This window comes from Neoarius graeffei, chromosome 8 (genome assembly GCF_027579695.1).
Source record: "Neoarius graeffei isolate fNeoGra1 chromosome 8, fNeoGra1.pri, whole genome shotgun sequence".
In the NCBI taxonomy this organism is placed as follows: domain Eukaryota; kingdom Metazoa; phylum Chordata; class Actinopteri; order Siluriformes; family Ariidae; genus Neoarius; species Neoarius graeffei.
In genome coordinates this window covers 1,787,634-1,859,722 of record NC_083576.1, presented here as the reverse complement: position 1 = coordinate 1,859,722, position 72,089 = coordinate 1,787,634, and the positions used below count along the sequence as shown (strand labels likewise).

Below are 72,089 nucleotides of genomic sequence, written 5' to 3'. Positions count from 1 at the left end.
TTATCTGTCACACGGACACTTGAGCACAGACTTAAACACACAGTGAAATTCCTCCTCTGAAGCAGTGAACACACACACCCTGGTGAAAAACCTCACAGGATCTTTAAGGATCCATGAGGATTTTCAAAGACCTGCCAAAGATCCTTAAAGAAGGATTTTTATAGGATCCTTAAAGGATCTTAGAAAGATCTTCATATGCAAAATCATTTGTAAAGATCCTCAAGGATTCGACAAAGATCTTTTCAGGATCCTACAAAGATCCTCATAACGAGCCCTGCGAAGATCTTTGCAAGGATCCTTTAAGATCCTCAAGGACTCAACAGGGATCTTTCAAAGACATTACAAGGATCCTTCTAAGGATCTTATTAAGATCTTTGCTAGGATCTCTGAGGATGTGATCAGGATCTTTTAAGGATCTTTGTCAAAATCTTGATAAGAGCTTTGCAAAGTTCCTCCAAGATCCTCAAAGATTTATCAAGGATCCTGCAAAGATCTTAAAAGTACTCTCGCTACAGTCGAGGGGGCCCAGATCGCAAATGTTTGAGAACCCCTGGACTAAAGAAATAAGCTTTTGAAAGGTGGGAATTAATTAATCTCGTGTGATCTACAGTGTGGTGATGATTTTGTCATGGAATTATTTGTAATACATTAAGTGTTCATTGTTCTATTTGAGCACAGTAATAATTTTAATTAAAAACCATGATTAATACAGTATCTTTAAGTATTGGTACTCTTGTACAAGTTGGATTAAGACTTTGGAATTCAATAGACATTGCACTGAACTAGCTGAAGGCATAAACATCAAGAAAGTTATAAGTGAATGGCTCACAAGAGGTGAGTGTGATCTAGAGACACCATGAGGATGAACAACAACTCATTTTCAAGACCTTTTAAAGGATTTTACTGCTCATGCACAGTAACTATCACACAGTTGTAACGCTTGCATGCATGCTTATAATGAACCGTTGTTTATAATTTTCTCTAGTATTTCCTGAAAACTTGTCATCTTGTGACTTCTCATCGCTCTTAAACTTTTTCTCTCTGAAGTATACGACAGGTTTCTTATAATTGCCTGATTTCTCCAAAGCATCCAAGGCCCCTAGTTGAACATTTCTTCTGTTTGTGAATGTTCCTCAGTCCACTTTAGTCATGTTGGTAATGCTGTAAAACAGAACTGACATCACCACTTACACCAGCACTTGCTGATGGTACAAAAACACACCTGCAAATAATGTCACAGACAGGAATACTAGTGTCCGATGATGCAGTTTCCTGAACAGCCTGGAAGTGCTGTCTAACAACGCCCTTGTCAATGAACGATTTGATCATTTCATCATCCTGGTCTTCAAGCCCAAAAGAACAGATGTTGCCTTTCCTTTCAAACTGAGAAAGGACAGCAAAGCCAGTGTTCCTTGCAAGCAAGCAGTGCTGCACAACTCCAGGTTCATCACTGAGACCTTCTCTGAACTTAACTTGTTCTTTTCTTTCAGGGTGCATCATCAAGAATTATTAAACATACGGGCCACTTTTTCCATGGAATAAAAACGTGTTCTATCCCCTTCTAGTGAGTTTATTGATGGTACGCAATATTGCTATCATATCGCTTATCCTCCGTGTATTACTCTGCTCTCCCCAATGGAGAATGAGCGTGCAATATTGTTATAACATTGCACATTGTCAAGACAACACGACGGAGCTCATGTGAAGATCCAATGACAAAACTTTTCTGCTGCGCATGCACACAATCATTTCTTTGCTGGCCAGAAGAGAGAGAAGACGGGGTTAATTCAGTGCTTGGTTTAACCACTAAATAAATAAACTGAAAACTGAAACTGAAGATACGCTGAACATCTGAAAGGCTCCCAAAACTTTATTATATATTCTTCACACATATTTACAAGAGAAAAACAGACCAACGGACATCGAAAAACTGGAAAAGTGACAATATTTCCACTATTGCTCTAAATTCTACTTGAAGGTGAGGTAGAGTGACGGAGACTTTTCCAAGAGGACGTCACTCCCGGACTTCACTCAGCAAAGCCCTTTTCTCTTGAACAAATGCAATGGAACAATTAACTACGACCAAAAGTAACTGAACTTGAACTGTAACCTGGATATAACTTGTATATTAGTTGGATTGTTGTTCAGGCTTTTTGGACTTGTACCATTTTTATTGTTAGAACTTTGACTTTGTACAGTACACTGGATTGACGGAACACTGAATTACATTTGATCAGTATTGGTAAGTTCCCCTCTGTTCTTAACTTTTTGTAAAATCTATAATTGTTCCATTGAATGTGTATGTATAATAATAATAATAATAATAATAGTGTCTGGCTTTTTCGTGGTCTATCAGATATATTCCATTCAGCGACTCGTCTTCGACTCGTTCAGTATCATGCTCACTGAATGGAATATATCTGATAGACCACGAAAAACAGCCAGACCATATTATTTAAATATTCCTCCAAAATCTTAGACAAGTTTTGAAGTGACATGAGGAGGGCAATCAATCAAAAACGCAATGACCTCATGAAAAAGCAAACAGATTAATGAGGAGATTGTTCTGTTGCCATCTGTTTGCTTTTTCCTGAATGTTCAACATCACTTTGTGTTCAGCTGTGCGTTTGTGACCCTGTACATAAAAAGGGGGCTTTAATTAATTTCTGATAAACTTGTTTAATAAATACACATTCAAAATGTTTTAAAACGGTGTTAAAATGTTGTTGAAGTTTGCAAGACACACTTCAACCTTTAAGCAAATTGGAGATTTGAAAGTTTTTGAAGCACTGAAAGTTTTATTAAAATACTCGCCCCAGGAAAACATCGTTTCACCTTTTTAAATGGGTCACATTCAACACGTCATTTCTTTAATCCTCTAATAATTTTGATGACCATCATTGTGACGTCATTTTGTAAGTACATCTTTGAAAAGTTCTATCAAGTTAACCGTTTTATATTTGCGTGAAGTTCTATTTTTGTTGATGGCTTTCATGCAAGACTTCAGCTGAGCAACCAGTGTCCAAGTGTTCTAGAGGAGAACATTTTGAATATACAACATTTGGCAATATTTTTATAATGTTGAACGTTAAGAGAAATTAGCCCTGATGTTGTAAAGCAGGTGGTGGGATTAATGGTAATTAGGCAACACACTGTAGCAGGCAAATTAATAATGTAAAAACACCAGTGAGAACAATTTTTTTAAATTACAGAATTTTATATTTATTTCTTGGCCAATCCACTGATTTCTACTGGAAATGTCAGTGTATGTGTTATGAGAGCATCAATAAAGAACTGTTTTGTTTGGAACTAAATGTGGTTTTTGTTTTTTTTAAGATTCTTGTATATCTTGTTAAGAAGTTAAAAGATCCTTGTAGATCTTGGCTAGAAAATTGAAGATCCTTGATCTTTTGAGGATCTTTGTTGAGATCCTCAAAGACCCTCACAAAGAACTTTACAGATCCTTGAAGATCCTTGAAAGATTTTCACCAGGGCAGAGCAGTGGGCAGCGATGCTACAGCACCCGGGGAGCAGTCGGGGGTTCGGTGTCTTGCTCAAGGGCGCTTCAGCCCACGGCCGCCCCATGTTAACCTACTGCATGTCTTTGGACTGTGGGAGAAACCAGAGCACCTGGAGGAAACCCACACAGACACGGGGAGAACATGCAAACTCCACACAGAAAGGACCCCATCGGCTGCTGGGCTCGAACCCAGAACCTTCTTGCTGTGAGGCGACAGCGCTAACCACTACGCCACCGTGCCGCCCTGAGTATCCAGCACTCTACACACGACTGTCACAATAAATTATCACTCTGTAAACGAGCGTCCTGTAAAACAACACTTGAGCTGCATTCGGTCATATGACTCAAATCAAGATTGCTCACATATAAACACACACACACACACACACACACACACACACACGTTCTTCAGACAGAATATTTCTGACAACTCTCTTTCCCTTCCCCCTCCCCCATCTCTCTCTCTCTCACACACACACACACACACACACACACACACACACACGAAGCCTAAAGCTTGAGAATGTTCTGATGCCAAGTTTCCATGCAATAATTACCCAGAATTTAAAACCAGGAAACATGAGGAGATTTCCTGCAGGGTTGAGTGCCAATAGTTTTTAAACACACAATCAGCTTCCCTTTAATTTAATCTCTGCCTCCATCCTCATTATCAGTCTGTTCGTTTGGTTGATTTTTTATCAGTCCATTATCAGTTTGTTGATGTAAATGGTGATTACACACACTAAGGTAAAGTTTGGTGGTCCACAAGGTTCTGTTTTAGGCCCACTGCTTTTTTTTCTGGTTTTAACTTCCACTGCTGTGCTGATGACACACAGCGAAGCCAGATGAGAGACACCAGCTTAATAAAAGCGCGTTCCGTTTTGAGTCTGGTTCCTCTCAAGGTTTCTTCCTCATGTCCTCTCAGGGGGATTTTCCTCACCAACACCGCTTCACCACATCATTAGGGATAAATTTAAGTTCAAAACTTTCTCTGGAATTTATATATTTCTGTAAAGCTGCTTTGTGACGATGCCGATTGTTGAAAGTGCTGTAAAAATAAAACTGAATTGAACCATAATGGCTATGAAGGGATTATCACTACTGCAGACTTCAAAAACACATATTCCCATCACCACCATCACGGAATGACAGTCAGTGGTAACGCTACCTATATCACATGTTATTAAAGCAGCTCGGTAGCACAGAAGAAAGTTTGGAAACTTGGTTTTTAGCAAGCTAGGCATTTAGCAAATCAGCTAATTGCGAAAGACTTTGGATACGAGAGAGAAGACGTGGTGTACATCCTTCTTCTGGAAGGCAAGCTATAAAGCAAGAAGTCCATGAAACATTTAAACACGTTATTTCAGCATGTGCATGATTCGTTCCATAAAAATGCATACAAAATTTCCTTTAATAAAATGTAATGACTCAAATCAAACAAATGAAAAATATTCTCATCATCGTTATAAATCCTGTTCTGTCCTTGTGTTTATCTGAATTACTGAAAGCAAATAAAAGTTTCTGCTCATGAGTTTGGTGTGAAAATAAAAAGTGAGCAATCTGAAACCGAGATGCCTGAACATGACAGGAAATAACAAGATGCAAATAAGATGAGATGAGTCGAGCACATCTGCCTTCTCTCTGTATTTTAAAATAAAGCCTGTAGAGGAGAGACACGAACACGAGCTCAGAGACACGCGATAACATCAGCACCACAAAACCGCCACACAACTGACGCTTCGGTTCACTCTATCTGCACTAACACCACGAACACTGATCATCTCACTGTTACTGCACTGCAGCTGTCTACACACACACACACACACACACACACACACACAGCACAGGAGAAACATCACTTCACTGTGTGTTTTCTACCATCATTATTTTCTGCAACCACCCAGCAACCCCAGGGCTCTACGTTAACTTTGCGACATGGTTGCCCATTCGGGAACCATTTGTAGAAATCTGGTTGCCCGAACTCAGAACATGGTTGCCCAAATATTACATTTTTTTATTTATTTATTATTCAACCTTCTCAGACGCTGTCTGTATCAACAAGCATTGACACTAGCGCCCCGTGCGAGTAATGCGGTAATTAGTCATGTAGTGAAGGACATACCAATATCCAGTCCCCCAGGATTCCGCGGGCCTTTTTTGTGATTGTTGCAGGCTAAAATGTGTGATGTTGCGGGAGTTTTTCCAAAAAAATTGCGATGAAAGTTGCGGTGTTTTTTAGGTTTTTGTTGCGATTACATTGCGGGAGGAAGTGAAAGTTGCGAGAAATTGTTGCGATTTTCTCTTTTTGTGATTAAAATTGAGTGATATGTTAAATATTAAGTTATTACTGAAAAACTATTGATTAAAAAAACAAAGACACTGAGAAATGGTCCTATAAACAACTTTCATCTCATCTCATTATCTGTAGCCGCTTTATCCTGTTCTACAGGGTCACAGGCAAGCTGGATCCTATCCCAGCTGACTACGGGCGAAAGGCGGGGTTCACCCTGGACAAGTCGCCAGGTCATCACAGGGCTGACACATAGACACAGACAACCATTCACACTCACATTCACACCTACGCTCAATTTAGAGTCACCAGTTAACCTAACCTGCATGTCTTTGGACTGTGGGGGAAACCGGAGCACCCGGAGGAAACCCACGCGGACACGGGGAGAACATGCAAACTCCGCACAGAAAGGCCCTCGCCGGCCACGGGGCTCGAACCCAGGACCTTCTTGCTGTGAGGCGACAGCGCTAACCACTACACCACCGTGCCGCCCATAAACAACTTTACCAATATAAAAGATTAGCAGGACTACAGAAATGCAGAAAAATAGGCTTTACTTATCCAAATGCTCCTGTTGGTTCAAAAGTTAAAGTGCAGAGAACCTCACAGCACAACATGAAGTTACCTTAAAATATAATATAAATGCCTCAGCTTTCATGTAAGAAAAAAAACTATTAATACTAGTACTGTGTGCAGGCAGTCTCTCCTGAAGACTAAATTAAACAATAATTATAAACTAATAAAATAAATGGCTCAGGCTTCATAGAAGAAAAACAATTTGAACAGAATCTCACAGTATGATACTGAAGCTGCCTAAACAATGGAAAATAAAATACCATTTTGGCAAAAATGTTGGCAGCCATTAATTTCTTGTATTAAGTAAAAAAATAATGTAAAGTGCGCACAGTCCTTCACTGTAAACATAACACACTTTCAGTAACAGAATTTAAGCCGACATAAACACTGACTCGCACATCATGCTGTGTTGCCAGATACTGCTGACGTTTTCCAGCCCAAAATATGTTCAAAACCCACCAAAATGCACTTAAAACCGCCCAATCTGGCAACACTGCGCACATGCTGCTTCTCTTGAACGTATACACGGAAGTAAGGCTGAAGGTAGTTTGTCGATGTCACCTCAAGACGACGCCAACGATTGGTCAAATTTGCGGGAAAGTTGTGGTGATTGGATATAATTGCAACACCGCCCTGAATTCGCAGGGATTGGTTGAATTTGCAAATCGCAACATCGCGAAATCCTGGAGGGTCTGAATAGAACACTGAATATCCACTACGCAATAATTATTAGCAATGGGAAACTGCATTGCGAGCCCCTGATGTGCAAATGTGAATTCCGCTAGTTGTTGAACATCCCATAATGATAACTCGGTCTTTCCGAGTCAAACAATCGCAAATCGTGATGGAATTTCATCATAATATGAATGAATAAACATCGTTTTTCACGTAAGTTGACATATTTGGGTAGTTGCCCGATCGGGCAAGCATTTGTGAGAGTCTGGTTGTCCGAATCTATTGAATGGTTGCCCCGGGCAATCGGGCTACTGTTAATGTCGAGCCCTGAACCAGAGGAGCCTGTTCAGTGACAGAATGCTCCTTCCCAAGTGCAGGATGAACAGACTCAAAAACTCCTTCGTCCCTCACGCCATCAGACTGTACAACTCCTCTCTGGGGGGGAGGAGGGGGAACAGGAGGACAGAGGACGGGAAGGAGCAGTAGCCTAGCCTGACAATAAGCAATACCGGACAATGTGCAATATAATGTGCAATATCTCTCCTGCTCCCCCCCCCCCCCTTCCCCATATCTTACTCTTTTATATTTGTATATGTAAATACTTAATTTATTTTAATTTATCTAGAAGTTTTCTCTATTTCTTTTCTCTGTTTATCTGTAATGATGCTGCTGGAATCTTCATTTCCCTGAGGGAACCCTCCCAAAGGGATCAATAAAAGTTTTATCTAATCTAATCTAATCGAGCTGACCAGAATATTGCTGATGGCTGTACCCAGAGGAAGAGGAGCTCGATCGACTGGGAGTGGCCACCTGTACGCTGCCAACATACCAAAGTCTAACACCAAGCTCCGTCTCTCTTCCTGTATTCCAAGAACAAGTAGGATGTGGAACTCTGTCCCAACATCGGTGTTTCCCACTGCTCCAAATACGGATGCATTTAGACCAATACTAATGCATGGTTTTTGGATTTAATTAAATAATGCTGCTGTCAAATTAATTATGGTTCTCCCCAATACCAGTGTGTCGTGAATCCCTGATGGGGGTGGAGTACAGAAGCACGGCAGGCGGGAACTGAAGTTCTTACAAACTTTATTTTGTGTATAGAGGTTTTCGACGTGACGTCACAGGTGACGTGACGCCCCGGTGTCCGCCATTTTGAAGGTCAAGCTAGCTAATGTCAACAACAGTAGCTGGTATGTTACTGTAGCAATGTTTACGTTCAGTCATTTGGATGACTGTTAAAACCTTTCAGTCTCAAGTTTTTCCTTTACTGTATTTACTAGTTTACTGAGCTAGCGCGCTCGGGCAGGCTGGGAGCGAGCGCGCTAGCTCAGTAAACTAGTAAATCCAGTAAAGGAAAAACTTGAGACTGAAAGGTTTTAACAGTCATCCAAATGACTGAACGTAAACATTGCTACAGTAACATACCAGCTATGATGTTGTTGACATTAGCTAGTGCTAACAGCTAGCTGCTAGTACACTGCTACAACACAGACACCGACCCTAATAATACAGTTCTTGGTCATTGCCTGGTAACAGCAAATTTATAACGGGCCATGTCTCAACAGACTAAGAAGTTATTTCAATGACGTTTAATAACATTTTGTTTATCCTGAGGACCGAAAGTAAATGAAAATGTGAACAAACCTTAGCTGTAATAAGATGGCGACCACCGGCTCCAGGGATGACCCGCTGATGTAGGCATGTTACCCAGCCTGGTTTTTAACGACATAGGTATACAGATCATGTGGGCCGAAGTCAGGTAAAGACGAGGGCTTCGTGTACTTCCGTACGTCAGTGAACAATCCTGGTGGAAGCAGGTAAACGTCGTTCTCTAAGCCTGCTAACCTCAATTTTTGCAAATCCCTCTCCCTCTGCTCGCCCTGTAAATGCCCTACGTCGCTGGATAGTGAAGGTGTTTTCTGCATCTCGCTCCTTTTTCCTTTATGTTTTTTCCCTGGTATTTCCCACACGCCTGACTGCAGGTCAGGAAGATCACCCGCGCTGCAGCGCTGCAAAGCCAGAAAAAGATAGCCTGGTAACACGTACGGATCACGTACACCAGCATCATTGGTTTTCTGGTGATATCGCTTCTTACTCGCGTCATCTAGGCCGGATAAAATACTCGACAATGAGACTTCGTCATGATCAACAGTGTATCGCTACCGGTAGTCGCCATATTTGTGACCGTCAAAATGGCGCCGGCTACTTGTTGACATGGCAACGGTCACGTGGGTCGAAAACCTCTATATACGGCTTTTCAGCTTTCTCTGTGACTCACTCACCGGTCGGGAGAGAGGCCCTCTGCTCTGCTCTCCCCCTCCGTCCCTGCAACAAACACTCACACTCTCTCACACATTAATTGACAGCAGGTGTAATGACTTAGCCACTTACCTTCCCCAACCCCGCCCTCCATTCACAAACTGCTGCTTGGCCACGCCCCCACTGCCACACAGTGCTAAAACAATCCTTTTAAAAAGGTGCCGGGCGTAAACAGCGTCTGAACTACTTTATTTTTTTTGAAGCACAAAACAAAGATCAGCATTAAAGAGTTGAGAGATATTACGAGACATTAAAGAGTGTTTTAAGGCAAATTTGAACTTCAAACTGAACAATATATTAACAGCATCTTAAATATGTAAATATAAGGAAATGTAAAATGCTTTAAATGTAAATAAATTTACACATAATAAAACTGAGGATGCAGTAATTTCATTGTTAATTTTTCCATAATTACTAGTTTGTCCTCCTGTGTTTAAATTCACTCTTCCAGTTTGTGTGTGCTGTATTCTGTGGAGGACTGGTTCAGACACGCCACAGCCATCACATGAAAATCTCACTTCCATAACGCCAGTTTCCCCAAAATAATTTATATCAAAAACAAGAAACATTTTCAGATCTACACTCTGTATTCATTCAAGTCTCTTTCACGGTCCACACGTAACGCTTTCTGCAACTGTCTCTGAAATTCACAGTCTGTCGAAAACCTCGAAGTGCCCATTAAAAAGTTTATGGGTTTGATGTCAAATCTATAATGCTGATAAAATGTATTTTTAGAATGTATATACGTAATTATCTGAAGTTTGAGGATTTGTCTCTATTCAGTTGCAGAAGTTTCAATAAAGGTTATGCAAATTAAATTACTGATATAATGTAATAGAAAACTCTTCTCCCAATTCTTGGCAATCAGGAAAAACAAAACAGAACAAAACCAATTCACACTTTTTGAAAGAAGTCGTCCTTCTGTTTTTTTTTTTATTTACAAGAAACATTAGTTGAATTAGGTAAATTATTATATCTATATAATGGTGGTAATAATAATATTGATAATGATACAACTACTAATTTATTATTATTACTCTGTACATAAACACAAACTATGTACATAAGTGTTTCCATTCAAAATAAACCTCGCTTGGTAGCACTAATGATGAATATGAAGGGAGATATCACAAAAAAAAAAAAAAGGGTCCCCTATGGGTCCATGTGGCTCCTGATTATAAATAAAAGAGTTTTCTGATCCCGTGTCCATACAGTAAATATCGCATATATATTTACTCTATGAGTCACTAGCCACAAAAATGAAGCCTGATCCAAAAATGAACAATTTAAAAAAAAAAAAAAATCACAGAAGTAAAATATACCAAGTGTCTGTACTTTATATTATTCTACTCTTACAGTTTTTGAAACCGAACCCTCCGAACCGAGGCTGACACACACACGCTGTCGCCACGACCCAAACTCTTATTTCCCGGAAATGGCCCGGCGCTAGAGCTCAGCGGAACGCACTTTCCATCTGGAATAAGCATAAACATGTCTGAAAGCCATTTCTTTAGTCTAGTCCATTTATTTCGAACAGTGAACCGAATTGTATACGCTCACCGGCCATTTTAATAGGAACACGCGTATGTGCATATGCAGTGCGCGACTGTTACACTCTTAAGGCCAATTTATGCTGACAACCCAGTCCTCGCAGATGGCGTCGCAGATGGCGTCTGCGAAGCTCCCTCCTCTTCGCAGACGCTCTGCGCGCACCTCCCAAAAGTTGTGACCATTGCAGACAGCATCGCAGACAAGAGGGCTCCGATTGGTCCACTCTACATCCGCTGTACACGCACTTCCGCTTCCCTACTTTCCTGGTTTGGTTTGTTTTCACGACCGCCATTTTTAAAAACACGAGCGAAGATGGAGCAGCACGAAGAGCGGTTGATCGAGGAAGTACGTACATCTATACGACTCCAGTTCTAGTCATTATAAGTAACCAGAGGATAAACACTCCACTAACCACACCCACCAACTACTCCTAGCGATTTTGCGCGCCCTTGCGTTGTGGTGGTGAATAACATCGCGCACGCCTATTACTCCCCGCTCAACGATAAATTACAACTGTCTGCGAAAAGCTATCTGCGAAAGCCTTGTCGCAAGAGCATGCAGAGGCCCTTACAGCACGATGACGTCGTGGCTCGCGCCGCTATATGAGGCAGTACACACAACAAAAACGATTTTGACCTTTTTGGTGACCTTGACCGGATGACCCTCAAAATGTTGGCGGTTCTATTTGAGACCAATGACCATCTATCCTGAAAGTTTCATGAAGATTGATCCAGCCGTTTTTCTGTAATATCATTAACAAAAAAAACTAAGAAACCCGACCGACAACAATACCTCGCCCCCTGGTGGACTCCGCCCTGGGTGAGATAATAATTATATACACAACACTAACACACACACACACACACACACACACACACACACACACACACACGCACATTATATAATAGTCAAAGGAGAATTTACAAATGCCTGATGATTTTCCGCTCTTATCTCGGCTAAGGCGCAGCAGCACAGCTCTGCAGACAGGAATATGTGCTCAGCCTCACGCTACACCAGTGGGATGTGTGTGTGAGATTAGAGCTGCCACAACACACACAGCCCCAGCCAGTGACAGAGCCCTGAATGGTCAAGTTCAGAAAACAGCCACTGATTGCTCGAGAGACGCTGCAAAGGTTCTCGGGCTGGACTTCAAGGTCTCATGGAATGGCCAACAGCTCTGCTAACATGGAAAAAATGGATAAATAATGACAGAAGACATTCAATTTTGGACATTATGTATTTATTTTATAAAAACTCTCCAAAACGGCATCACTGTTCAGGGCTGGATTAAAAAGCTTCTGGTACTGGAATGCTCATTTAAACACTACAACACTAGCCTCCTGGACAATAAAAACCTATAAGTCTCTCACCTGCATCTTTTCTGAGATATTTAAAGATTAAATAACTGCGTCCGTCCACACTGTATACGACAGGGTCGGACTGAGAGGGTTGAAACCAGGGCTTTGAACCAGCATTTTTTTTCCTATTGGTTCGTTCCGAACAGAAACGGAATTTTAACGTTTCCGGTTTTGGGTTCCACCATTAAATAGACGTTCCCGAACCGGTGAGAACAAAAAAATGTCGTTCCCGGAACGGTTAATTACGTTCCCTGTCAGCGGTTTAACAAATGGCTATAAAATTATGTCTCTGTCTCATCCAGCTTAAGCCAAATGTAGGCTAATTCTATTACAACCTTCATTAAATAAGACAAGAAATAATTCAAAACAATTATTATTTCAAATGTTGGCGATTTGGATTCTCAGTATGTCTTCCCATCTACACAAACAGAAAAAGTGCCAAAAATGAAAGATAATTCGTTTAGTGTGTTACCAAAGGCTAGTCAGGCCCTATGCATTGATAGGCTAACAGAGGTTAACGTCATTTAATGTTCGCGAGCCTCTCATTAACGTGGACAAATATATTGATATCGTGTTTGAAATTGATGTTTTTGAATAACGATAGACTGCAATATTTACCTCTTATTTAAGATGTGGCGACGTGATAGTAGTCCACCCTCCCGCTCTCTCCATTCAGTCAGCGAACGTCACACAGGAAGTGAACCCCAGCGGGTCATAGAAACTTGCGCAGGAGAAGAATGACTTTTTTATTTGTAGGCTACGGAAACTTTGAGAAACGAAATAAAAACCGGTATTAACCGGTTACCATTATTTTTAATAAGCGTTTCTGTTCCGGAACATAAAAAATAATAAAGTTTCTGGTTTCGTTTCTGTTCCATGTGAAATAGAAAAAGTTCCCGGTTTTCGTTTTCGTTCCTTGAACCGGTTCAAAGCCCTGATTAAAACATGCCCACAGTTTAACTAAAAGTAGGGAACAAGTTAGTAGAATGTGGCTGCCATTTTTTTTCCCCTTTTTGTGTGATGAGTGGAGCTCAGTAAATAACAAAGTCCCTCTCACGCCAGAATCTGGTCTTCCCAGGCAGTCTCCTGTCCCAGTACTAACCAGGTCTTTAAAGCGTATGGGCGCGGCGTCGCCGATCTCCGTTTCCGTAGCCCTCAGCCTCTCGCCTATAGAGAGCGTGCACGTGACGTCACGAGGTCACATGATATTTGTTTATCCGCCATTTTGGACGGCAAGGCCGCGCATAGAACTTAGACGAACCCGTTCTAATTATCAAGTGTGTGGGAGTAGATCTTTCGAGAATGGTTATATCTTGTTCAGCATTTGGTTGTACCAATAGACAGGGCCAAAAGGAGGGCGTGTCATTTTATAGATTCCCCGCAGACGAGGAGAGACACGCAAAATGGGTGTCCGCTGTGCAAAGAGAAAACTGGAACCCCAGTTCTACCAGCCGAATTTGTAGTGAACGCTTCATATCAGGTAGGTGTAATCTTCTAATTCATTTATATCTGATATTGAATAATAATTCTGCACGGATAAAGATAGCAGTGATTTGGTTTTTTTTTCAGACAAAAACATACATATTTACAACCCTGTCATTATCTGGAACTGAGTTTAGATTTCGAACATTCTTACGATAAAACGTCCTGCATAGTCTCTTTATGATAAACGTCTTAATGCCACTTACCCGTGAGGTTATCAAGTAGACTTCCTTCTTCGGAACCTTCCAGAGGTATAGTTGGGATACCCATCCCGCAACAAAATATTTATAAGCTTCCAGGCTCTTGTAAGCTTTGAGGGCTTTGCCAGTGTAACACGATTCACGATTAACGAGAAAATTGTAAATGTCGTGGTAGGCCAGATCAGGCAAATCGCCGGCACCGCAGCTCCGAATTTCCCTGAACAAGGATTGCGGCAAGTTGTACGGATCTGCAATCCCCAACCTGGAACACTTTTCCACGTAACGCTGCCTCACGTCACCTTCAAGATGCTGAACAAACTTAGACAAGTTATCTCGCGATGTAGATGGGGTATTTTCCGAATTTTCTTGGGGATTACTGCCTGGATCCATTACGCTCGCGCAAGGTAAACAATCCTGAAGCCATCCAATATGGCGGAGTACACACGGACGGGTCACGTGACTGCACATCCTCTATACAGCTAGGGTTACAGTGGGGGGCGGGTCCTCTGGTAACCGCGAGAGTTTGACTTCCCTGCTTGTGTCTGTATTGCAGCGTGACTTGCCAGATGGAAGTAGGTACAATTTTTATGATGGTCTTTGGTACGACCCGACCGCAAGTAGAACTCGCAATCTCTCGGTCGAGAGGTGCACATACACTAACCACTAGGCCAACTCGCAGTTATAAATAACACTGCCTGCCTTTTTTTATTTACATGATCATTTGATTATTAAAAACCAAACAACAGAAACAAAAGTTTGAGATTCATTAACTGAAGTGTACTGTAGGCAAGACTATGCAGATATTTACTAACTAAAAACTTTAGTGCGTAGTCGTACTTCACATACTGCGCTCTGGCGTCCTCTCACCTGAGCTCAGTCTCACACCGAGTTCTCACCGCAGTCCATCATTTATTCCTCCATTACACGCTTCGACTGAGGCAGACAAATAGCTGCTTGAAAATGTTCTGTAACATTTGGCCGTTTTTGCTGATTTAAACAAAAGCAGAACACTGTGCTTGGTCGACTCGAAGCTGCTGCATGCTACAAGGCTAACAAGCGAGCTATTTCACTTTGAGATAAATTATCAACTTGATTCACCACAAGCAAAATATCCGCCAAACGTAGGCTTTAATTAATCCACAGGGAGCTCATAACTTAGAATAAATCTCCACCAAATTTGAACTGAAGGGTTTACCCACACTGGCAGCTGTCTGGGACAAAACTCTATCAATCAATCAGTCCATTCTCAATGGGAAAATTAGTGATTAAAAATGGCAATTAAAAAAAACGAGCAGAATGATCAATTAGCTGTGCACAAGCCCACTACTTGGGTATACGACGGATAAGGTAAGACTGGTTTGAGATCAATATCTCAAAAACTGTGGGTGAAGAAACAGTCAAAAAATTGAGGGCCTAATAATATAAATAATAAAACTTAAGAACAGGACGTGATCGCTTTCTAATCACCTAATTACAGCGGCAGGTCAGAAAAAAACGACCACGTGGCCACAGTGACCTCTTCCTTCTTCTTCTTTAGTGTTACATATTTCACAGCATCATATAACCCTGTAATCATCAATTTTAATTAAAATGAAATATACAGCTCATATACAAACCGATCAGCCATAAACCTGCCTCGTGTTGTGTAGGTTCTCCTTGTGCCGTGAAAACAGCTGTGACCCGTCGAGGCCTGGACTCCATTTGACCTCTGAAGGTGGGTGTGGTTTCTGGCACTAAGACGTCAGTGGCAGATCCTGTAAGTTGTGGGCGGGGCCTCCATGGATCGGCCTTGTTTGTCAGCACATCTCACAGATACTCGATCGGACTGAGTTCTGGGGATACTGGAGTCCGAGTCAACACCTTGAGCTCGCTCTTATGTTCCTGAACAATGTTTGCTGAACATAATGGAAAAGAAAACCTGATTCCTCAGACCAGACGTCCTTCTTGCATTGCTCCATGGTCCAGTTCTGATGCTTGCGTGCCCATTGTAGGTCTTTCGGTGGTGTACAGGAGTCAGTCTGGTCACTCTGACTGATCTGCAGTTACACAGCTCCAGACGCAGGAAGCCGTGATGCACTGTGTGTCTGATTCCTTTCTATCAGAGCCAGCAGTGACTTTTTCAGCAGTTTGTGCTCCAGCAGTTCTTCTGTGGGATTGGACCAAATGGCCTTGCCTTTGTGCCCCATGTGAATCAGTGAGCCTTCAACACCCATGACCCTGTCACTGGTTCTCCTCCCTTGGACCAGTTTTGTTCAGTACTAACCACTGCACACTGGGAACACCCCACAGGATGTGCTGTTTTGGAGATGTTCAGACCCCGTCATCTCACCATCACAATGTGGCCCTTGGTGTCAAAGTCACTCAGATCCTTACACTCACCCATTTTTCCTGCTTCCAACACATCAACTTCAAACCTAATATATCTGCCTGAATACATATCTAATTCTTATTTATGGTTTTCTAGAATCATTTTGTTGTGATGATAATGTGTCGCGAACTCGTTTTCACTCGTCACGTTTCTCTCTCTGATAAATGATTGGAAACTCACTTAAAAATCCAAAACTCGTAACATGTTTAAATGGAGACTGGGTTTATGGCGTCAATGTGTATAACGGTGATACACTGTACACCTGATTATCACACATTCCAGTCTGTACACACACACACACACACACACACACGTCCGCTGTCCAGTGAGGAAACAGGGTGAAGACAATTAGCCTTTTTATTTGGATGCCAAGAGCATTTACCAGCATTTGGAATCGTTTCAGTGCCAGAAACCACATGATGCTCTCCTTCAAAAAAAAAGTGCTTGTGTCTCCCAGCGGAGAGGCTCTTACACCGCACTGAAACTCTACACCACCGACATTCATACCGGACACTGCAGCGCTTCTCTGGATCGCTATCCGCGAGTGGTGTTCTGTCTGCCTGTCCATTAGAGAGAGAGAGAGAGAGAGAGAGAGGTTTCTTTATCTATCTCTGTTTTTGTCAGTTTCCTCTTTACCTGTCTGTCTACATTTGTGTGCATCCAACTCTCTCTCTCTGTCAGAAAAACAGTATTTATAAAACTTCAGAAATATAAAAATCAATACAGTAACTTTTGAAAAGTATGAGGCGAGAATGGAGAGAATTAAAGTTACAATAAATAAAATGGTCTAATCGTTTCCTAATAAGGCGTTTCGATGTTCTGTCTGAGAGGCCAATCGACTTTTAACTCGGATTCTGAGTGAAAATTTCATTTAAACGCTGACAAAACAGACAGGAAATGATGTGAGGGGAAAATAAGCAGTGCTTAAAAGCAGAAGCAGAAGCATGAATCATTCAGTTTACGTTCTTCATCTCTTCACATGTTAGAACATACAGAGAGCCTGAGGCACTCCGACATGTGATTTAAAAAAAGAACAGAAAAACAGAAAATGACGCCTGCTGTCCGTGTGCCGTCCCTCTCCAGTGGATGGAGTGGAAATGAGGGGAGAGACACAGAGAGAGAGAGGAGGCAAAAAAGGCATGTCTCTGTGTGTGTCTCTGTGTGTGTGTGTGTGTGTTCAAAAACACAAAACAGGAAGTAATATACTGCCTTATTTATCTAATTCATTTTTCTTTATTTTGCACACACACTATAAATGTCTGAATCATCATTTCCATCAAAACACGAGTTCATACTTCCTGATTTGGATTTTTACATTTATGACATCACATCCTGTTTATTTTTCCAAAACACAGGTTTCTGATATTAAAGCTTTTTTTTTTTTCTGTAATTAATTCAGAATGAATCACAAACCACATGCCCTCTCAGGGCTCTGATAATGTCTTCAAGAAGCCATGTTTACAGGAAAAGCACAGGAAGTCCGACTTCACAGAACACACACACACACACACACACACCCGCCCTTCTGAAAACCAACACTACACTCCTAACACTTTAAAGGCTTTAAACACACGCCAGTATACAGCGATCACCCTGGTATACACACACGTTACTGACTGTAGTCCATCTGTTGTTCTGCACAAAGTACTGGCACCCCTTACAGTACCTCCCTTATCTATCATCGAGACAGTCCAGCCATGACACTTTCTGTTGCTCTATTTCTGTCTCATGAGGACAATGTCTTTTTTTGTTCGCTTGTTGGTTTGTTTTTGGTTCGTTTCAACCAAACAGCAAACAAACTCGGTTCACTCGGTCTCTGCAAACTGCCTAAAAAGTGTCAAAGTACACTAAAGCTCTTTTTTCCCCATGTACAGTGTGGATTAATTATCTGCAGTTAACTTTCTGATGCTCAAAACTAGTTTGAAAATGTTCATCCACTCCAATTTCTTGAATTTGATACCAATAACAAAACAATAGAACTGTGGCAATGAAGAAAGCACACGTTATTTTAAACACAGCTGATATAGCGTTTAACTCGCTGTGTTTATGTAGGTACATATTTAAATGTCTGCCTTATGATTTATTTAATACTTTTGTCCAAGGTTTAGAATAAATTATTGACCATATGCACCAAAATTATTCAGTACACAGCAGTATTGAGATGCGTCTAAGCCATGTCCAATGTCATGTGCATTCATGAAATAAAATACATCAGTGATCAGACCACGACAACATAACTAGATTCCACACCAATCCAGGGTTTTATCCAGTATCAGACACACGATATTTGGCTGGTGGTTTCCGAAATGCCTGCTCAGTGATCGTGCCTTTCCACTGATGGACAGGGTCATGGTGGCCAATACTGTTTTGCAGTGTAAGAGATGGACGACAGTCAGTAAGAGTAGTCCTGATGTGACTCCAGCACAAGCCAAGGTGACTCCACAGCGACGAAACTACGCCAGGTCAGCTTTAATGAAGCACCATTACAGTATCGCTTACAGAAACATCCTCATGATGACATCACAACCAAAAAATACATTTACTGTATTTAACAAAGTGCACCATTAACTAATATTTCTGAGAGAGGATGAAAAAAAGACATGGAAAAAAAACCCTTGGAGAAAAAGAGTGCAAGCTGATACACAAGTCTAATCCTCTACTTCCTCACGATTCGATCCGTCCTGTCGAAGCCAAAAAGACATGATTCAGCAGAATTATAAATAACAACAGCTTTTGGTTCAGTTCTTAGGGAAGGTAAAAACTGAAACACACACGTCAGCATGTCCAAATCATCACACACTTGTCAAAAAAGTTCAATAAAAGACATACGTGTGATTAAAAAAAAAGCTCAACAAGCAGCTAAACTGACTGATCACACTATTCTACTGGGTGTGGCTTCATATTATAACATTATTCTAATTGGATGCTTAATTGACAGCTTGCTATCTAAGACTCCACCTGCAAGGTGACTCACGCATCAGGATTCATTCGTAACGAGAGTTACACCGTAGCGACGCGTGCGAGGTTAGTTTTTCACTCACAATATTAGCTTTCTCATGGTTCGTTAGCTTTTTGCGAGAGAAATCAACTCAGCTTCGCTTTGGCGGTTTACATCAGCTGAGCTCTCACTCACTAGATTAGCTTGTGCTCACTGGGTCAGCTTAGCTTTCACTCTTTCACTTTCCTGTTTCTCACGCGGTCAGCTTAGCGTTAGCATTTTAGGTTAGATTTAACTCAGAAGGTTAACGTTTGCTCTTTATGCTAGCTTTTGCTTGCTGGATTCACTTTCACTCTCTAGTTCGGCTTACACTTGCAGATGAGTCTACACGCAGAATCATAGACAAGGCCACATTCCCATCAATGACCTTTAAGACACGCCCACTCAAAGGCACTCTTTTCCATATATGGACTCCCCCTACACATGCTGTGGTCTGAATTATTAAAATAAGACTCTGTACAAAAAAAAAAATTCACTTCCTTTACACTGTTTAGCATCAACTGCTAACACAACTACCACAGGTTCTGCCTTAGTAAAGGTCATTAGCTTTGTATCAAACTTGTGACCTCAGTCAAAAGTGCTGAATATAAAGAGTGTCTCATTCCTGTGGACTTTCTGCTTCGTGATGGTGTAAATCTGAACATTAACCCACTTCCTGAAACTGCACAGAAAACTGCAGTCTCACAAAGCAACAGGAAGTGCTTTCACAGCGACCTGACGCACTCACCATCTCATTCACTCACCCCTCATGAGGATTCAGTTTGTTACCAAGCGTGTGCATAGGTTCTCTCAGTACACCTGCCCCGAGGTAACCCTCACCACATGTCCTGATTTTACAGGTGTCTCTGGGTAAACATGGGCGGGGCTAAATCAATTTAACCAGCTCATCACAAACTGCTGTATCAATTAAACAGATTTTAGAGGACAGGTCGACACTGCAGGCAGGACAATATCCATTGTGTGAAACTGCCAGACACACAATACAATGCATGACACAAGACATGACCAGATACACGACAAGTAGAGACATGTCTATCAGAGAGAAGACTCGCAGAGACATGCCCAGGAACACCAGCAGCAGAGACATGACCAGAGACACAACCAGAGGCATGGGTCACAAAAACATGACGAGAGAAGACACAATCACCAGCAACACCACCGCCAGAGACACGACCGCCGCCAGAGACACAATCGCCAGCAACAGGGCCACCAGAGAGCCCACCACCAGCAACAGGACCACCAAAGACCCCACCACCAGCAACAGGACCACCAGAGACCCCACCACCAGCAACAGGACCACCAGAGACCCCACCACCAGCAACAGGACCACCAGAAACCCCACCACCAGAGACCCCACCACCAGCAACAGGACCACCAGAAACCCCACCACCAGAGACCCCACCACCAGCAACAGGACCACCAGAAACCCCACCACCAGAGAGCCCACCACCAGCAACAGGACCACCAAAGACCCCACCACCAGCAACAGGACCACCAGAGACCCCACCACCAGCAACAGGACCACCAGAAACCCCACCACCAGAGACCCCACCACCAGCAACAGGACCACCAGAAACCCCACCACCACAGACCCCACCACCAGCAACAGGACCACCAGAAACCCCACCACCAGAGAGCCCACCACCAGCAACAGGACCACCAAAGACCCCACCACCAGCAACAGGACCACCAGAGACCCCACCACCAGCAACAGGACCACCAGAGACCCCACCACCAGCAACAGGACCACCAGAGACCCCACCACCAGCAACAGGACCACCAGAAACCCCACCACCAGAGACCCCACCACCAGCAACAGGACCACCAGAGACCCCACCACCAGCAACAGGACCACCAGAAACCCCACCACCAGCAACAGGACCACCAAAGACCCCACCAGAGTATTGAACAGTGGCACAATCAGTGACAGGGACACAGACACACTCACCTCCATTGACAGCAGCAGGTGCAATTATAATCCCCTTCACCTCCGATTTGGGCGAGTTCTGTCCGTACCTGCCGTCCTCCTTTGATATCACGTGCTTGGTGTTTCCCCTGCTGTCCTGCACTGTGGCGTTAATTGTAGCGCTGTAATATTCCTCTTTGTTCACCACCGTTTTGTCAGTTTTGTCCGTACCTGCGCAGGACACACACCTGGGCAGGAGGAGCGAGAGAAGGATGCAGCAGAGGAACAAAGCCATGCAGGATGAAGATGTTCTCCGTTTCTTCTGCATTTTGACAGTCTCTATATTCCAGTGAAACAAACTGATGAAGTGCTTTCACACGCTTGCTCTGTGTCCGAGTGAAACCGCCGCTGACTCACGACATAACGACCTCACAGCCATGTCCACATCCAGGACACGCAGGAACACCAAGGGACAACAACAGCAGAACCAGGAGAGCACAGGGGCCGTCTGAGAGAACCAGGAACAGAAACACACATCACCTAATAATAATAATAATAAAGAATGATACATGTAGAGAGACATACAGAGAAACAAAGAGACAGACAAACAAATAGATAGACAAACTGACTGACAGGCAGACAGACAGATTGAGACTGATGGACAGACAAATAGAGAAGCAGACAGACATACAGAAACAGAGAGACAGACAGATAGAGGGACAGACAGAGAGACACAGATAGAGGGACAGACAGGCAGACACAGATAGAGGGGCAGAGATACAGGGACAGACAGACAGAGAGACAGACAGATAGAGGGACAGACACAGATAGACAAAAAATTAGCACCCTGGTATAATGATGACACTCGCACATTAAAACAGACCACTCGAAAATTGGAACGTAAATGGCGTCAAACAAAATTGGTAGTGTTCAAATTAGCGTGGAAGGAGAGCTTCCTGAGGTACAGAAAAGCTCTTAGTGCTGCGAGATCAACATATCTCTCCTCCCTAATAGAAGATAACAAAAATAATCCTAGATTCCTATTTAATAGTGTAGCAAAATTAACCAGGAATAAGTCCACTATAGACACATGCACACCTGCAGTATGGAGTAGCAACGACTTCATGAATTTTTTTAATGACAAAATTGAGAATATCCGACAAAAAATTCAAACTACTAATTTAAGGTCAGACAATGTAAGTGACCCTGTAGTTAACAATATAACTGTATCAGATCAGCAATTAGAATGTTTTACTCCCCTTAGAGAAACTGAATTACTTTCATTAATCTCCACATCAAAAGCCTCAACTTGCGTACTAGATCCCTTACCGACACATCTATTCAAACAGATAATACCTGAAGTAATTGAACCGCTTCTAAAAATAATAAATTCTTCTCTTACGATTGGCTATGTACCCAAATCCTTTAAACTAGCAGTTATCAAACCCCTGATTAAAAAACCTGACCTTGATCCCTGTCAGCTGTCCAATTATCGGCCAATATCAAACCTCCCCTTTATCTCCAAGATCCTTGAAAAAGCTGTGGCACAGCAGTTATGCTCATATTTACATAGGAATAACATCCATGAAATGTATCAGTCAGGATTTAGACCTCATCATAGCACAGAGACAGCTCTGGTTAAAGTAGTAAACGACCTACTGTTGGCGTCTGATCAGGGCTGTGTCTCGCTGCTTGTGTTGCTTGACCTTAGTGCAGCATTTGATACCATTGATCATTCCATTCTTCTGGATAGACTAGAAAATGTTGTGGGAGTTAAGGGAACGGCCCTCTCCTGGCTCAGCTCTTATTTAACTGATCGCTATCAGTATGTTGATATTTCTAGACGTACTGAGGTAAAGTTTGGTGTTCCACAAGGTTCTGTCTTGGGTCCACTGCTTTTTTCTTTATATATGTTCCCTCTGGGTGATATTATTCGTAAACATAGTATTAGTTTCCACTGTTATGCTGATGACACACAGTTGTATGTTTCTGCAAAACCTGATGAGACACCAGCTTAATAGAACTGAGGAATGTGTGAAGGACATTAGACACTGGATGATTATTAACTTCCTTCTGCTTCACTCTGACAAGACTGAAGTACTTGTACTCGGACCACATGCAGCTAGAAGTAAGTTTTCTGATTCCACAGTGACTCTGGATGGCCTTTCTGTTTCTTCACGTGCAGCAGTAAAAGACCTCGGAGTGATTATTGACCCCAGTCTTTCATTCAAAACTCACATTGATAACATTACCCAGGTACAGTGGTGCTTGAAAGTTTGTGAACCCTTTAGAATTTTCTATATTTCTGCATAAATATGACCTAAAACATCATCAGATTTTCACACAAGTCCTAAAAGTAGATAAAGAGAACCCAGTTAAACAAATGAGACAAAAATATTATACTTGGTCATTTATTCATTGAGGAAAATGATCCAATATTGCATATCTGTGAGTGGCAAAAGTATGTGAACCTTAGCTTTCAGTATCTGGTGCAGCAATAACTGCAACTAAACGTTTGCGGTAACTGTTGATCAGTCCCGCACACCGGCTTGGAGGAATTTTAGCCCGTTCCTCCGTACAGAACAGCTTCAACTCTGGGATGTTGGTGGGTTTCCTCACATGAACTGCTCGCTTCAGGTCCTTCCACAACATTTCCATTGGATTAAGGTCAGGACTTTGACTTGGCCATTCCAAAACATTCACTTTATTCTTCTTTAACCATTCTTTGGTAGAACGACTTGTGTGCTTAGGGTCGTTGTCTTGCTGCATGACCCACCTTCTCTTGAGATTCAGTTCATGGACAGATGTCCTGACATTTTCCTTTAGAATTCGCTGGTATAATTCAGAATTCATTGTTCCATCAATGATGGCAAGCCGTCCTGGCCCAGATGCAGCAAAACAGGCCCAAACCATGATACTACCACCACCATGTTTCACAGATGGGATAAGGTTCTTATGCTGGAATGCAGTGTTTTCCTTTCTCCAAACATAACGCTTCTCATTTAAACCAAAAAGTTCTATTTTGGTCTCATCCATCCATAAAACATTTTTCCAATAGCCTTCTGGCTTGTCCACGTGATCTTTAGCAAACTGCAGACAAGCAGCAATGTTCTTTTTGGAGAGCAGTGGCTTTCTCCTTGCAACCCTGCCATGCACACCATTGCTGTTCAGTGTTCTCCTGATGATGAACTCATGAACATTGACATTAGCCAATGTGAGAGAGGCCTTCAGTTGCTTAGAAGTTACCCTGGGGTCCTTTGTGGCCTCGCCGACTATTACACGCCTTGCTCTTGGAGTGATCTTTATTGGTCAACCACTCCTAGGGAGGGTAACTATGGTCTTGAATTTCTTCCATTTGTACACAATCTGTCTGACTGTGGATTGGTGGAGTCCAAACTCTTTAGAGATGGTTTTGTAACCTTTTCCAGCCTGATGAGCATCAACAATGCTTTTTCTGAGGTCCTCAGAAATCTCCTTTGTTCGTGCCATGATACACTTCCACAAACATGTGTTGTGAAGATCAGACTTTGATAGATCCCTGTTCTTTAAATAAAACAGGGTGCCCACTCACACCTGATTGTCATCCCATTGATTGAAAACACCTGACTCTAATTTCACCTTCAAATTAACTGCTAATCCTAGAGGTTCACATACTTTTGCCACTCACAGATATGCAATATTGGATCATTTTCCTCAATAAATAAATGACCAAGTCTAATATTTTTGTCTCATTTGTTTAACTGGGTTCTCTTTATCTACTTTTAGGACTTGTGTGAAAATCTGATGATGTTTTAGGTCATATTTATGCAGAAATATAGAAAATTCTAAAGGGTTCACAAAGTTTCAAGCACCACTGTAGCTTTCTTTCATCTCAGAAATATTGCTAAGATAAGAAATTTAATGTCCCTACATGACGCAGAAAAATTAGTTCATGCTTTCGTTCCCTCCAGGTTGGATTATTGTAATGCCTTACTGTCTGGATGTTCCAATAAGTGCATAAAGAAGCTCCAGTTCGTTCAAAATGCAGCAGCAAGAGTCCTTACTAGAACTAGAAAATATGACCCCATCACCCCTGTCTTATCCACACTGCATTGGCTCCCAATCAAATTTCATATAGATAAAATACTACTATTGACCTTTAAAGCACTGAATGGTCTCGCACCACAGTACCTGAGTGAACTTCTGCTCCTCTATGACCCGCCACGCCTACTTAGATCAAAAGGTGCAGGCTATCTGCTGGTACCTCATATAGTGAAGGCTACATCAGGGGGCGGAGCCTTTTCTTACAAAGCCCCACAGTTATGGAATAGCCTTTGAAGTAGCGTTCAGGAATCAGACAGTCTCAGTGTTTAAGTCTCGGCTGAAAACAGATCTGTTTCGTCAAGCCTTGTGTTAATGGTGTTTATGAGGTAAAGGTGTAGATCTGGAGGATCCTCAGACAGAGTGTTTTGGTAAACTGGGATGTATGGATGCTGTCAGTCCCCACTCGCTTGCTCACTCGAGTTTGTTGACGGTGTAGTGGCTGCTGCTTTATGTCCCGGTGCCCCTCATGCCTGTGTTACCTTCTGGCTCTCCCCTTTTAGTTATGCTGTCATAGTTAGTCTCACCGGAGTCCCTGCTTGTACTCAGTGCAATATGTATACTGTTCCTACTTATTCAGGTGACACTGGGCATACCTAACAACCTGTGTTTTCTCTCCCCCCTCCAAAATCTGTCCCTCTGAGTTACATGTCGGTCCTGGGATCGAGATGCTGAACCTCTTCTGCTCCTCGGACCTGCCTGATCCATCCTGGTGCCCTGTGTCTGGTTGGAGTCTCATCACATCGCTCCTGTGGAGGACGGCCCCATGTGGACAGTTGAAAGTCACACCTGGAGGACGCTCTGGACTCTTACAGTAATGCTTTTATGGCTGAGGACTACAGTTAACTTGCTAACTTTAGGACTGCAGTTGTCATGAACAGTTTTGCACTCAAGTTTCCATCAATGAAGAGTTTATAACATCAGCGAAACTGACTTCATGTTAAAACTGTTAATATTATAGTCAGGCTGTCTGTTGTTGCCCAAATGAGGATGGGTTCCCTTTTGAGTCTGGTTCCTCTCGAGGTTTCTTCCTCATGTCGTCTGAGGGGGTTTTTCCTGCCACCGTCGCCACAGGCTTCATCATTGGGGATAGATTAGGGATAAAATTAGCTCATGTTTTAAGTCGTTCAAATTCTGTAAAGCTGCTTTGCGACAATGTTTATTGTTAAAAGCGCGATACAAATAAACTTGACTTGACATAGAGGGACAGATAGAGAGGCAGACAGACAGATAGATAGAGAGGCAGACAGATAGATAGATAGAGAGGCAGACAGATGCTTTATTGATGCTGTAAGAGAATCTGCTTTGTTCTGAATCAGTGATGAAGGTTAAGAGGAAAAGCAATTCTTCACATCAAATCAGTGTACAGATCCAAAACATCAATAATAATAATAATAATAATAATAATAATAATAAGCAGGCAGTGACGTGCAGCAGGGCTGATTAACTGCACGCGCTGATTTATTATTATTAGAGGAGCGCGCGTGCTGCAGATGTGGATGGTGATCATCACCGTTATCAGTATTTGCAGCTCGGTACAGATGTTCAGCGCGTGCACGAGACGCCTCGCCTGGCGACACACCGCCCTGCACTCGATCGGTTGTTTATTTGTTTGTTTATTTGTTAAAGAGAGAAAACGGCGGTGTGTTTAATCGGTTACCTGTTCCGGTGTGAAAGCCTCGCGCGCGCTGTGAGATTCTCATCCGCGGCCTGCTTTTCTCCAGCAAACTCACATCATCTCCAAATCTCTCTCTCTCTCCCCCTCTCTCCCCCCCTCTCTGTGTGCGTGTCTCTCTCTCTCCCTCACTGTGCGTGTCTGTCTCTCTCTGTCTCCCAATCTCTCGCTCCGTGTATCTGTCTCTCTCTGTGCGTGTCTGTCTCCCAATCTCTGTGTGTCTCTGTCTCTCTCTCTCTCTGTCTCTCTCTGTGTCTCTCTCTCTCTGTCTCCCAATCTCTCTCTGTGTGTGCGTGTCTGTCTATCTCTCCCTCTCTCTGTGTGTCTCTCTCCCAATCTATCTGTGTGTGTCTGTCTCCCAGTCTGTGTGTGTGTCTGTGTGTGTGTGTGTCTCTCCCTCTGTGTGTGTCTGTCTCCCAGTCTGTGTGTGTCTGTCTCCCAGTCTGTGTGTGTGTCTCTCCCTCTGTGTGTCTCTGTCTCCTTTTTTCCTGCAAAAACGGGACCACGCACGCGCGCGAGACACGAACTGGGGAGGAGAGGAAGTGAGGATGGGCGGGGCCAACGTGCGCACGCGCACAAGCGCTCGTGAAATGTAATTTACATTTATGTGTTAGACGATAATTTTCATATCCGGTATAAATAAATTAATAAAAAATAAAATCAATAACCTCCACTTCACCTCTTTATTTTTTTTACCTTCATCCTCCTTTCTTTCACTTTTTCCCTCCACTTCATCATGCTACTCTTCCTTCCTCATCTTCCTCTTTATTTACTTCCTCTTTATTTACTTCCTCTTCTGGATACTTTTCATCTTCAATCTTCATTCTTTTCATAATAATTCTTTCTTTCTTTCCCTTACTTTTTTCCTTCATTTCCTCTTCCTCTCCCCGAGGTCTGTTCTCCTCATCCTTATCCCACCCCTCATCTTCCTCTTTTACTTCCTCTTTGTTTTCTCCTTGACTGTTTGTCTTCTTTGTGATTATGCTCTTCTTCATCCTCTTCCTCACTATTCTTTTCATCTTCCCCTTCATTCTTTTCCTGTCCTTCTCTCTATCCTCCTCATGCTCTTTCTCTTTTACCTTTTATTTCTTCCCCACTTCACTTTCACTTTGATCAGGCTCATCTTCCTCTTGTCCTTCCTCCTCTTCTATCTTCTTTCCTTCTCCCAGTCTTCATCTTTATTTTCATTTTCTCTGCTGTTAATTGACTTCAAGATGAAATTTGTCTTTAATTTTACACAAAATGTTACAGAAACTCAGCTCTGTGTGTGTGAGATGAGGATGAGGAGCTGATGTGATGCTCTCGGATGTGGACCCCAGAGAGGTTTGTGGGGAAAATCAGGACTGCTGACATCTAGTGGCCATTTTTGTGTGATGAATAAAATAGAATATTTTTCCACAGAGGTTTTTTTTTTTTTTTTTAATCATAATATTTCTGAAAGATTAGAGATGCCCCAGTAACTCTCCTGTCTACACCATTTACTTTATAAATAATAAGCTGAATGAAAAACAGTTTCTGTACATAATGAATATGTAAATGATGGAGCAGTGATGCAGAAGGGTGTTTTTCAGCAGCCATCATGTGACGTCATCATCAACACGACGACAAATGACTGATTTGGGGCCTCAAGAAATAGAAAATTTTACTAATAAAAACTAATTTTAAATTTTAAGTTATTAATTAGGGCGGCATGGTGGTGTAGTGGTTAGCGCTGTCGCCTCACAGCAAGAAGGTCCAGGTTCGAGCCCCGTAGCCGGCGAGGGCCTTTCTGTGTGGAGTTTGCATGTTCTCCCCGTGTCCGCGTGGGTTTCCTCCGGGTGCTCCGGTTTCCCCCACAGTCCAAAGACATGCAGGTTAGGTTAACTGGTGACTCTAAATTGAGCGTAGGTGTGAATGTGAGTGTGAATGGTTGTCTGTGTCTATGTGTCAGCCCTGTGATGACCTGGCGACTTGTCCAGGGTGAACCCCGCCTTTCGCCCGTAGTCAGCTGGGATAGGATCCAGCTCGCCTGCGACCCTGTAGAACAGGATAATGAGATGAGTTATTAATTAATGTATTAATAAACATTAACACATTCGAGAAATAACATTTTATATATATATATATATATATATATATATATATATATATATATATATTAATCTTTAATGAATGATATGTTAAAAGATAACTTTAATTTTCTGAGATGTAATAAAAACATATTTATATGCCAAAGTCAGAACGTAACAGAAGTGTTGTGGACATATATATTCTCAATTTTAACCAGGGCTTTGAACCAGAATTTTTTTCCTATTGGTTCGTTCCGAACAGAAACGGAATTTTAACGTTTCCGGTTTTGGATTCCACCATTAAATAGACGTTCCCGAACCGGTTAGAACAGGGGTCGGCAACCCAAAATGTTCAAAGAGCCATTTTGGCCCAAAAAAAGCAAAAACCGTACCTGTCTGGAGCCGCAAAAATAAAAGCCTTATATGACCTTAATATGAAGGCAACATAGACTGTCAGTACATTAGCTATATACGCATACTGTTGAAAGGACTAAGTAGGCTGCAAATACAAAATGAACATTCATGGTTAAATGTTTATTTTCCCTGCAGCGCATCCTGGAGAGAATGATGCATCACGTGACTACGCTGGCGCACGATATTTGGTGCTTGAAGTTTAACTTCCATTACAGTATCAATGCGTTATGTTTTGTTGCACTGATTATAGAAATACAAGACATGCAAATACATATTTTTGGTGTCACCTCTTTTTATTGTGAGGTCGCGAGAAAAAAAACACAATGGGATGTGCGTAATAGGCCTTTCAGACCGCAAATGAAATGTCATCTTCAAACCTCAGTAACAATGCAACGCTTCTCTTTCACCCTTATCTGGGCAACAGAGTGCAATAACACACAGCCTGCATTTAAAAGGCCGCCTGCAAATATGAAAATAAAATGACTGCCTTTTGAAACGGTAAGTAGGCCATGCAATTTCCGTGCATTATCCCGTTTTCTTTAGTCTTCCGCAAATGCCAAGTTAAGTAGGCTAGCCTAAGTAGTGCAAATGAGTAAAATAAATATAACGATCCTTTTCTATTCTCCCCCCACGTGGCGTCACACACAAATAAAGAGGCTACAATTGCAAACGAGTAAAACAATTAAAATGCTTGCTTAAACATACAACACAGCAGAACAGCTGAAATTAACAAAATTAAAACAAGACAGTTAAAGTTCGATTTCTGTGCATTGTCCTCTTCTCTTTGGTTCATAAATGCCAAGTAGCAGTCAGTGCGAGGGTCAAACGCCGGAGCCTCCTCTTCTCTTCCCCCTCTTATCTACAGACACGCACAATACATCTTCAGACCTGAGTGATAAAACACAAATATATGGCTACTGATAAATATATAGGCTACTGACAAAATCAGAAATCTGGTCATAAAAACAGCCACTTTGTTAGGCCGACTAAATATGCGACAGGATTGTGTTGTCACCTGTTCAATGTGACTTCTGTTTTCGGACATCATTGGACAGCTTCTCAACATCGGGCATGTAAGATGAAACTTTAATCTTCACGCAGGACTGCAAGCTCTCATCTGTGAGGCGGGTGCGGTATTTGGATTTGATGTAGTTCACGTTTGAGAATATCTGCTCGCACAGATATGTTGATCCAAAGATGGATAATACCCCAAATGCGTATGTCTTCATGTTCCTGTAAGTGTCGGGAAGGGCCTTCCATGTTTCAAACACAAGTTTTTCTGGTGTTGGGAGGCTTTCAATGTCGCTCCATTTGTGATTTTGGGCAGCATGGGCTTTCTGGTGTCTGACGTCTTCAAGCTCTGCTGTCAGACTTTTGAATTTGGCCACTCACAAATCTTTGTCAGCTATATCAGCCATTTCCATTTCGAGGTCAGCTTGATTTACTCCTGGGAATGTATTCAACAAGGAAGGGTCAATTTCCAGGGGTGTGACAGGGAAAGAAAGTGTCATTTTTTCCTTTCGGAACTCACTAAATCTGCTCCCAAATGCAGCTTGCATATCAACGATTGCACCTTGCAAATAATCACCGTTGAGAGTGTGATCCTGATGGGCATCTTTGAACTCTCTCAGGGAGGAGAAGTGAGAGAGCGTGCCTCGCTGTACATCCCTAGCGAATACTGCCAGTTTGCACTCGAATGACAAAACGGCTTCCAGCATTTGCAGTGCAGTGTTTCCCCTCTCCTGGAGACTTTTATTAAGCATGTTTAGGTGACGTGTCATGTCAACCATGAAATGCAGTTTTTCCAGCCACTTGGTGTCTTCCAGTTGTGGGTAGCTCAGGTCTTTGCTTTTCAGGAATGTTTTAACGTGTTCTAAACAAGCTACAAAGCGACACAAAACGTCACCCCTGGATAGCCAGCGGACTTTGTTGTGTAGCAGGAGATCCGCATATTCGCTGTCAACTTCATCAAGCAATTCACGGAACTGACGGTGGTTTAAAGCTTTTGCAATTATTTTGTTCACAATCTGGATGACAAGGTTCATCACCTCCATACACTCCGGTGGGAATGTTTGTGCACACAGTGCCTCTTGGTGCAAGATGCAATGGAATACGAGCAGATGCCGATCCAATGCTTTTTGTAGTAAAGTCACAAACCCCCTTTGCGACCTTCTCATACTAGGTGCGCCGTCTGTAGCCACTGAAATCAGGTGGTTAGTGTTTATTCCGTTATTATTTAAACACTGCAGCACAGCCTCGCAGATGTCCTCACCCCGTGTTTGGCCTTTCAGTGGCATCAATCCTATCATTTCCTCTTGCGGCCCATCAGAATTCACGTACCTGCATAACACAGCTGTCTGCTCGATATCGGTCACGTCACACGACTCATCACAGGCAATTGAGTACGCTGGAGCGGAATTGATGTCCTTGATTTGCTGATCGGTGATGTTGTTTGCCATTTTATTGGCCCTGTCCTTCACCGTCTTTGCGGAGAGAGGCATGTCTTTAATTTTCTGGATGATCTCGGTTTTGTTTTTGAAGTCCGAAAATAGGTGCTCTGATATTTTAACCAATGACTCCTTCATGTACTCACCATCAGTGAATGGTTTTCCGCATCTTATTATCTCCCGGGCCGCAACAAAACTTGCAGCAGTGGTAGAGTTTGGAGATGTAATCCACTTCTTGAAACTGTTTTTTCGACCTTCAAATTTCTCCACAAGCATCGCAATGGCTCCTTTTCTCTCCGTTCCAACTGGGTGATCGGCAGCAAATTTAGCATGCTTAAGCTGGAAATGTCGCTCCAAATTGCTCTTCTTGTTATTTGACAACTTCTCGTTGCAAATCAAGCACGCAGGCAATCCTTCAGCATTGGCAATGAAAGCAAACGCGTCTGTCCATTCTTCTTTAAATCCCCTGTTCTCATCAGCTATCTTTCTTTTTTTGCCTTTAGAATCCATTGCCCATCACACACAACAGTGAATCTCTGACAACAGTGTAGCACAGTGTCGCAGGCTATGACGCAATTCTGCTATTTGGCGCCATTCTGAAATTCGGTATTTTAAATACATTATACACCTACATTACATACATTTTTACAGCATAAGAATTTTACTGTCATGTTCCTCTCTAAAATACCATATTAAAACAACAACAACAACAACAAAAAAATCATTCTTTTTCTATTTTCACAAATTTTTGAAAACGCTCCAGAGAGCCACTAGGGGGGTGCTAAAGAGCCGCATGCGGCTCTGGAGCTGTGGGTTGCCGACCCCTGGGTTAGAACAAAAAAATTTCATTCCCGGAACGGTTAATTACGTTCCCTGTCAGCTGTTTAACAAATGGCTATAAAATTATGTCTCTGTCTCATCCAGCTTAAGCCAAATGTAGGCTAATTCTATTACAACCTTCATTAAATAAGACAAGAAATAATTAAAAACAATTATTATTTCAAATGTTGGCGATTTGGATTCTCAGTATGTCTTCCCATCTACACAAACAGAAAAAGTGCCAAAAATGAAAGATAATTCATTTAGTGTGTTGCCAAAGGCTAGTCAGGCCCTATAGAGGGCTACCGCATGACGTCACTGCGCCGCGAGATTTTGTTAGGTGCCATATTGGAAGACCAAGTACACATCTATGCAAGTACATACATACATAAAACAAACTACACCTGAAATGTAGCCAGGGCCGGTTCTGCCCTAATCTGGACCCGGGTGCAACATCGCGCAACCCCCCCCCCAAAAAAACACCAGTCTAAATCAGGACAACCATCACATAACTATAACTATAAACATTTTATATCAACTATTTTAACTAAATGGGCTATAATAAATAAGCCTGCAGGCAGCCACGGCGGGCTGCCTCAGAAAAGTAACCATTTGTCCTACCTTAAAACTCGTTTTGCATTTTCTGCCTCCTTTTTTGTATTTTCGACCCTCCGTTTATTTTCTTTCCTTTTCTGAAAACCCGATTTGTGTCCAGACATTTTGTTCTGCTACCAACGAACTAACTCGTCAGGTCTCGTCTCTCGAGCTCGCGATGATTCCCGTGGGAGGGGCAACAACTGATACATTTTTACAAACAGCCAATAGGGAGGTTGTATCGTTCAGGCTCTTCTTTGCTCAGACACTCAGTAATTCACGTGGAGACGTGATAGTAGTCCACCTTCCCGCTCTCTCCATTCAGTCAGCGAACGTCACACAAGAAGTGAACCCCAGCGGGTCATAGAAACTTGCGCAGGAGAAGAATGGCTATTTTATTTGTAGGCTACGGAAACTTTGAGGAACTAAATAAAAACCGGTATTAACCGGTTACCATTATTTTTAATAAGCGTTTCTGTTCCGGAACATAAAAAATAATAAAGTTTCTGGTTTCATTTCTGTTCCATGTGAAATAGAAAAAGTTCCCGGTTTTCGTTTTCGTTCCTTGAACCGGTTCAAAGCCCTGATTTTAACAATGTAGAATTACTTTCTGAAACATAGGAAGGTGATGTTTTAGCAAATATAATTAATAAACATGTGTAGTAGAATAAACATACACATTCTTTCAATAAGATTAACATGGTATATAGCTAGATTGTAATTAATTTGTAACAGACGCGAGATGGACAATCGTAACAGAAGTAATGTAACAGACATCATTTTGGAACTCATAGGCTTGACTTTGGCATATAAATATGTTTTTATTACATCTCAGAAAATTAAAGTTATCTTTTCACATATCATTCATTAAAGATTACATGTTTTGTGACCTGATGGTAAAAAAAGAAATGGTTTTAGGTGAATTTTTAAAAGTAAGTTCATGTCCCCATTTCAGTACCCATAAGCGTGGAATCACTCATATATATATTAATTTGTGTGGGTTGATCCTCTTCTGCTGCTCTCCACTGTGCTGCTGCAAACAGGAAATTTCCCCACTGTGGGACAATAAAGTTCTTTTCTTATCTTATCTTACTCATATTAATTATCTACAATATAAACTAATTCCTATTTAATACCTGGAAATAATGGGCGTGGCTAAATTGCTGTAAGCACAACGGACGTACTGACACTGCTATCGATGTAATGAGCATGACTAAAACTGCTGTAGGCACTGTGGGCGTGGTTAAAGTCCTGTTTAAAGTCCTGTGGGACTGGCTAAACTGCTATAGGTGTAATGGGTGTGGCTAAACTGCTATAGGTGTAATGGGTGTGCCTAAACTGCTATTGAGGTATTTCACCTGACGTCACAGGGTCACGTGACGCCCCGGTGTCCACCATTTTGGACGGCAAGCTAGCTAATGTCAACAACAGTAGCTAGTATGTTACTGTAGCAATATTTACGTTCAGTCATTTGGATGACTGTTAAAACCTTTCAGTCTCAAGTTTTTCCTTTACTGGATTTACTAGTTTACTGAGCTAGCGCGCGATGGCTCCCGGCTCGGCCGGCGAGCGCGCGATGGCTCCCGACTCGGCCGGCGAGCGCGCGATGGCTCCCGGCTCGGCCGGCGAGCGCGCGATGGCTCCCGGCTCGGCCGGCGAGCGCGCGATGGCTCCCGGCTCGGCCGGCGAGCGCGCGATGGCTCCCGGCTCGGCCGGAGAGCGCGCGATGGCTCCCGGCTCGGCCGGCGAGCGCGCGATGGCTCCCGGCTCGGCCGGCGAGCGCGCGATGGCTCCCGGCTCGGCCGGCGAGCGCGCGATGGCTCCCGGCTCGGCCGGAGAGCGCGCGATGGCTCCCGGCTCGGCCGGAGAGCGCGCGATGGCTCCCGGCTCGGCCGGAGAGCGCGCGATGGCTCCCGGCTTGGCCGAGCGCGCTAGCTCAGTAAACTAGTAAATCCAGTAAAGGAAAAACTTGAGACTGAAAGGTTTTAACAGTCATCCAAATGACTGAACGTAAACATTGCTACAGTAACATAACAGCTACGATGTTGTTGACATTAGCTAGTGCTAACAGCTAGTTGCTAATACACTGCTACAACACAGACACCAACCCTAATAATACAGTTCTTAGTCATTGCCTGGTAACAGTAAATTTATAACGGGCCATGTCTCAACAGACTAAGAAGTTATTTCAATGGCATTTAATAACATTTTGTTTATCCTGAGGACCGAAAGTAAATGAAAATGTGAACAAACCTTAGCTGTAATAAGATGGTGACCACTGGCTCCAGGGATGACCCGCTGATGTAGGCATGTTACCCAGCCTGACACAAAATATTTGTAGGCATCCAAACTCGTATACGCTTTCAGATCAATACCTGTGTATGGCGATGGGTTTTTAACGACATAGGTATACAGATCATGTGGGCCGAAGTCAGGTAAAACTGTTAAAACTGTTAATACTGAAACTGAAATCAGGTAAGTTAAAACTGAAGTCAGGTAAGTCTGTTAAAACTGTTAATATTATAGTCAGGCTGTCTGTTGTTGCCCAAATGAGGATGGGTTCCCTTTTGAGTCTGGTTCCTCTCGAGGTTTCTTCCTCATGTCGTCTGAGGGAGTTTTTCCTTGCCACCGTCGCCACAGGCTTGCTCATTGGGGATAGATTAGGGATAAAATTAGCTCATGTTTTAAGTTGTTCAAATTCTGTAAAGCTGCTTTGCGACAATGTTTATTGTTAAAAGCGCGATACAAATAAACTTGATTTGATTTGATTTGAGGTAAAGACGAGGGCTTCGTGTACTTCCGTACGTCAGTGAACAATCCTGGTGGAAGCAGGTAAACGTCGTTCTCTAAGCCTGCTAACCTCAATTTTTGCAAATACCTCTCCCTCTGCTCGCCCTGTAAATGCCCTACGTCTCTGGATAGTGAAGGTGTTTTCTGCATCTCGCTCCTTTTTCTTTTATGTTTTTCGTTTGTCGCCTTCCTTGCATTCAAACTGATTCGAGCCGTGCCGTCCAAAATGGCAGCATCACATGACTTGGTCATGTGAGTGAAATACCTCAATAGGCTTAATGGGTGTGCCTAAACTGCTATAGGTGTAATGGGTGTGGCTAAGCTGCTATTAGATTAGATTAGATTAGATTAGATTAGATTAGATTAGATTAGATAAAACTTTATTGATCCCTTTGGGAGGGTTCCCTCAGGGAAATGAAGATTCCAGTAGCATCATTACAGATAAACAGAGAAAAGAAATAGAGAAAACTTCTAGATAAATTAAAATAAATTAAGTATTTACATATACAAATATAAAAGAGTAAGATATGGGGAAGAGAGGAAGGGGGAGGGGGGGCAAGAGAGATATTGCACATTATATTGCACATTATATTGCACATTATATTGCACATTGTCCGGTATTGCTTATTGTCAGGCTAGGCTACTTCTCCTTCCCGTCCTCTGTCCTCCTGTTCCCCCTCCTCCCCCCAGAGAGGAGTTGTACAGTCTGATGGCGTGAGGGACGAAGGAGTTTTTGAGTCTGTTCGTCCTGCACTTGGGAAGGAGCATTCTGTCACTGAACAGGCTCCTCTGGTTGCTGGGTGGTTGCAGAAAATAATGATAGTAGAAAACACACAGTGAAGTGATGTTTCTCCTGTGCTGTGTGTGTGTGTGTGTGTGTGTGTGTGTGTGTGTGTGTGAGAGAGAGAGAGAGAGAGATGGGGGAGGGGGAAGGGAAAGAGAGTTGTCAGAAATATTCTGTCTGAAGAACGTGTGTGTGTGTGTGTTTATATGTGAGCAATCTTGATTTGAGTCATATGACCGAATGCAGCTCAAGTGTTGTTTTACAGGACGCTCATTTACAGAGTGATGATTTATTGTGACAGTCGTGTGTAGAGTGCTGGATACTCAGGGCGGCACGGTGGCGTAGTGGTTAGCGCTGTCGCCTCACAGCAAGAAGGTTCTGGGTTCGAGCCCAGCAGCCGATGGGGTCCTTTCTGTGTGGAGTTTGCATGTTCTCCCCGTGTCTGTGTGGGTTTCCTCCAGGTGCTCTGGTTTCTCCCACAGTCCAAAGACATGCAGTAGGTTAACATGGGGCGGCCGTGGGCTGAAGCGCCCTTGAGCAAGACACCGAACCCCCGACTGCTCCCCGGGTGCTGTAGCATCGCTGCCCACTGCTCTGCCCTGGTGAAAATCTTTCAAGGATCTTCAAGGATCTGTAAAGTTCTTTGTGAGGGTCTTTGAGGATCTCAACAAAGATCCTCAAAAGATCAAGGATCTTCAATTTTCTAGCCAAGATCTACAAGGATCTTTTAACTTCTTAACAAGATATACAAGAATCTTAAAAAAAACAAAAACCACATTTAGTTCCAAACAAAACAGTTCTTTATTGATACTATCATAACACATACACTGACATTTCCAGTAGAAATCAGTGGATTGACCAAGAAATAAATATAAAATTCTGTAATTTAAAAAAATTGTTCTCACTGGTGTTTTTACATTATTAATTTGCCTGCTACAGTGTGTTGCCTAATTACCATTAATCCCACCACCTGCTTTACAACATCAGGGCTAATTTCTCTTAACGTTCAACATTATAAAAATATTGCCAAATGTTGTATATTCAAAATGTTCTCCTCTAGAACACTTGGACACTGGTTGCTCAGCTGAAGTCTTGCATGAAAGCCATCAACAAAAATGTATTTACAAAACCCTAACCCTAGCAGTTTAGCCACACCCATTAAGCCTATAGCAGTTTAGCCACACCTATTACACCTATAGCAGTTTAGCCACACCCATTAAGCCTATAGCAGTTTAGCCACACCCATTACACCTATAGATAGTTTTCACTGACGTCATGGCATTCCGGGGAACGCCCCCCAGCCGCCATCTTGTGGGGCAAACAAAATGGACCATCGCCACTACCGGCTACGTTATCTCGGACGAATTTATGAAGTTATATAGTCAGTTTTCTAACATAAAGATCAATGTCGGCAAAATCAAGCAAACAGAAGTATATAGATACATTAGACGACATCTCACGACAACGGTATGCAGCCAAACTGGCCTTGATTGGGGGAATTGACCCCTACGAAGTGGACAAAGATGCATTTTCAAGTGACTATGCAGGGCTGCCAAAGCCTGAAACTGCCAAAGCCTGCTCCAAAGCCTGAAACTGACTTCATCAAACTTTAAAGGCTGTCTGATATATACAACTTTATATATTCACAGCGCGCCTTTTGGCGGATGCCGCCTTTTTCACGGCTGAATCGCGCAGATCCGATTTTTTTTTATTTGGGGGGGGGGTGTTGGAGTGTCTGATTATAATTTCAAAGTAAATTCTGTATTAAAATTACTAAATAAGCAAATCCGTTACAGTCCATGAAACAGGAAGTATAAGGATGAGAAAAAAAACAGTTTAAATCGGAAAGCTGCGCACATATGCGCAGTCCTGCACACCGCTCGGGCTGCGCAAATGTGCGCAGCTTTCCGATTTAAACTGTTTTTTTCTCATCCTTATACTTCCTGTTTCATGGACTGTAACAGATTTGCTTATTTAGTAATTTTAATACAGAATTTACTTTGAAATTATAATCAGACACTCCAACGCCCCCCCCCCCCAAAAAAAATCGGATCTGCACGATTCAGGCGGCATCCGCCAAAAGGCGCGCTGTTTGCATCCCAAACACAAATCAAATCATACAGAATAGACCTAAAATGTTTTTCAAAAATGACCCTTGCGTGAGTGAAGTGACAAGTTTCAAATAGAAACGTGACAAACGAGCGATATTAAGTGTACATTACAATGTAAACGTACACTCAGCGGTTCCAGTTAGGCATTCTCCAGAGATTGTTCACATGATGTTTTGGTTTCCAAAAACAAACTTAAACACAATTGATTGTTTATTTAAACAACTTACCACTTATAAAATAATCGGAGCAGACTTTGCTGTGTTTGGAAGGCTGATAATCCTTGCGGTTGATTCTCACAAGCCATAGATTTCTCCTTTGTATGCTGAGTTTCTTTGTTTGCTCGCCTTCGTGCTCCCATACAGTGGGAATTCCATAAAAGCTCCGCTTGACGTCATCATCTGACCTATTACGACAGCCATGAATACAACAGGTGTGCACCATTGCTAGCTTTAAATAGCCTGCTTGGGTTCTTTTGAAGACTTTGTACTCGCGCGCAGGGCCGCTGACAGCTTTGGCTGGGCCCGGGACAAAATGCTCTGAATGGGCCCCCCTGGGCCAACCCACACACACACCCACCTCTCTTATCCCAGTCTCTACTCACTCCAACCCTTAAATGACAGGTATTCAAAAACCATTCAACCGGTCAACAATCATTTCATTTTAGCATTTCAACATTTTTACAGTTTTAACATTTTAACAAAAAAAAGCCCAAAACCAACAACCTCACACACATTGTGATCCTGTGAAGTAATCCCCAATTTCACTGAATCTTTCCCCCCTGTACTGTAACGGAATAAGCGGTTACTGTTATTTTGTATCCTTTAACCGAACGCCATTAAATGTATTCCGTTACGCCCCAAGCCTGCATGCGACAGCCCCCGCAATGCCTTCCTAAACTCGTGGATAGTCTACTATAATCACGCGATTGGGGTGCTCTTGAAGGAGCAGCGATGGACGGGCGATTTCGGGCAGGGCTGGGGGCGAACATAGTATACTGTGTGTGCGTACTGTCCAGTGTGAAAAGCAGAGAAGAACACACCGCTCGAGAAACGGCGGGATATGATTGCGGGCTAATGTGAATATTCTTAGCTTCAATCAGATATATGAAACACAATGTTATTAAGCCGTTGTGGTTATGAAATGATTCAATGCCCTGTGCGTTTGATATGGTGTTCAGTGTGACTTGCTCTCCCCTCGTTTGTAACATGAATTGCGTGCCGTGCGTGCCTTGGTTGGGGTTACTTTACGGGGCTGGAAAAAGTTGGCTGTGTCTTACCTGGCTCAGCTGCCCCACTGCCTTTGCTAGTACCTGCTGCATCATCCCAATCTTTTTTAAAATATTTATGCAGTGAGCCCCTGAGTCTCTTGGTTTCTTCCTCTTTTCTTTTCTTTTCTTTTCTTTTCTTTTCTTTTCTTTTCTGTGCTCCTGACTTGTGCATGTTGGCAAATGGCATGCACGCTGATTGTGGAAGCGCTATGATCGAACAATGTCATTTTTTTTCCCCTTAATCAAAGAGTCAGACCAAACCATTTTTGCGCAAGGGGTGGTAGGGGGTTACTGACGCCTTTTTCAAAGACAATAAAGGCAAAAGATCTAGAAATAATTTATTGAATGCAAATATAGCACATTTCTCCCCCAAATTAACACATTTTGAAATGAAATGAAATAATTTAATCGCAACTTCATGAGAGCCCAGTTCTGGGCCCTCCCCATTCCTGGGCACGGGACAACATACCCGTTTGCCCCCCCCCCTGTTGGCGGGCCTGCTCGCGCGTTACAATGTGTGCTCAGTCACCCGTACGGTAAGCGTGACCCGCAAGATGGCCGCCACTAGGGAATCCCCGACTCTGTGACATCATGTGAAAACTATCAATAGCAGTTTAGCCACACCCATTAACACCTATAGCAGTTTAGGCACACCCATTATACCTATAGCAGTTTAACCATACCCGTTACACCTACAGCAGTTTAGCCACACCCATTACACCTATAGCAGTTTAGCCACACCCATTACACCTATAGCAGTTTAGCCACACCCATTACACCTATAGCAGTTTAGCCACACCCATTACACCTATAGCAGTTTAGCCACACCCATTAAGCCTATAGCAGTTTAACCACACTCATTATACCTACAGCAGTTTAGCCACACTCATTACACCTATAGCAGTTTAGCCACACCCATTACACCTATAGCAGTTTAGCCACACCCATTACACCTATAGCAGTTTAGCCACACCCATTAGGCCTATAGCAGTTTTGCCACACCCATTAACACCTATAGCAGTTTAGGCACACCCATTATACCTATAGCAGTTTAACCATACCCGTTACACCTACAGCAGTTTAGCCACACCCATTACACCTATAGCAGTTTAGCCACACCCATTACACCTATAGCAGTTTAGCCACACCCATTACACCTATAGCAGTTTAGCCACACCCATTACACCTATAGCAGTTTAGCCACACCCATTACACCTATAGCAGTTTAGCCACACCCATTACACCTATAGCAGTTTAGCCACACCCATTAGGCCTATAGCAGTTTTGCCACACCCATTAACACCTATAGCAGTTTAGCCACACCCATTACACCTATAGCAGTTTAACCATACCCGTTACACCTACAGCAGTTTAGCCACACCCATTACACCTATAGCAGTTTAGCCACACCCATTACACCTATAGCAGTTTAGCCACACCCATTACACCTATAGCAGTTTAACCATACCTGTTACACCTACAGCAGTTTAGCCACACCCATTACACCTATAGCAGTTTAGGCACACCCATTAAGCCTATAGCAGTTTAGCTACACCCATTACACCTATAGCAGTTTAGCCACACCCATTACACCTATAGCAGTTTAGGCACACCCATTAAGCCTATAGCAGTTTTGCCACACCCATTAAGCCTATAGAAGTTTAGCCACACCCATTACACCTATAGCAGTTTAGGCACACCCATTAAGCCTATAGCAGTTTAGGCACACCCATTACACCTATAGCAGTTTAGCCACACCATTACACCTATAGCAGTTTAGCCACACCCATTACACCTATAGCAGTTTAGACACACCCATTAAGCCTCTCGCAGTTTAGGCACACCCATTACACCTATAGCAGTTTAAGCACACCCTTTACACCTATAGCATTTTACCCACACCCATTAAGCCTATAGCAGTTTAGGCTTAATGGGTGTGGCAAAACTGCTATAGGCTTAATGGGTGTGGCTAAACTGCTATCGGTGTAATGGGTGTGGCTAAACTGCTATAGGTATAATGGGTGTGGCTAAACTGCTATAGGCTTAATGGGTGTGGCTAAACTGTTATAGGTGTAATGGGTGTGGCTAAACTGCTATAGGTATAATGGGTGTGCCTAAACTGCTATAGGCTTAATGGGTGTGGCAAAACTGCTATAGGCTTAATGGGTGTGGCTAAACTGCTATGGGTGTAATGGGTGTGGCTAAACTGCTATAGGTGTAATGGGTGTGGCAAAACTGCTATAGGCTTAATGGGTGTGGCAAAACTGCTATAGGCTTAATGGGTGTGGCAAAACTGCTATAGGCTTAATGGGTGTGGCTAAACTGCTATAGGTGTAATGGGTGTGGCTAAACTGCTATAGGTGTAATGGGTGTGGCTAAACTGCTGTAGGTGTAATGGGTGTGGTTAAACTGCTATAGGTGTAATGGGTGTGGCTAAACTGCTATAGGTGTAAAGGGTGTGCCTAAACTGCTATAGGCTTAATGGGTGTGGCTAAACTGCTATAGGTGTAATGGGTGTGGCTAAACTGCTATAGGTGTAATGGGTGTGGCTAAACTGCTATAGGTGTAATGGGTGTGGCTAAACTGCTATAGGTGTAATGGGTGTGGCTAAACTGCTGTAGGTATAATAGGTGTGGTTAAACTGCTATAGGTGTAATGGGTGTGGCTAAACTGCTATCGATGTAATGGGTGTGGCTAAAGTGCTATAGGTGTAATGGGTGTGGCTAAACTGCTATAGGTGTAATGGGTGTGGCTAAACTGCTATAGGTGTAATGGGTGTGGCTAAACTGCTATAGGTGTAATGGGTGTGGCTAAACTGCTATAGGTGTAATGGGTGTGGCTAAACTGCTATAGGTGTAATGGGTGTGGCTAAACTGCTGTAGGTATAATAGGTGTGGTTAAACTGCTATAGGTGTAATGGGTGTGGCTAAACTGCTATAGGTGTAATGGGTGTGGCTAAACTGCTATCGATGTAATGGGTGTGGCTAAAGTGCTATAGGTGTAATGGGTGTGGCTAAACTGCCATAGGAGTAATGGGTGTGGCTTAACACACACATTTTAGAACCAACTGATCAGAGTGAACAGGCACCACACACGCACCCGCACCCGCACTCACACTCACACACACACGCACCCGCACTCACACACACACACACACACACACGCACCCGCACTCACACACACACACACACACACACGCACCCGCACTCACACACACACACACACACACACACGCACCCGCACTCACACACACACACACACACGCACCCGCACTCACACACACACACACACACACACACACACACACACACACACACACACACACACACACACACACACACACACAGAGACACACCCCAAACTCAGATCAGCAGCTGTAGGAGTCGTTTGAACTCAACACCCTCAACATTAAACACAGCAGAAGGGAAAAGAGTCGCCACGTAAAGGAAGTGAAGAAGAAGGAGAAGCTTTTTCTTATTCCTGATTTGGAAAATTCTGAAGTTTTTATTTCTACAATAATAACAATAAAAGAGAGAGAGAGAGAGAGAGAGAGAGACTCATCTATCCAGCAAAATGTCAGTTGCTGTGTCTAATAGCTGTGTTGTGTTTTTTGTCCTCGTCTCCATCCTGTCTCTCACTCACGTCTCATCTACAGACACTGAGATCTTCAACGACTTCACTTTTCCACCAAGTAAGTTTATTACTTTCACTTCCTTCTGAAATTTATCATTAATGTGTAATAAAACACTCAGTAATATTGAAATAGAGTCTGAGTTTATCTGAACTTTAGTTTATCTATAAAAAAATAAAATAAAATAAAAACCTGGGATGTATTACCAAATGAAGTGTGTGTGTGTGTGTGTGTGTGTGTGTGTGTGTGTGTGTGTGTGTGAGGAGGAGCTGATGTCATGCTGGGAGGAGAGACAACAGGCACATACATGCATGCACACACACACGCACACAGAGACACACCCACACACAACCCCACACACCCCCAGACACACCCACACCCACACACACGCACACACCAAACTCAGATCAGCAGCTGTAGGAGTCGTTTGAACTCAACACCCTCAACATTAAACACAGCAGAAGGGAAAAGAGTCGCCACGTAAAGGAAGTGAAGAAGAAGGAGAAGCTTTTTCTTATTCCTGATTTGGAAAATTCTGAAGTTTTTATTTCTACAATAATAACAATAAAAGAGAGAGAGAGAGAGAGAGAGAGAGAGAGACTCATCTACCCAGCAAAATGTCAGTTGCTGTGTCTAATAGCTGTGTTGTGTTTTTTGTCCTCGTCTCCATCCTGTCTCTCACTCATGTCTCATCTACAGACACTGAGATCTTCAACGACTCCACTGTTTCAAAACGTAAGTTTATTACTTTCACTTCCTTCTGGAAATTTATCATTAATGTGTAATAAAACACTCAGTAATATTGAAATAGAGTCTGAGTTTATCTGAACTTTAGTTTATCTATAAAAAAATAAAATAAAATTAAAACCTGGGATGTATTACCAAATGAAGTGTGTGTGTTTAATAATAAAAATAAAATCTAAATCATATGAATAAAAGAGAAAGGAACTAAAGAACAGTTAAATGAGCATGAAGATAAGAGAGAGAAACATTTTATAATATTCATTTGATAATAATTTCGAAATTATGATTTATAATACTTAAAAGCAGTGCAAATCCATTTATATTTTTATTAGTCGACCTGTAATTTAAAAACAGAAACAAAATATTCATATTCTCTATAGATAAAAAAAAGATGCTGTCCGAGCCCATTGTCTGTGCAGATAACGACCTCAGACAGTATCAGTCTTTATTTTCTATTTATTTATTTAATTAATTAATCAAATTTCCATTTATGGTATCTGTGAGCTCATGCATGTGCTAAAGGGCAGATCTTCACCACTGGAGCCATATTAAAAACTATAATATTTGTCAGTGGGCACAGAGGAAAGTGTGACATATAAAGTTTCTGTCAATATGTTTATCAGGCTTGTATGATAAAAAACTCATGAATATATTTATCTCAATACATAGCCTCCTCATTCTAAACATGTCGAGCTTCACCCTGAAGCTCTCGACCCCAAAGTAGAACCAAAGCGACACTACCGTTCAAAAGTTTGGGGTCACCCAGACAATTTTGTGTTTTCCATGAAAAGTCACACTTTTATTTCCCACCATAAGTTGTAAAATGAATAGAAAATATAGTCAAGACATTTTTCTGGCCATTTTGAGCATTTAATCGACCCCACAAATGTGATGCTCCAGAAACTCAATCTGCTCAAAGGAAGGTCAGTTTTATAGCTTCTCTAAAGAGCTCAACTGTTTTCAGCTGTGCTAACATGATTGTACAAGGGTTTTCTAATCATCCATTAGCCTTCTGAGGCAATGAGCAAACACATTGTACCATTAGAACACTGGAGTGAGAGTTGCTGGAAATGGGCCTCTATACACCTATGGAGATATTGCACCAAAAACCACACATTTGCAGCTAGAATAGTCATTTACCACATTAGCAATGTATAGAGATCTTGCAGTCACGTGACCGGAAAGTACACAACCCCCATCGTGTCGGTCAAAAACACCGCTGAATACTGCTGCACTCATGTACAGAATGGATCAATTTCAACCGACGGACTACACGGCTCATTTTTCTAATGAACAGATAACTAGATATATGTCTAAAATAAACGACCTACAGATTAGTGACCCTTATGGCTTACCAGACGGAGTTTTCACGACCAGATTTTGAACTGCCAGCGGAATACCCAGACGTGTATGATTACCTCATTAACTTTCCCTCGCTGTTCAGTGGTGAAGCACTGCGTGCTTATAAATCTCTGGACAGTTATCTCTACAGAAATTCAGGATTTGTCAGCGACTCAGATGTGGCATCTTGTAAACAAGAAAATAATCCTCATTGGATGGGTAAGTCACTTAAGTATTGAGTATAGCACTGACCAGCCGATTATAGAATGGAATAAGGTAATTCCAAATCGTCCGTCTTGTTTACATGGATCTGGCGTTGGAGAGGTAGAGGCTTGGCAGTGGAGGTTTGAGTGGCTGTTTTCTGAGCTTAGTCAACAGGCCGGCTCTGCCTGTAGCCTCACTTTTGCTTCTGCTCCCGGCGCCGCCTCCTTCGCTTTGCTTCCGATAACAATCCACGGAGACCCCGCTGGTCTCGCTGTCTCATCCGGAATGTTATTTTTTTTTTTTTTTCTCGTCCGGAATGTTGTGCATGCGATGGAAATCGCTACAAACCGTCATTTTCTGCTGGAAACCAATGTCCAGTAAGTCCATACGGTTGTAGTGGATATTGAAGTCCGGTACAGACGAACAACACGCAAAAATACACACAAAAAACATAAAAAACGTGCACAGGTAGGGAGAGCTTGTAGCCGCAGCCGTTGTAGTAGAATTGTGTATAGTAGGGTTTTCCAGAAGAAAAGGTAGAAGTAAAAGCAGAAGTAGAACCAGAAGTAGAAGGCGGAATATGGCGTTTGACCGACACGATGGCATCTGTCACAATCTGGATCGGCTGTGACGTCACATGCAAGTGCTCCATAGAGTGGATTTCTGATTAGTTTAAAGTGATCTTCATTGAAAAGAACAGTGCTTTTCTTTCAAAAGTAAGGAAATTTCAAAGTGACCCCAAACTTTTGAACGGTAGTGTACTTGCACATAATGCCATGAAATAATAGATATGTGCCATAAAATAAAGATCTATTACAAGTATTAGAGCTATATTTATATAACGTGTTCTGAAGTTACTTGACTGGGAACTGAGAATCTCGACCCACAGAACACTGCTTGTTTACTCGCACCCGATCACCTGGAATCAATGACTGTACGCCACTTCCGGCTGGCAACAGCTGCTCCCCGTGGTTCTGCCTCCACCGGTATAAAATTGTCCACAAAAGTGCTTTTACGGTCTTTTTTTTTTTACTGAATATGCGCATCTTTTGTCTATAAGCGCGATTAATGTTGTAAGCATGACTAGTACTGGTGCACTTTAATGTCGTAGGAACGAGGAGCACGATTTAGTTATAAAAGATGATCAGCAATTTAGATGGACAGCTGGTGAAAGACGGCCTGTTTCTGGCACTTTAAGCTACAGTAATTTACTCCTGCTGGTGTGTGTGTGTGTGTGTGTGTGTGTGTGTGTGTGTGTGTGTGTGTGTGTGTGTGTGTTTGGAGCTCAAATTTCCGTTCTGCAAATGTGGTTTCAGTTGCGTGTGTTTCTGAAATGATGTCTCATGTTCCCTATACTGCTTTAATTGACATGGCAAGAAAACAAAACCCTGTTCCATCTGTCTGTCTCATCTCCACTTCCTTAGAGTTTCAGCATTTTGATTTTACTTTTTCTGGGAGTCACGTTTACCCGTTTCCACCAGTGCGAATCAGGTGCTGGTTCAGAATTGGTTCAACTTGTGAATCTTCTAAGAACCAGTTCACTCTTCCACAGACTGGAGAGCCACCACAGAGCTGTGTCATTATATCAGTGTATACGTCTCCACTTTACCAGTCAATAGCCCCCCCCAATGCCAACCCGCTAGAGTCACTAGCCCATCCCCCCGAGAGCCAAGCACAACAACAACAACAACAACAACGGACTACATCATGTCTTAGTTTCTTCTTCTTTGGATTATTCAGACTGGACCCAACACTAGCTCTGTTTGTTTGTTTGTTTGTTTGTTTGTTTGTTTGTTTGTTTGTTTGTTTTAAATGACAGTCACAAAGTTTAAGTTGGTCTTGTTGGTCACAATAACCCCACCCCCAGACGCTGATTTAAGCAGTCCTTGGTTCTAGACTAGTAAAGATTTGGTGTTGCTCTGGAACCAGTTTCCTGGCTGAGATTCGGTTCTTTGGCTGTCAAAACATGAAGACCTGCTTCGAGTTGAGGCACCGGCCCTGGAACTGCCTTCAAGATCGCTGAGATCTTGTCATGGTGAACACATTTAAAAAAAAATGTAACACATTTTAAAAAAAATACTGATCCCTCCCTCTAATTTGCATGTCATTACAGCTACAACTTTTTACTGACGAAAAAAAATACCACACTGTCATGTGACCTTGGCAATTCCAAGACGGCGGAACTTATTGCGATGAAATGTTTTGCATTCAGTATTTTAATTTCATGTTCAAGCGACACTGTGGCAGGAAGAAACCATGTGTTATTGTTGTCGTGTTGTCCAAATGAACAAATGGTGGAACTGACGTAAAGAAAGTGGAAATTCAGAGCACATGAACTGCAGCTCATGATCTACTTCCGGATTTTGTTCAAATTCAGCTGGTAATGAGTGTAGAACATGCCACCATATTTCTTGTTTCACTGCGTACAGGAACCTGGAAGAGAGCAGTGTTTGGAGTTTTCTCATGCATTCGGTTCTCAGTGACAGATTCTTGAATAATGATAGAGATGAGCAGAGGTTCAGGTCTGTGGCAGGTTATAACTCTTTTGCAGGATCTCCTCTCCATGTCCCAGCACGCTGAGGAATCTGTGTGGAATCTTGGCCTGTAAAAGCGACTCAGCTCTTCTGATCTAAACATTCACATTCTCAGCAATTACTGGACAAGGTTGAACAAAATATCGAGATTTGTTCGCAGTGAGAAAGAAATTATTACGACGCTGAAGGCAGACACAAACAAATCACGATGTTTTGTGAAAACCAAGATCAATAATTGTTTTATCATTCAAATTATTATTTCATTGAAATACTGATTATAAAGTTTGCACAATTAGTCAAATGATAAAGAAATCAGACGCCGTCACTGTTTTATTTCCAGCTCAGAGACCTCAGAATATAAAAGTGTGAAGTCAGTCAGTACGTTTACATGCACGTCCAAATCGAGCTACTGTCGGTAATTGAGCAAAGGGTCCCAGCAGGGGTGCCAGAGAAATCCAATCCTACATGCACAAGTGAAATCGGGCTATTGTGCAAGGTGCATTGTGCACCCGAGCCACACGTGGTGCTACACGCCCCATCGTGTTGGTACACTTCCGGTTGTCGTCATGAAGAAGAGCTATAGTGTTGCCAGATACTGCTGACGTATTCCAGCCCAAAACATGTTCAAATCCGCTAAAATGCACTTAAAACCCCCCAATCTGGCAACACTGGCAGTTCTGTGTTCAAGCTGTTAGGCTTGCTCTAACAGACTGTATGGCTACAAACTGTCCTGCGCAGACCACTGTTTTGTAAGACAACTTATTTTGCACAATAATATTTTTCTAAAGTCCATTTTTTGCTTACAAAAAAATATATTTTTTTTGCTTACAATTTAACTTATGTCTTAATAAACACACAAAAAGTTCAATTGTTTTGTTTTTATTGACATTCTTCAGATGTTGGACATATATTTGTGTGTGTATATACACACACACACAAATACAATGACTTGTTTATGTACACAATTCACAGCTATGCAACAGCTGTACAGATGTATTTGGTGATACAGTAAGTGAGATAAATTTTAACAGTGCAAACAATGCCACAAAAAGAAAAGATTCATGCCATTGTCATGATTCGTTGTCATGCTGACCGAGGCTGTTGTGTTTCCCTTGTGGTCTCATCACTCGTCACTTCCGGAAGGGGCAGCGCTGAAGTAAGTAGGTCGAATACGTAGCTCAATAGGGTTTACATGCACTAAGTAGCTCGGCAGAAATCGCATAAACTAGGTCATGTAGCTCGATTCCGAGAAATCAAGTGCGGTTCAATTTCAGCCGAATTAAGGTGTATACATGGCATGTTGAACTTCGATTTCAGTCGAGCAACGGCAGAAATTCGATTCTCTCTATGTGCATGTAAACGCACTGAGTGTGCATGAGCAGATCGTTATTTGGAGGCAGCTATTGCAGTTCACTCAGCCAATCAAAACGGCGTAAAAAATAATTTGAACGATAAATAATATCAACAAGGAGTCCAGATGTAACATGATGCTTTTGTAAATATTGAACAACAGACATTAATGCACAGTACGCAGGAATTACAGGTACACGACTCTAAACACCTGTAAACTCCTGACTATAATACTGTATAAAGCAGCATGACATGCATTTAATTCATACAACAACAAGTCTGTTATTTTTGTGGTATCATTTGACATTTTATGCACATATTAAATTATTTTTCATTATTCTAATTCAACATTTAAATAATATTGTCTGGCTTTTTTTCATGGTCTATCAGATATACAGTATTCCATTCAGCGAGCATGGTACTGAACGAGTCGAAGACAAGTAGCTGAATGGAATATATCTGATAGACCACAAAAAAAGCCAAACAATAATAATAATATTATTATTATTAATCATACATATTCCTTTCGGGTGTTCAACGCGTCTTTCTCTTTCAAAATTCTCTCAAAATCTCCCATAATTAACGACGCAAACCTGGCGGCCATGTTTGTTTACAAATTGTCACAGTCACTCACTAGCATGGAAGTTTTACGTCTCTGATGTGTCTCTTTTCCAGTTTTTCGATGTCTGTTGGTCTGTTTTTCTCTTTTAAATATGTGTGAACAATATTTAATGAAGGTTTGGTCGCCTTTCAGTTGTTCAGCGTGTCTTTATTTTCAGTTTTCAGTTTATTTATTTAATGCTTAAACCTAGCACTGGATTAGCCTCGTCTTCTCTCTTTCCCGGCCGACAAAGAAATGATGTTCCATGCCCAGCAGAAAAGCTTTGTCAATGGATCTTCGCATGAGCGTCGACGTATGAGGTCATGTTGTCTTGACAACCGTGCAATATCATAAACCATATTCAACATTCATTCTCCATTGGGTAGAGTGACGTAATACACGTAGAATAAGTGCTCTGCTAACAATATTGCATGCTCTCGAACCGAATGAATGAAACCCGCTAGAAGGGAATAGAACACGTTCTTATTCCATCAAAAAAGTGTCCTGTATGGATAATAATTAATTTTAATGTATTTTTCCCTGACTTATGTACCCTTGCCTGGGTTTACTCAGTTTGTTATTACAATTTTATATTAATTACACATTATTACAACTGACATTTCTAGAAGTAAAGATCGAATCTTTGTCTTGAATGATAAATTAAAAAAACTCCGCTGTTTGTATTAATGATGAATTTCACTGAAACTCAGGAGAGATGTGTTATGGTTATGATTCACTCTGTTTAAATGAAACGAAACACTTTGAGTCATCTGTTTGCTTGACTGAATGAAAGACTGAATGTCTCAGGCATCAACAAATCAGAAAACAGTTTCCTGTTCAATAGTTAATTGTATATTTGTGAAATCTGCTTTCAAGTGCTTTGAGTCTCTGAATCGTTTTTGACTGAGATTCGTTCATCTGCTGCGCATCAGACAGATACAGTACGTTTCATGTGTCCAATTATCACCTCATTTCAGTTTTGATTTTAAATTTAAAGTAAATATTCTGCTGTAAAGGTGTCAGATTGATCTTGTTTCAGCCACCGGACGTCTCAGTATGTCCCTGTCCTTATCGTTCATGTTCCAGAAGAATGCCAGGGTTTTATTTTCTCCAAAATACACATAAATATGTTGTAATCATCTCTCTTTGCTCATGTTGTTTCAGGTTCTCGCGGGTTCATCATCACAAACGAAACTATTGCAGAAAAGGAGAAGAAGCAAATTCAAGCAGCCACCACGGTTCTCCTGGTTCCTCTTCTCTACCTCATCTCATTCGTATTTGGTTTCCCCTCTAACCTTCTGGCGCTGTGGGTTCTTCTCTTCCGCACAAAAAAGTTTCCATCCACCATTCTGTTAGTGAACCTCACCTGCTGCGACCTTCTTCTTCTCCTCATGCTTCCCTTTCGCATCATCTACCACTTCCAGGGAAACAACTGGATGTTTGGCGAAGGCTCCTGCCGCTTGCTAATCGCTCTGTTTTATGGGAACATGTACGGCTCGGTGGTTTGCCTGGCGCTCATCGCTGTGGACCGTTACATGGCTGTGGTGCATCCGTTTGGTGCCAGAATGCTACGGAGCGTCAAGACGTCCATGTTGATGAGCGTGATGGTGTGGACCATGGTGCTGATTGCAGCTGTCCCTATGCTCACTTCACGTCAATCTTACTTCATCAAAGACCTTTCGATCACAACTTGCCATGACGCTCTTCCTGAAGAGGAACAGAAGAAGTACATGGTGCCATATTTTGCCACACTCTTCTTCCTCTGCTTTCTCATCCCGCTATTTGTTGTTGTCTTCTGCTACAGTGCTGTACTGCGCACCCTAGTGGCCGCTGGTGCTCGCTACACCCACGCAACCCGAGTCACGGCACTCATGTTGGTGGTTTTCATCGTCTGCTTGCTCCCCAGTAACGTTCTCCTGCTCATGCATTACTCCAAATGGTTATACTCACCTAAGAGCACGAAAGGTCATGATGGTAGCTCTGACAACTCCGACCAACTCTACGTGCCCTACATGATCAGTCTCGCTATCAGCACCTTTAACAGCTGCATCGACCCCTTTATCTTCTACTATGTCTCCGAGGACTTTAGAGGAAAAGTGGGAAAGTTGCTGTGCTGCACAAAAAACAGCTACGAATCTTCTTCTGGAAGTTCCTCAGGGACGACAAGGTCAAAGGTCACGCTGTTGTCGGAAAAAAGTAAAGGACTTTCAGAGAAAGATACCATAAACTTGTAAAGTGGTCAAGGGGAGGAGTCACGATGACAAGAATGTAGATAAAAATTAAACACTCGACTTTAAAATGAGTTCGTAGAGCTTTTGTTAGTGAGCTGCCAGGCATTGTATCTTGTTTGCACCTGTGCTAGCATGCTATGTAGCTACATATCTAATAACAAAGTGCATTTATAAATAACTAGCATGCTAAGTCTAAAGTTAGTTTACAGTAATCTCAAAACAAAAGGATAAAGACACTGATTTTAACCGTAAAGGCGTAAAACTGGAGTGAAATGGAATCAGAAGATGAGTGTCGGATAACTCGGTGTGTGTGGTGTGTTGTTCTGGATAAACAGTTTGTGCACATGTGATGATTCTGTATGAACAGGAAGATGTGTGTGTATAAATGTTTTAAATCTGTTTAATGAAGAATGTAACAGTCGTCTGTGATTAATGAAGAGACTGATGATGTGTTCATGAAGGATGAAGAGAAGGTTATGATGCGTACAGAGTGTTCGACTGTAAAAGGTAAAGTTATCGTGTTTGACTAAAGGATCGTCTTTAGGATTTTTAATGACCGTGATGTATTCTGGATGCTGATCATCAGGGACGCGTTTGAAGAAGAGCTGCATCGTGGATGCCAAAGGGGTGGAAAGTGACTGCTCTTCTTTCTCTACCTTTAAATCTGAGTGAAAGACTTTTTCACTTCAGAGCATATTTCTCTTCCTCCTTTCCTGCTCATTCCTCCCTTTCTTTTAAACTCCCTCCCATGTTTAACATGCGACAGGATTTCAGCGTGTGTTCGAGAGGCGAGAGGAACACACATGGTTCCTTGGATTTTTATGGGTATTCTGTGGTTCCTCAATGTTTCTGGAGAATTTATCAACCCAGTAATGAGAGGCAGAACCACAGAGTTACTGTAAGCACAGAGAACAAAACAATATATAAATATATAAATGTGTAACTGTACTTGTAGTATATTCCTGTATATGGACACAATATTGGAAAGAAAATAAAAGACCTGTAGAATGGCTTCATTTGACAAACACAAGTTTATGCAAACGACTTTTCCTTATTCACCAGTTTTATCTTCGCCGAATCTGTCTGATCAAAGTCACATGAAAAGTTTGTGCAAATTTATTCATAACATTCTCACAACCTGACAAAAAGATTTGTCATGATTTGTTCTCGTGTTTTATTTCATTAAAGGAATTCTGCACTTGTTCTCGCCTCCACTCTGCACTCATGACACATTCTTAGAACAACAGTGTTCCTCCAGGTTTCCTCCAGGGTTCCTCAAGGGGTTCTTTGTGTATTACAGGTTGATGAAATCCTCCTCAGCATGGATCTATCAGAGAAACACTGATGTAGAACTGTAAGGGTTCTCCCTGAGGAACAACTGAACCACAGACATCACACACATTAATAAAGTATTATTCTCAACACTCTATGTGTGTGTGTGTGTGAGAGAGAGAGAGAGAGAGAGAGAGAGAATTGAATGTCTAAATAACTTTCACATTTTGTCAGAAATATCCAGGGAGCACTGCTCTGCTTTTTTTCCCCAAACCGAACACTTCTTCATCCCTTCATGTCATGGTCCTACCTGTGGTTTTCCTCTCTTCAGGTAACTATTCCACTCCTCTCCACTCAGTATTACCTGCCATGCCCGCATACTCCTCCTCTTATTAACTTTCAGTAGCTGTCATTGGCTGTTGCCTATCACCTGCTCCTCCTCTGTGGGTATTTAAACTGCAGTCCTCCCAAGCTTCAGTGTCAGATCGTCTTCAAGGCATCGACTCCGTCAACTCTTCAGTCCTGGTAACCTGACCCTGCATTTCTGTCCCTAATCTTGCTACCTGATCTGTGACTCTGTGTTCCAGCCTGTTCCCTAACTCCTGCCTGTTGTGCTGTCCTGTCTGTCTGCTGAGGGACTGCTTGCTGGGAGACTGCCTGAAACCCAAGTGCTGTCAGCTTACAGCCATGCTACTCTGACAACATCTGATCCTGTCTGATCTCAGAAGTTAAGCAGGATTGAGCCTGGTTAGTACTTGGATGGGAGACCGCAGACATCACCACCATGCTCCTACCAGCCATCCCTGCCTCTCTGGCCATTGAACTTCCTACATGCACATCCTCCCAACTCCCTTTCCCCTGCTATCAATAAAACTCAACATTTAACTTGTGCTCTTGGGTCCTTGTCTGTTTATCCTGACAGAACGATCTGACCATCATGGACCCAGTGCCTTCCCTGACCAGCATGGTGATTGAGCCCGAAATGACTGCCCTGCAGCAACTGGAACATACGGAGGGAGACATAAACCGGATGTCTGGCAACATTGCATCTCTGCTCCAGCTTGACCACCAACAATGACAGCAGTTCAACTAGCAGCATCAGCTAACCTAGGTCCTGCAAGTACTCACCAACCTCATCACTCCATCCGCTCATGTTCCTCCTGCTCTGGCTCCCGGTGACCCGGAACTGAAGATCGGTAATCCGGAATGTTTCAATGGTGACCCAAACCAGGTCCGGCCATTCCTGACCAGCTGCTGTATCCAGTTTTCTCTGCAGCCCAGGACCTTCTTGATGGAGGGAGCCAAGGTGGGGTACCTCATCACTCACCTGACTGGCTGGGCTTGGCTGTGGGGGACAGCAGAATTCAACCGACAGAGCCCGGCCTGTGCCTCCTTCAGTGCCTTCGCTGAGGAGATGTTAAAGGTCTTTCGATTACGTTCATTATGTCTTATATTAAATATAGTTAGTTTTTTTTTTCTTTTTTATCAGACATCTAATTTTTGGGTTTGTTTACCTGACATGTTTCAACGTACAACTTCCGTCTTCCTCAGAGTGTCACCGGATGTTATTGGTGACGCATCTTTTATCAGCTGCTGTTTCTGAAGGCGTGGCCTTCCTGTCTGGTTTGACAGGTCGGTCACGCCTTATACTGTCTGTTCGTCCCCTGCAAGATGTCACTCCAGGTATGGGAGAGCATGTATGCTCCCTCATCCTGGTTGATGGTCCTCGGGCTTCGCTTACGGATCTCCATGGCCTCCCTGATCCAGCGCTGATGTTTGTTATCTTCTGTGCGGATGACTCTGGCATTCCCCCAGTCCATAATGTGATTTTCCCTTTTGCAATGTTCTGTTATAGCTGACTTATAATTTTCCTGTTGTGCCTTTTCTTTTATTGTTCGGGTTTGTCTTGTAGCTGTCTCCTTTTCGCACTCTTTCTTATGTTCATTTTTTCTTGTGTTGAAACTCCTTCCTGTCTCTCCAATATAAGTTTTATTGCATAATTGGCATGGAATCTCATATATGGTGTTGCATCTGTTGTCCGGATGTATTCTGTCTTTGGGATGAACCAGGATCTGATGGAGTGTTGTGTGTGGTTTGACACTGTGGTTCATCCCAAAGACAGAATACATCCGGACAACAGATGCAACACCATATATGAAATTCCATGTCAATTATGCAATAAAACTTATATTGGAGAGACAGGAAGGAGTTTCAACACAAGAAAAAATGAACATAAGAAAGAGTGCGAAAAGGAGACAGCTACAAGACAAACCCGAACAATAAAAGAAAAGGCACAACAGGAAAATTATAAGTCAGCTATAACAGATCACTGCAAAAGGGAAAATCATATTATGGACTGGGGGAATGCCAGAGTCATCCGCACAGAAGATAACAAACATCAGCCATGGAGATCCGTAAGCGAAGCCCGAGGACCATCAACCGGGATGAGGGAGCATACATGCTCTCCCATACCTGGAGTGACATCTTGCAGGGGACGAACAGACAGTATAAGGCGTGACCGACCTGTCAAACCAGACAGGAAGGCCACGCCTTCAGAAACAGCAGCTGATAAAAGATGCATCACCAATAACATCCGGTGACACTCTGAGGAAGACGAAAGTTGTACGTCGAAACATGTCAGGTAAACAAACCCAAAAATTAGATGTCTGATAAAAAAGAAAAAAAAAAAAACTAACTAGATGTTAAAGGTGTTCGACCTGGGCTTGTCAAGAACAGAGGCGTCACGAGCATTGATGAGTATCTGTCAGGGCAACCGGACGGTGGCGGACTACTCCATTGACTTTCGTACCCTGGCGAGGCGCAGTTTGTGGAACATGGTGGCGCTAGTGGATGCCTTCCTCCACAGTTTGGCGGACTACGTCAAGGACGAGCTCGTTTCCCATGAGCGACACTCGATGAGGCCATTGCCCTTGCCGTGCGCATCGATCATTGTAGACAAGAGAAGGGGCGTCCTAGTCAACCTGCCACCCGCACTAGGGGGGAGTCTTCCGCTGCCCAGTTCCCACCTGTCACGCCCCAAAGCCGACATAATCAGTCTGAGCCCATGGAGATTGGCCGTGCCTCCCTCTCCCCTGAGGAACGACAGCGCTGCCTAACCTCCATCCGTAAACCCCTGCTTCAGCTCCGCCTTCAGCTTCCCGACACCACTTGTGCCCTGACCGCCCTGGTGGACTCTGGAGCCGAAGCCAACATCATGGATACAGAGTTCGCACGGCAGCTGGGTGTGGGTCGCCACCACCTCACTCCACCCGTTCTTGTACGAGCGCTGGGTGGACATCGTCTCGGCACAGTTACACACATCACAACCCCTGTGACCATGCTGCTGTCAGGAAACCACCAGGAGTCCATCCAGTTCCACTTCCTACACTCACCCGGCCAACCACTCATCCTAGGGTACCCGTGGCTCCGTCTACACAACCCCCAACTTGACTGGGAGACTGACACCATACGAGAGTGGGGAAGGGGCTGCCATCAGACCTGCTTGAAGGGAGCCGTCCTGCCAGCCAACCAGGAGACCACCAGCTCCACCCCCGACATATCCAAGGTTCCTGTCTGCTATCACCACCTGAGAGAGGTGTTCAACAAGTCTAAGGCCACATCGTTGCCCCCACACCGACCATACGACTGCGCCATCGACCTCCTGCCAGGCACCGCACCCCCTAAGGGCCGTCTCTACTCCCTGTCAGCCCCGGAAAGAAAGGCCATGGAGGACTACATAAACGACTCTCTGGCCGCTGGCCTAATCCGTCCATCGTCCTCTCCTGCCGGAGCTGGATTTTTCTTTGTGGGAAAGAAAGATGGTTCTCTTCGCCCATGCATAGATTACCGGGGCTTGAACGACATTATGGTTAAGAACCGCTACCCTCTGCCACTACTCTCCTCCGCCTTTGAACTGCTGCAAGGGGTCACAGTGTTCACCAAGCTAGATCTCCGGAACGCTTACCATCTGGTGCGAATGAGAGAAGGCGACGAGTGGAGGACTGCGTTCAACACCCCGACGGGACATTATGAATATCTGGTCATGCCATTTGGTCTCACCAATGCCCCAGCAGTGTTCCAGGCGCTGGTAAACGACATCCTTAGAGACATGCTCAATAAGTTCGTTTTTGTTTACTTGGATGATATTTTGATCTTCTCAAAAACCCTGTCTGAACACACCCACTATGTCTCTATGTCCCAGCCGACCTGAGGTCTCAGGTGATTCAATGGGGACATGACTCCCGCCTGGCCTGTCACCCCGGGGTCACATGCTCCCTCCATCTGCTGTCTCAGCGATTCTGGTGGCCGTCGATGAGGAAGGACATCCAGGACTTTGTGAGAGCCTGCCCCACTTGCAACCAGCACAAGTCCCCCAGTCAGCCCCCAGCCGGGTTACTCCAGCCCCTGCCAGTACCCATGCGTCCCTGGTCTCATGTCTCCCTGGACTTTGTTACTGGTCTTCCTCCATCAGAAGGTAATACGGTCATCCTCACCATTGTGGACTGCTTCAGTAAGATGACCCACTTTGTGCCTCTCCCAAAACTGCCAACTGCAAAGGAGACTGCCCGGGTCGTCTAAGAACACGTCTTTCGGGTCCACGGCCTGCCCAGGGATATCGTTTCTGACCGGGGACCGCAGTTCTCCGCCAGTTTCTGGAGGGAATTCTGCCACCTCCTCAGGGCCACTGCCAGTCTGTCATCCGGGTTTCACCCACAGTCAAATGGCCAAACGGAGCGCATGAATCAGGAACTGGAGAAGGCACTTAGGTGTGTGGCTTCATGCAACCCCCACGCCTGGGCTCAACATCTGCTCTGGGTGGAATATGCCCACAACTCCCTCACCAGCTCTGCCACCGGACTCTCCCCCTTCCAGTGTGTGTATGGCTATCAACCACCTCTGTTTGCCAGCCAGGAGGGAGAAGCCACCTGCCCGTCTGCTCTCGCCTACGCCCGCCGCTGCCGCTGCACGTGGGCCCAGGCCCACACCGCACTCCTGAAGTCCAGTACCAGTTATGCTACTGGGGCTAACCGGCGGAGGACTCCTGCACCTGTTTACCATGTTGGCCAGAAGGTATGGTTGTCTGCTCGAGACCTACCACTACGGGTGGAGTCACGCAAATTGGCGCCTCGCTACATCAGACCCTTTCCCGTACAGAAGGTCATCAGTCCCACGGCAGTTCGGCTGCTGCTGCCCAAGACCATGAGGATACATCCCACCTTCCATGTCTCCAAACTCAAACCGGTGCACGAGAGCCCCCTGGTCCCGGCAACACTGCCGCCTCCTTCTCCACGCTTCATTGATGGTGGACCAGTCTACACGGTCCGGCGACTGCTCTGCTCTTGATGAAGGGGTAGGGGCATCCAATACTTGGTAGACTGGGAGGGTTATGGTCCTGAGGAGAAGGCATGGGTCCCCACTGGAAGGATTTTGGATCCGGCCCTCATCGCCGACTTCCATCGCCTACACCCTGACCAGCCCTCCATCCGACGGGGTCGACGTAGGGGTTCTCACCATACGGAGCCACTTCCGGACCCTGCCGCCACCCCTGCTCCAGCGTCCGAGTCTTCCGACAGTGAAGATGGTGTGGAAGCTATGGACACTGACTGGTCAGAGGAATTCTGACCCTCCACCGGTATTCCCCCTCCTCCCGCCTGTCTTGGTGGGTCTGCGCCTAGGGACTTCTGGAGCCGTCCCTTGGGGGGGGGGGGTTTCTGTCATGGTCCTAACTGTGGTTTTCCTCTCTTCAGGTAACTATTCCACTCCTCTCCACTCAGTATTACCTGCCACGCCCGCATACTCCTCCTCTTATTAACTTTCAGTAGCTGTCATTGGCTGTTGCCTATCACCTGCTCCTCCTCTGTGGGTATTTAAACTGCAGTCCTCCCAAGCTTCAGTGTCAGATCGTCTTCAAGGCATCGACTCCGTCAACTCTTCAGTCCTGGTAACCTGACCCTGCATTTCTGTCCCTAATCTTGCTACCTGATCTGTGACTCTGTGTTCCAGCCTGTTCCCTAACTCCTGCCTGTTGTGCTGTCCTGTCTGTCTGCTGAGGGACTGCTTGCTGGGAGACTGCCTGAAACCCAAGTGCTGTCAGCTTACAGCCACGCTACTCTGACAACATCTGATCCCGTCTGATCTCAGAAGCTAAACAGGGTTGAGCCTGGTTAGTACTTGGATGGGAGACTGCAGACATCACCACCATGCTCCCACCGGCCATCTCTGGCTACTGAACTTCCAACATGCCCCAACTCCCTTTCCCCTGCTATCAATAAAACTCAACATTTAACTTGCGCTCTTGGGTCCTCGTCTGTTTATCCTGACTCTTCCTCACTGTTCTTTTCATCTTCCCCTTCATTCTTTTCCTGTCCTTCTCTCTATCCTCCTCATGCTCTTTCTATTTTACCTTTTATTTCTTCCCCACTTCACTTTCACTTTGATCAGGCTCATCTTCCTCTTGTCCTTCCTCCTCTTCTATCTTCTTTCCTTCTCCCAGTCTTCATCTTTATTTTCATTTTCTCTGCTGTTAATTGACTTCAAGATGAAATTTGTCTTTAATTTTACACAAAATGTTACAGAAACTCAGCTCTGTGTGTGTGAGATGAGGATGAGGAGCTGATGTCATGCTGGGAGGAGAGACAACAGGCACACACACGCACACACAGACACACACACACATGCGCACACACACACCCACACCCACACACACACAGAGACACACCCCAAACTCAGATCAGCAGCTGTAGGAGTCGTTTGAACTCAACACCCTCAACATTAAACACAGCAGAAGGGAAAAGAGTCGCCACGTAAAGGAAGTGAAGAAGAAGGAGAAGCTTTTTCTTATTCCTGATTTGGAAAATTCTGAAGTTTTTATTTCTACAATAATAACAATAAGAGAGAGAGCGAGAGAGAGACTCATCTACCCAGCAAAATGTCAGTTGCTGTGTCTCATAGCTGTGTTGTGTTTTTTGTCCTCGTCTCCATCCTGTCTCTCACTCACGTCTCATCTACAGACACTGAGGACTTCAACTACTCCACTTTTCCAGAATGTAAGTTTATTACTTTCACTTCCTTCTGGAAATTTATCATTAATGTGTAATAAAACACTCAGTAATATTGAAATAGAGTCTGAGTTTATCTGAACTTTAGTTTATCTATAAAAAAAATAATAAAAATAAAATCCTGGGATGTATTACCAAATGAAGTGTAAGTGTGTGTGTGTGTGTGTGTGTGTGTGTGAGGAGGAGCTGATGTCATGCTGGGAGGAGAGACAACAGGCACATACATGCATCCACACACACACACACACACACACACACACACACACACACCCCACATGCACACACACACACACACCCCACAGACACACACCCACCCACACACACACAGAGACACACCTCAAACTCAGATCAGCAGCTGTAGGAGTCGTTTGAACTCAACACCCTCAACATTAAACACAGCAGAAGGGAAAAGAGTCGCCACGTAAAGGAAGTGAAGAAGAAGGAGAAGCTTTTTCTTATTCCTGATTTGGAAAATTCTGAAGTTTTTATTTCTACAATAACAACAATAAAAGAGAGAGAGAGAGAGAGAGAGGGGCGGCACGGTGGTGTAGTGGTTAGCGCTGTCGCCTCACAGCAAGAAGGTCCGGGTTCGAGCCCCGTGGCCGGCGAGGGCCTTTCTGTGTGGAGTTTGCATGTTCTCCCCGTGTCCGCGTGGGTTTCCTCCGGGTGCTCCGGTTTCCCCCACAGTCCAAAGACATGCAGGTTAGGTTAACTGGTGACTCTAAATTGAGCGTAGGTGTGAATGTGAGTGTGAATGGTTGTCTGTGTCTATGTGTCAGCCCTGTGATGACCTGGCGACTTGTCCAGGGTGAACCCCGCCTTTCGCCCGTAGTCAGCTGGGATAGGCTCCAGCTCGCCTGCGACCCTGTAGAAGGATAAAGCGGCTACAGATGATGAGAAAGAGAGAGAGACTCATCTATCCAGCAAAATGTCAGTTGCTGTGTCTAATAGCTGTGTTGTGTTTTTTTGTCCTTGTCTCCATCCTGTCTCTCACTCACGTCTCATCTACAGACACTGAGAACTTCAACGACTCCACTATTCCAGAAGGTAAGTTTATAACTTTCACTTCCTTCTGGAAATTTATCATTAATGTGTAATAAAACACTCAGTAATATTGAAATAGAGTCTGAGTTTATCTGAACTTTAGTTTATCTATAAAAAAAATAAAAATAAAAACCTGGGATGTATTACCAAATGAAGTGTGTGTGTTTAATAATAAAAATAAAATCTAAATCATATGAATAAAAGAGAAAGGAACTAAAGAACAGTTAAATGAGCATGAAGATAAGAGAGAGAAACATTTTATAATATTCATTTGATAATAATTTTGAAATTATGATTTATAATACTGATAAATGGATTTGTACTGCTTTATATTTTTATTAGTCGACCTGTAATTTAAAAACAAACAAAATATTCATATTCTCTGTAGATTAACAAAAAAAAAGATGCTGTCCGAGCCCATTGTCTGTGCAGATAACGACCTCAGACAGTATCAGTCTTTATTTTCTATTTATTTATTTAATGAATTAATCAAATTTCCATTTTTGGTATCTGTGAGCTCATGCATGTGCTAAAGGGCAGATCTTCACCACTGGAGCTACAGCGCTCATGTTGCTGAAGCAGTGGAAGATTCGAGCCTCCAGTTCTGTGAAATCCTTCAGTGATTAAACTGTACCTGTAGTGAATTTTAATTACTAGCTATTTCAAAAGATTACGTATGATACCAGTGATTCTGTCATGTAACGTTCGTCATAAGCTCTTGTTAAGTACACGTGAGTTTTAAGTCACTGCTCCATCAGTCAGGCATGGTCAGAGACATGTCTCCTCCTTCATGGGCTGTTCCAGCACCAGTCGTGACGCACATGTAACCCTTGTTACGATGTAATAACAGAGCACAGGTAAATAATAGTCAATATTAATAGATGGACCAGTAATAGAAGACTATAAGCTTGTGAGAGCCTTTGTCGTTGAGTAGTCGAAAGACACAAGCAACAATGGTTTGAGTTTTTTGTGTGGCCACTTGTTATTAATAATCAATAACACAATAAAAATAAAAACACAGAGTTTGTTGCAAGGAATTCAATGAAAAATAACTAAAATAATAAAGCCGGCAAAATAAAACCCTCTGTCCCAAAGTTAGCGTTGGGGCCCTTTTTCTTCAGATCCGTGTCAAATGTATCAGTGTATGTGTATTCTGTCCTACCACACAGTCCGTGAGGAAGGGGGAATGAAGGAATCCTTCACCAATCTCAGTTCAATATCGGTGGTTTCAATGTGGCTCGCCAACCAGCTCACACTGGGAATCTATGGATCATGGACTCTAGAAACAATCTCCCTGGATCTCTTGAAACCTCACATGAACCCAGCTGGAAACTCCCCGATAGACAGTGGACCTTGGCTGGGACCTCATCAAATGAAGTCACAGAAAAAAAAACCCTGACCTACAGAGAGGTCAAAGCAGATCCAAATAGCATGTTGATTATCACCAATCAATAATACTCATTTGCATTAACCAGTTTAAATCATGCTCTCAAAAGGTTTAGTTGTACAACAAAAATCAAATCTATCTTTAGTTCAAGAGTTCAAGTATTAATTTGTAGTTGCAAAACTATAAATACATTCAAAGTGCTTTTTTTAATTCAAGTACTGTAGTTACATTAATAACTGTTTCAAGAGCTGAAATAGTTTTAGTTACATTAGTAACAAAGAAAATATAATTTTTCAAAATTTAAAAAAAAAATATATATATATATATATTGCATAGTTCCCTTTAATTTGGTAGAAAACTGCATTAAATTCAGAAACTCCATGGTAGTTAGAGGCATTAAGGCCTAACGTGCTTAATTGTCTCTCCTTGCACCGGTAACAATGAGAAACTGCACGAAATATTTACCTCTTTAAGTACCACAAGCACACACTTTCATCAAGCAGTCTCACCAATACCTTATTTTTTTTTTTACATATGCAATGAACAACAGCTTAGAAAAATATTCCTTAGTAAATAACAATAAACAACACTGAACTGATTATTTAGATGTGACACCAACAAGCTAAACTGCTAAGTTCAGGTCAATGGCCCATTAAGGCCTCTGCATGCTCGTGCGACAAGGATTTCGCAGATAGCTTTTCGCAGACAGTTGTAATTTATTGTTGAGCAGGGAATAGGCGTGCGCGATGTTATTCACTGGCACAACACAAGGGGGCACAAAGTCGCTAGGAGTAGTTGGTGGGTGTGGTTAGTGGAGTGTTTATCCTCCGGTTACTTATAATGATTAGAACTTTTTTTTTTTTATAATGACTAGAACTGGAGTCGTATAGATGTCCGTACTTCCTCAATCAACCGCTCTTCATGCTGCTCCATCTTCGCTCGTGTTTTTAAAAATGCCAGTCGTGAAAACAAAACAAACCGGGAAAGTAGGGAAGCAGAAGTGAGTGTACAGCGGATGTAGAGTGGACCAATCAGAGCCCTCTTGTCTGCGGCGCTGTCTGCGAGGCTTCTGCGGTGGTCACAATTTTTGGGAGGTGTGCGCAGAGCGTCTGCGAAGGTGGGGGGGCTACGCAGACACTGTCTGCGACGCTATCTGCGAGGACTGGGTTGTCAGCATAAATTGGCCTTTAGCATCACAACACAGTCTCAGGCCAAGTTTACATTAGACCGTATCTGTCTCGTTTCTTCACGGATGCACTGTCCATTTACATTAAAACGCCTGGAAACGCCTGGAAACGGGAATCCGCCAGGGTCCACGTATTCAATCTAGATCGTGTCTGGTCCGGTGCTGTGTAAACATTCAGAATACGCGAATACGCTGTGCTGAGCTCTAGCTGGCGTCGTCATTGGACAACGTCACTGTGACATTCACCTTCCTGATTCGCTGGCGTTGGTCATGTGATGCGACTGCTGAAAAACGGCGCGGACTTCCGCCTTGTATCACCTTTCATTAAAGAGTATAAAAGTATGAAAATACTGCAAATACTGCCCATTGTGTAGTTATGATTGTCTTTAGGCTTGCCATCCTTCCACTTGCAAGTGGTAAGTGATATGCACTGAGATCACACACACAGCGGCTCAGTCCCGAATCACTGCTCGTGCACTTCACTCGCGCGCTCTGTGAGCTGCGCAGGGCCGGAGTGCGCACCCTCCAGAGGGCACTCGTTGTTCAGGGCGGAGTGATTTGGAGCGCAGGATTCCTGCAGAGCCGAGCGTATCCGTGTATTGGTGTTGGTGTGTGCACGCGAATCGTGTATTGGTGTTGCTGTGTGCATGCTAATCGTTTTAAAAACGTTAATCTGATGATCCGCTGATACGGTCTAATGTAAACCCCACCTCAGGCGGCTATAGAGATCTTGCAGTCACGTGACCGGAAAGTACACAACCCCCATCATGTCGGTCAAAAACACCGCTGAATACTGCTGCACTCGTGTACAGAATGGATCAATTTCAACCGACGGACTACATGGCTCATTTTTCTAATGAACAGATAACTAGATATATGTCTAAAATAAACGATCGACAGATTTGTGACCCTTATGGCTTTCCGGACGGAGTTTTCACGACCGGATTTTGAACTGCCAGCGGAATACCCGGATGTGTATGATTACCTCATCAACTTTCCCTCGCTGTTCAGTGGTGAAGCACTGCGTGCTTATAAATCTCTGGACAGTTATCTTTACAGAAATTCAGGATTTGTCAGCGACTCAGATGTGGCATCTTGTAAACAAGAAAATGATCCTCACTGGATGGGTAAGTCACTTAAGTATTGAGTATAGCACTGACCAGCCGATTATAGAATAAGGTAATTCCAAATCGTCCGTGTTGTTTACATGGATCTGGCGTTGGAGAGGTAGAGGCTTGGCAGTGGAGGTTTGAGTAGCTGTTTTCTGAGCTTAGTCAACAGGCCGGCTCTGCCTGTAGCCTCGCTTTTGCTTCGGCTCCCGGTGCCGCCTCCTTCCCTTTGCTTCTGATAACAATCCACGGAGACCCCGCTGGTCTCGCAATCTGGTCTCGTCCGGAATGTTTTTTTTTTTTTCTCGTCCGGAATGTTGTGCATGCGATGGAAATCGCTACAAACCATCATTTTCTGCTGGAAACCAATGTCCAGTAAGTCCATACGGGTGTAGTGGATATTGAAGTCCGGTACAGACGAACAACACGCAAAAATACACACAAAAAACATAAAAAACGTGCACAGGTAGGGAGAGCTTGTAGCCACAGCCGTTGTAGTAGAATTGTATATAGTAGGGTTTTCCAGAAGAAAAGGTAGAAGTAAAAGCAGAAGTAGAACCAGAAGTAGAAGGCGGAAAATGGCGTTTGACCGACACGATGGCATCTGTCACAATCTGGATCGGCTGTGACGTCACATGCAAGATCTCTATAGCACCATTAGCACCTTTTTCATGGCTGCTGCGCCGATTAACATAACTTTCAGATGCTTTACAAATCAACCAAACAAGTTAAAGAGTGTTTTTTTTTCCACTCACCGAGTGATCAATTTAGGAACGAGCGTTCCAGCAATTACCCTCGCCCGATCGGCAGAAATCGTCCGGTCTCACACTGCTCTATAAAGTTTAAATATTAACAATATACTGGTCAACCAGTGTTTAACATCATTAAGAATTATTCCAACTCAGTTCAAAACATTATTTTCAGGTCTTACCCCGTGGATGAAAACAGGTTTTATCTGCGTTTGGATCAGACAACGGACGAGGCAGCAACCGTAAACATGGCCGCAAAACAGGAAGTTACGACCAGACGTAACCTACGAGGTTGATCACCTGGGGCACACAAGATGCACTAATTGGCTATTTGGGAAGCTCGTTCTACATAGCCTTCTGCAGCAGCTCCTTTTTTTTTCTATTTCTCCTTTTCTCCATTTTAAACACTTTTCAATAGTTTTTAGTGCATATAATCAATTTCAATGAATTATTTATAAAGCATCTATTTATTTCAAAATAAAATGAGTTGCTTTTAGAATTTTAATGACTGATCAATTACTTTCAATGAATTGTTTTTTTTTTGACAAATAAAATGGATTATTTTAAGAGGATAGTCTTAACAAAATTATGACGCTTTACAGCCTGGGCTACACCCTCCCCTCCTGATCTTATGTACGTCCCTGTACATGGCAACAATCAAATATAATTTATCTGAGTGGGCAGGTCAGAGGGGTATAGGGAGTTCTCTTCTTCACTCAAAGCATCGGCCAGTGCTGTAGTTAGTCCATCAAAGAATGACTTAACCACTGTGACCAAGGGATTCCCAAGTTCAGCATAGTCAAGTCGCTTTGGCAGTTGTCGTGTCCTCCCTGATCTTCTGACAGAGGTATCCATTTCTGTCTGTCTCTCTATCTCCATTTCATCCGACTCATCCTTTCTTTTCTCCTCAGATTCTCCACTTCCAGTCCTATCCATGTCCTCTTTACTTGCTGTTACATCAGAGAGCACCGGAAGCTGTTCATCATGGACATCACATGGCAGAATGACATTATCAGGTAAGTTTCCTTCTTCTACAGGGTATACATTTTCAGGTAAGTCACTTTCTGTTTGATCTGTTTTATGTATTTGTTCAGGTGAGTTAATTTGTTCAGGTAGACTGTCTTGTTCAGGTGGGTTCTGCATGGATAGCTCATCTCTGTTCTCGGCAAGGAGCTCGTATGCCGGAGAATCAGAGAGAACTGGAGCAGATGACACATCCGGTTCATTTGACTGTCTGATCACACATGGGGGATTCCTCAACATGTAAGTCTCATTGACATCGGGCTCTGGTGTCTGGAAAGGGGAAAACATCTGAGTGACTATAATTTCCGAGTCAGAGTCCTCCTCCTCTTCTTCACTTTCAGTGGTGGGACATTGTCTTGTCCTAGGTCTTCTGACAGGGAGCTGTTTGACAGGTTCATTCATCACAGCTGCAGATAGAAAGCCACAAGGGAGGAGCAGGTCACGATGTAGGATGCGCACTGGCCTATCTTTGCCCTCAGGCTTAACGGTGTAGACAGGCATGTCACCAACTTTCCTGAGAACGGTGTAGACATCGTCTTCCCACTTGTTTGCCAGTTTATGCTTTCCACGCAGCTTGACATTACGAACAAGGACCCTATCACCCACTTCCAAGGATGAGTCCACAACTCGTCTGTCAAACCGTTTCTTATTTCGATCAGCATTCTTTTGTGCAATGGATGTTGCAATCCTGTAACTCTGTTCCAAGCGACATTTTAGGTCTTTGACGTACTGGGAATGAGACAGCTCATTGGTGTTGGTGGGCAGGCCAAAGGCTAGATCGATGGGAAGTCTGGGCTGTCTCCCAAACATCAATTCATAGGGGGAAAATCCAGTCGTATCATTTTTGGTGCAATTATAGGCATGCACGAGAGGTTTCACAAAGTCTTTCCAATGCAGTTTGTCAGGTTGACTCAATGTCCCGAGCATTTGGAGAAGTGTACGGTTCAACCTCTCAACCGGATTTCCTCTGGGATGGTATGGAGTCGTATGCACTTTTTTTATCCCTGCCAGCTCACAGAGTTCCCGTATGGTGTGCGACTCAAAGTCTGGGCCCTGGTCGCTGAGTAGTCGCTCTGGGAAGCCATAATGCACTATGAAATTATCCCAAAGACATTTTGCTACCGTACAGGCTCGCTGGTTTGGAGTTGGTATGGCTAGCGCATACTTTGTGAAGTGATCGGTAATGACTAATACATCCTTTGTGTTGGACCGATCTGGCTCCAAGGATAAGAAGTCAATACACAAGAGTTCCAGAGGCCAACAAGTCTTTATATTGACCAGTGTAGCAGCTCTCTCAGGAGGAGTTTTATGGCGGACACATCGCTCGCAGGTTTTGATCAGTTTTTCAACGGCCATATACATTTTTGGCCAGTAGAATCTGGCTCTTACTAGATCAACTGTCCGCTCAACTCCTAAATGGCCCATGTCATTATGGAGGCTCTGCAGGGCTGCTGCTCTTAACTCCTCAGGGAGCACTAACTGGAAGGTGACATTGGGTCCGTCTTGCCGCTGTCGATAGAGCACTCCATTCCGTAGCTCCAGCTTGTTGAGCTCTTGCAGTAACAAAGGGAGCTCAGGCAGCTCTGCTTTGAGGGTGGGAGGTGGGGTTTTACCAGTCTCCATTTGAACAATCACTTCATTGATTGCAGGATCTGATCTCTGCTTTTTCCTTAGTTCCTCTTTGGAAAATGAGGGTACAAAAGGAAACCCATCCATTTGCTCTTCCTGAAAACAGTCTGGAATGGCTGTGGGCTGATGAGAAAGAGATTCAACTAAAGTCAACCCAGGGCTGGAGCTTTCAGCCTTCGCACCTCCGACACTGGTGACCATGTGTCGATCACAAATCGCTTGAATTACCTCCTGAGGAACAGTGTGTGATGTGTCAGCATCACTCAGGTGGTACAAAGCAAATTGCCGGATTCTCTCACTTTCTTTTTGTGATACAGGGTTGTCCTCTGGTGGTCCATGGGAATGGCGAGACAAGGCGTCAGTGTCCAAGTTTCGCTTGCCAGCTCTGTACTGAAGTCGGAAGGAGAACGTCGACAGGCTGGACAGCCACAGGTAACCTGTTGTGTCAAGCTTGGCTGAGGTTAAAAGGTAAGTCAACAGGTTACTATCGGTAACCACAGTGAAATCTGTCCCATATAAATAATCCGAAAATTTTTCTGTAACGGCCCACTTCAGGGCCAGAAATTCGAGTTTATGGGCAGGATACTTCCTCTCGCTCTTTGAGAGTCCTCGGCTAGCAAAGGCTATAACTCTCGGTTGGCCATCCTGAACCTGGTACAGTGCAGCCCCAACACCGAGGGTGCTGGCATCTGTATGTAGAACATATGGAAGCTGAGGGTCTGCGAAACCTAAGACCGGAGCTGAAGTCAACTTCTGGATTATCAGGTGGAATGCTTCCTGACACTGGGGTGTCCATCTCTGATGAAAAGGCTCCTTTGGGTTGTAATATTCTTGGCCTGTGGCTTTCTTAGGTTTTTTGCCCTTCCGAAGGGGTGGATAACCGGAGGTTAATTCAGTTAGGGGCTTGATGACATGAGAATACCCTTGAATGAACCTTCTGTAATACCCTGCGAAACCTAAAAAGGACTGGAGTTCCTTTAGGTTGGTGGGGACAGGCCACGTTGTCAGGGCCTTTACTTTCTCTGGGTCTGTTTGTACACCCTTCTCAGAAACCACATGACCAAGATACCTGACAGAGGTCTGGAAAAATTTACACTTCCCTGGTGCCAACTTCAGTCCGTATTCCTTCAGCCGTTCTAAGACACGCTTCAGGCGCTGTTTGTGCTCCTCCAAGGAAGATGAAAAAAATAATCAGGTTGTCAATGAACACTAAAACCTTTTTAAGGTTCATCTCTCCAACACACTTCTCCATCAGTCGTTGGAATGTTGATGACGCGTTGGTAATACCCTGGGGCATTCTATTGAACTCCCAAAATCCTAGCAGGCAAACAAACGCTGTCTTCTGCTTGTCTGATCCTTCCATTTCAATCTGATAGTACCCTGATTTAAGGTCCACGACAGAGAACCACTTCGACCCAGCCAGCGCAGAGAATGCCTCCTCAAGCTTTGGGAGAGCATAGGCATCTTTAATTGTCTGAAGGTTTAACTTCCTGAAATCTACACAAAGACAAACAGAACCATCCTTCTTCCTGACAACGACAATAGGGGATGCGAATGGGGACTCAGACTCTTGAATAACACCTGAATCAAGGAGCTCCTGTAGGTGTTTTCTCACTGCATCCACATCATGGGGGTGTATCGGACGTGGTCTGAACTTGAAAGGGGTTTCATCATTGAGCCTGATACAATGTTTAACTTTGTCTGTATGTCCAAAATCCAGGTCGTGATGGGAGAAGACGTCTGGCATGGAGTTCAACATGTTTGTTACCCGTTCTCTCCACTCAGGGGGTAAAGGTGAGTCTCCAAAATCAAAACTCAGTTTTGTCGGTTGAGGGGACTCCCTTTTCAGGTCAGGGGGGTTTGGTTCTTTTACTGTTTGTTCTTTGTGTAACACTCTCACAACAGCATTAACATCTGCCAATATTGTCTTGGACGGAATTGTAATGTCATGTTCTGTTTCATTTTTCAACACAACAGGTAGGTGGCAAGGTTGTTTTGTTGGCAAGCTGACCAAGCTAGCTGTGACCAGGAGGCCGCTGGGTAAGGAGGATGCTGATGGTTGTTCAATAATGACATACTTCTCAGAATGAGCACTAGAGACATTAGCCATGCTTTCGAGGACAACTGTCTGTCCTGCTGGAACAACCTCAGGTGCCTTTCCAATAGTCTTTGCCCAGCCAAGGCTACTACTGGTGGAGCCTTTCTGACGCAGTTGAAGGATTGTGAGGACAGCCCTGTAGCCATAAGGCAATGGCTGGAAGGTGGAGAAATTTGGGTCATCTTGAAGGTCAGCAGCATACAGGGTGTCAAGAGTGTTGGTGCCAACAAGTACCTGTTCATGGACTGTAGATCTGAGGTGGGGAATAACTAACGCCAAAGTTTGGACTTCAATGTCAGTCCCTACAAAGTCTTTTGGAAATGTGACAGAGAGCTCAATGTATCCTAAGTAGGGGACTAGTTGGCCATTGGCACCCTCCACATCAAGAAGATTGCCTAATGGATGGATGGTCAGATCTGGAAGGTGTTGCTCATAAAAAGACCAGGGCACCGTAGTCACTTGCGAACCTGTATCTAAAAGACAACTGGTGTCTTTTCCCACAATAGTTACCCAAGCTGTGGTTTTAGTTCCCACAAGGCCACGAGGAAGTGTAGTGGGTTTCCTCTTATTTCGAGCTCTCTTCCAGGCAGGTTTTTCAATTGTGGGACTGGATTTGTCAGGTG

At 43.3% G+C, this 72,089-nt stretch overlaps 2 protein-coding genes across 5 annotated transcripts in view; one reads left to right on the top strand and one right to left on the bottom strand.

Annotated features, from left to right (window-relative positions):
- rnf130 (ring finger protein 130) overlaps nucleotides 1–27,532 on the bottom strand; it is a 65,711-nt gene extending 38,179 nt beyond the window's left edge. The window contains exons 1-2 of one of the 3 annotated variants that reach the window (XM_060927203.1): nucleotides 26,987–27,532; nucleotides 21,289–21,754 (exon numbers count right to left, since the gene is read on the bottom strand). In XM_060927203.1, the coding sequence (XP_060783186.1) occupies nucleotides 21,289–21,574 (286 nt within the window). In that variant the 5' untranslated portion in view covers nucleotides 21,575–21,754; nucleotides 26,987–27,532. Of the gene's footprint in view, nucleotides 1–21,288; nucleotides 21,787–26,986 lie in introns of all 3 variants that reach the window. The other 2 variants (XM_060927202.1, XM_060927201.1) reach the window with 2 other exon arrangements.
- A 15,858-nt stretch (nucleotides 27,533–43,390) lies between these two features.
- On the top strand, nucleotides 43,391–53,941 carry LOC132890384 (proteinase-activated receptor 4-like). 2 transcript variants are annotated; one of them, XM_060927199.1, is made up of 3 exons: nucleotides 43,391–43,966; nucleotides 44,606–44,641; nucleotides 51,845–53,941. In XM_060927199.1, exons 1-3 carry the CDS (start codon nucleotides 43,849–43,851, stop codon nucleotides 52,912–52,914), a joined length of 1,224 nt encoding a protein of 407 aa, XP_060783182.1. In that variant the 5' UTR covers nucleotides 43,391–43,848; the 3' UTR covers nucleotides 52,915–53,941. The 2 variants fall into 2 exon arrangements, with proteins under 2 accessions (XP_060783182.1, XP_060783183.1); XM_060927200.1 differs by lacking the exon at nucleotides 43,391–43,966 and having other exon boundaries at nucleotides 44,206–44,641.
- The last annotated feature ends 18,148 nt before the right edge of the window (nucleotides 53,942–72,089 follow it).

Coding starts and splice junctions, on each gene's coding strand:
- LOC132890384 (XM_060927199.1), top strand. CDS start 43,849: ATGTCAGTTGCTGTGTCTAATAGCTGTGTTGTGTTTTTTGTCCTCGTC. Junction 43,967..44,605: donor CGACTTCACTTTTCCACCAA/GTAAGTTTATTA, acceptor TCTCATCTACAG/ACACTGAGATCTTCAACGAC. Junction 44,642..51,844: donor CGACTCCACTGTTTCAAAAC/GTAAGTTTATTA, acceptor ATGTTGTTTCAG/GTTCTCGCGGGTTCATCATC.